Below are 51,619 nucleotides of genomic sequence, written 5' to 3' on the forward strand. Positions count from 1 at the left end.
TCCTTTCTCCTTCCTGCCCTGAGAAATCCAGGGAAAAGGACTCCAGGAGAACTGAACTGTGCAACACCAGGGTAGGATGCTGAACACTTTTGGCTCTGGGATAACAGAGCTGACAGCTTTGCGCTGAACATGTGCTGATGCAGAAAGGTGGGATGGAAAGGAAGGAGAAAATGGCTTTGACACCTGGAACACGAACTCAAAATGCCTGTTTGGGTGTTAAAGGCCATGCCAAAGTCCTCCAGCACAAAGCACAGGGTACTGTCAGTGCTGCCAGCTTCCCGCTGTTCTTGAAGAGCTCACAGTGACTGCAGCAAAGAGAACATTGTGAGTTTAAAGGAGCTGAGGACACAATGGCACAATGTTCTCTCCCTGGAGAACAACAGGATAACTCCTTGGAAGTGGTGAATCCAATTAGTCCTTTTCAAAGTGTCATAACTTGGTTGAAGCACTGAAAAATGACCTCACAAATTAGTTCTGTATTTGACACTTAAATGAAAATGCACAGGAAAACCTCAGGATAGCAGCCAGCCTTCTTTATAGCCCTACTTGTACAAATGTTGGATTTGATGGAGACAAAGCTTAGGAATAGAGCCTTATCCCAAACAATGGAAGGAGTGGTTAAGTTCACCAGAGCAGAAAAATCACATCCAGAAGTTATGAACAATCTGTCAGAGAAGTTGTGGTCCTGTTCCACATAAAGAGCCAAAGCCCCAGAGGATCAGGACAAATCTGAAGCACACTGTTCATAGCTCTCTGTCCTTTGCAGCTTTCCCAAATTATCCCAGAGCTTGATTAGATTGTCCATGTGCCTATTGGAAAAAAATAGAAGCTGACCAATCTTCTCACCACGAAGTTTCCACATTTACCTATATAAAGCACCATGAAATAGAAAAGTTGTTTTACAAAAAAAAGAGATTTTTGAAATATTTGCAGTAAGCATAGGTCTGCATATAAATTTATAAACAGTAAGTGCATGGTTTTATTTCAGATATATGTCTAACTTTTTACAATATATTGATGAATGTACAGGTTTTCTCATACATATGCCATCCTTCACATGCCATTTATAGCTTCACAGTTCTTACAGTTTTACAGATCATGTGCTTGCCAGTTCTGATGCACAGATTAATGGAAAATCAACCACTTAAAAAAGAGACAAATCAGGCACTAAGCATATAAACTCTGCCAAGGAAGAAGTCAGCCTCGGAGGAAAATTAGTTTGTTTGCTTTTTCCCAAGTACCACAACTCTTCCATCAAATCCTGACAGCTTAAGTACCTTGTTTCTGATTATATGCTTAGACAAGGAGTGCTTCTGCAATTAATGAAGTACTTCTGTCAGGCACTAAATAAATTTAAACTCTGTCAATGGCATGTGTTGCTGGAAAGCTGCCAGTTCAAATCTCTTCCCTGGGACACAGATGCCTGCATTTCTCCAAACTTTCTCCCTTAAATCTCCAAACTGATGCTCCCACTCTCACCCTGAAATCGCAGCACGCCCCTGCACTCTGCTAAATGCACAAAGCCCCCTTTGTTGAGCAAAAAAAAAAAAAAAAAAAAAAAAAAAAAAAAAAAAGAGATTTTAAGGGTCATGCCAGGTGTTAACTGAGCTGTTTAACACCATCCACAGAGACACCTGCACGGCGGTGATGATGACAAATAAAACCAAGTTTTATTTCAGTGTTACTAAAGCACAGCGTTTCCTTTAGCAGCAGTGCTGTGCAAGGAGCGATCCCATGGAGCAGCTGGGGAGGATAATTTATTTATCAGAGGAGCATTAGGGCACTGCCTCGTGGGCTCTCTGCTTCCAGGTACTGACACAGCTCAGAAGTGATGCTCAGCTGTGCCGGGGGTGATGGTCCAGGCACGGCTGAGCTGCTCCCACAGCTTGTTGCTGCAAAAAGAAGTGATTTGTTATCACTCTAATCCTGGCAACAGATCCCTCACTTGCCTTGAGCTCTGGAACATTTCCTCTCATGGGGTGAAAGGATTTGATTCACTAAACCAGGGGAAATGTATTCCTGTTTTTGCTGGTTGTTTCCCTGTTGTTTTAGAAATCTGAATCAGGTGCAGAATTGGAGGCAGGCGAGGCCCTGTGGTGAGAATTAAGGCAGGAGGAGGTGCAGGACCTGCCCATTTCAGCACAACTCTTGAAGGGTTTTTTAGTTGGATATCAACGTTTGCAGAAGTAAAAAAGATGTACATCTAAATAATGAACATTTTACTCTGCTTTTCATCCAGTGCTGCCAGTCCTATGCAGGATCAAAGACTTGTGCCATGCACTCTCACATAAATCCCAGCCTGTAGGGAGCTACCCTGGGCAACCACGAGGAAATCACTAAAGATGAGAACAGATTCCAGTCACAAACAATCTGGGTTTCAAACTGAGCCTCAGAGCCATCACACAAACTGCACAGAGGTGTTGCTCTGAAAATTTCAAATCTACAAACATCCCCTCGCATCCCTTACCAGCAGTACAGTCCTTTGAAGTAGTTACAGCCAGATTGCAATTTATTTTTTCTTCGACATTCCAAAGATTTCTTTTTTAATTTTTAAATTCTTTTCTAGTTTTATTAAGATTACTACTTCTCAGAAATTTTAGTATTTCCAGGGCTGAAAAGTTACCTAAAAATTATAAGGCATTAAAGTACATTTTATCACTACTTTACAATAACTCAGATAATATCAGATCTGGAAAAATTTAATTATTAACTTAAATCATGCAGACTTAATTTTGTTTTGTTTTGTGTCTGTAATTAATCAGATAGAGCAATACTGCTTTTCTCTTGGGAAAAGGGTAAGTTTTTTAAAATAAGCCAAGAGGAATTCAGACGCTGCTGACATCTCCAGTTTCTAGAAGTAGAAAGCTCTTCCAAAACTGTCAAATCTATTAATTCTCCATGTCACACTACAGAAACGCCTGTGAAATCCTGGATTTTACCCAGAAGGGAAAAAATTTATAGGTGAAATGAAGAAAACAGAGTTTTCATATTTTCATAAATTGTTTTTTTTAAACTTGGAGTGGAAATCTGATGAAAATCACAATCTTCAAGCTTATTTAATGTTATATATATGTGATTTCTGTACAACATTCTGGCAAAGGTTTATTGCCTGTTCATACTTCTGCTTCTTAAACATGAGATCTCTCCTAATCCAGAATACAAAAACTTGTGAAAATAAAAGGAAATCAACAAATAAAAAGCCCTACACATGAATTGCCATTAAACAGTATTCCAAATTTGTTTACCTTAAATTCTATTAGAATAGATAATAAAAGAATGAATATTACCATCCCAAAAAGCATTTCTCCTTTTTGGGAAGAGTTCCAAACCCATCATTAGGTGTCACAGTAGTGGATGGATGGATCAGTGTCATCACTTTGGTGACAATTACCTGCAAAACACAAACAGTTCTTCTATTTTTAGATGTGTGTATTGAGTAAATATTTTCTTTTTGTCTTACAGAGACAGTTTTTAGTGGATACAGATTTCTCATTTTCATAATTTTATTTTTTACTCCTTTTCTATGACTTTTTCTGAAAAAAAATGAGTGATGCCAACCTATCTCATGGAGCAATTTCCTGCTTGGTGCTTTTATGTAAAAACAGTGTGCTGGTGTGTAGACTGGAGAAAAAGTTATTGCATCTTGACAATCAATCACCCAAATTAAAATAAGCCAACTTCATTATTGTCTGAGAAATTAAGAAGTAATTAAAAATGAAGTATTTAGATAACAATTGTAATAAGTATCAAGAGCCTCTTATTTTCTCTCTACTAAGTTCTATCATAAAAGACAGAAACAGAGCAGATCAGTTGTTTTTTTTTTTTTTCCAAAACAATTTCAATCTAGTTTTATAATTAAATCAAAGATAGATTTCCCCATTAGCACAACTATTGCAGTATCTGAGTAATTATGAATAATCAGCCAAGGATATTCTTTACTGATTTTCCTTGTGCATCATTAATTATCTGAAGTGACAGGCCTAACATAATTTCTATCATGAATAAACAAGTAGAGGAAACACAGAGGAAGTCAAGTACAAATAACAAGGAGATGGCCTCTCTTTGAAAATCAGAGCAATCCTGCAAAATGTTAATGGCTGTTCTATTTAAATGAAGCTGCAAGACATTAAAGCTTGTGATATGTTGCATATCATTAATTCTCAGTAGAAGTGTAGATGGAATTCATACTTAATGCAATGCAATTTTCTGCCAGTTAATGGCCCTGAGAATCAAACATTCACAAATGTAAATGGGAGTTTTTCATACTTACACTTTATGAGCATTAAGAACTGGATTTTACTGTAAGTAGAAAAATATACCTGAGCAATTTTCCCTTTTCTTGAGAGTGACCTGATTTTTATATTTGTAATATGATGCTCTCTTCTGATGATTTACTATATTACATGTGAATTTTAAAATAAATTTCAATTTGATACATTTTATTTAATGGATAAATAAGTACAAAAATTGCTAACATGACTGGATTTCTTTTTTAAGTTCATGTTCCTTTTTGGTTGTTATTCCATTTCAGTGCCAGAAATACCAGTTAAGAATGCCCTCATGATAATTCCATGGTTGTGAAAAAAATAAGCAGTATTTCCTTTTCTATATTTTTTGAAGCTGTGACACCAAAAGAACAATTCCTCTCACCTTGTATAGTGAGATACTGATTGAGATTTTAAAAAATGCTTTCTTTACTCTCTGTTGGAGTAGAGATTGATGCATCTTCATAGCTTTCAGCAGCTTATACTCAGTCCTAGTGCTGATGGTGCTGGACATTTATCAGTGCTGCCAAATTCTGGTGGGAAAAAATTGGTCCTGGCTACTTTGAAGGGTCAGGGTTCTGTGTGTTTCAAAAACCTGCAGCAACGATGAAAACTGCAAGAAGATGAACAACAATTCCTGAAAGTTTTTCAGAGCAGTTTCATTTGTGTCTGTGTGAAGGGAAGGGCGCTTTGAAATCTCCTTTTCCTGGTCCAAACCAGAGCACTCAATTCAACAACTGCCTTGAAACTTCACTCCCAAAGCTCTGAGGTGACTTATCCCAAAATCCCAGTTATCCCAGGATGCTGATGGCTGCATCACTGACTGCTGCCAACCCAGCTGAGCAGCTCCTGCATCCAGCAGTGCTGCTTCAATGCTGGCAATGTTTGCACAGGAAATGTCTCTGCCTGCCAACCCAAGCAGCTCTGACAGTGCTGGAGCTCACCCTGGGCCAGGGGTGGCTCCGTGTGGTGGAAAAGTCTCTCCTCCAACCCGTGCTTTCAAAGAAGAGCTGAGTAGTCTTTTGTTATCCAGTCTCAAGGTAGTTTATTGCAAGTTATCTAAAAGATTTTCTTCTCTGGCTGCTGTGGTTTGCTCACAGCTCAGGCAGAGGCACACACACACCCTGACATCCTCTCTGACCCCGACTGCTTCTTCTCTCCCACCCAGGGTTGCTGCTGTCTTTTTTATGGTACATTACGTGTTACATGGTTACAGTTTTTCCCCAAAGCCTATTACCTATATTAAATGGTGATTTTCTATCTTTTATATGGTACATTACGTGTGACATGGTTACAGTTTTTCCCCAACGCCTATTACCTATATTAAATGGTGCTTTTCTATCTTTTATATGGTACATTACATGTTACATGGTTACAGTTTTTCCCCAATGCCTATTACCTATATTAAATGGTGCTTTTCTACTCTAAACCAATCTGTGAGTGCCAACATCACCAAGAACATGGAGGTAAGGAAGAAGAAAGAGGGAGGACAGGGCAGGCCCAAATCCCTCCATCTTAAAACTTCTGACCCCCATGTACAAAACCAAAACCCCCCCTGTACAGCACTCAAAAATTCTTCCCTTTACTTTGTGACTACTTCTACTCTAATATCTAAACTTTTGTGACTTCTTGTTCTCCCTGCAAGGTTGGTAAATCATTCCATGGCTCAACCCAAAATCCCAGCTGTTTCCATCTGCCTACCAGGGTCTCAAATGCTTCTGACCTGGACCTGGAACCTCTAAAACTGTCTGAGGGACATTTTGAGTCCCGACCTGATAGCACCAGAAGAGTGGTACAGTAAAGGAGACTAAAGAACAAGCTGGGGAATCTCTGCAAGGTTTTGTCATAAGAAAAATCAGACTGTTAAACTCATACAATGCTCTATAGAGCTGTACTGAGTGTAGCTGCACTCTAGAGATTTGGAAGCACCACAACTTCCTTTACCATCAACATCTTAATTATATGAAATGGAAATTCTGTTTTGTGAATACCAGAGGGAGCTTGAGACACATCAGAACAACAAAATTCATAAAACTGGACATGGCTGAACCTTTGCCTCTGCCTGGCAACACTTAAATGTAGAATTATCTTTCTTTGTGATTCTCCAAGGTTAAAAGATTCAATGTTTTACAAGTTCTGAAGAGGTGATATTGTTAACAAGGTGATGTTGTTAACAAGGTGATGATAATTTAAATTCTTTATGTATGATGCATATATGAAAATGTTGTCTAATCACTGTTAGAATTCCCATTCAAGAGCATCCTGTGCATGCCTTCCAAGAGGTATAAATAAATATGACTGAGGATCATGACAGATTTATTAATATTTACCAGTGAAGTGGATAATTCCATCAGATACATAATTGTTCAGGACTCAATTCACTTGTTCACATGATAAAGGTCCTGCAAATCCTCTGCACAAGTGGAAGATGAAATGAATCTCCTTAAGGAAATGCAGTTTAAACTGGTTTGAGCTATAAGGTGCTATTCCTTTTTATTTTGAATAATGACTTTCTGTAAACATTATTGTCCTCTGTAATGCTGAATTCCTACTCCCAATTATTTTGAGCACAATATTGTTTAGGGTCAACTTCTTTCATAATCTTAAAATTCATTATAGGTGTATTACTGTCTAAATATTTTGCATTGATAATGAGGGAAGGACTAAAATTCTATTGATATTTTTCATCATTCTTAACTAATGAAACTAATTCACAGAATTTCCTCTTTTTGCATAAGTATTTTAGACAGTCAATATTTGAAAACATTAATCTTTTGAGATTTTGCATATTATTCCTTTATAATTTCTGAGGAGTTCAACAGTGAAACAGTTCTGAAAGAAACCAAAATCTTTCTACTACACAATCCTTCTGCCATACTGAAAAATTACTTGTACAACGGGCTTGAGAAATCTTTAATAACAGCTCCAGTCAAGAATAGCCTGTTTTTTTCCACCGTCTGAAAAAAGAAACCTACAACCAGCTCAGCTGCAGCTTTTTATACTGCATCTAGAAATCCAAATGTAGAGCAGTCAGCACACATTTCACATTTACATAGGAACCTTTAGAAAAAACTGATATTGCAGGCAAGCTGTAAGTGCTAAGCACACAAAGAGCTTTGAAAAATAAGCATTTAAAGTGTACAGTTCTCTGCAGGATCTGCCAGCTCTCTGTGACATTGTTTTAGTGCCATTGCCATGGATGATAAATGACATTTCTTTCAAAATTCAGTATCTGAAAAAGCAAAGACCTGATGCAGATATCATTGTGTGGAAATGCCACAACACTGCAGTATTTGTAGTGGCTTAAAGCCCTGTAACAACCACAATATATTTCTGATTTCTTGACAGTTGTTATGGTTTTAACCTTGCATTACCTATTACCTGTTTTTTATCATGGACTGATTCTATTATAAAATGAAAATTTTCTGTAGATAAACTGTATTGGAGAATGACTAAAATACTAATCTTAGCTATTTCTTACCAATAATACAATCCTATTCTCACTGTCTAATACACAATTAACAGAATAAAATTTTAAAAACTTAAATTTGAGTAAGTGTTTACTAAGAAGAAATTTGGCAAAAATTTTCACCAACCACTTAAGGATTGACCAGTTTTTATGACAGGAATGTGCCACCTTTGTTCAGTGTCACATGGGAACAGAAAATCTCCTTTGCCTGTTTTCTGAAACTCTTTTAGATGCAAAAACAAAACAATAAAACCCAAAAAAAAAACCAAAACAAAATCAAAAAAACCCCAAAAACCCACAGGGAAAAGAGGCTGGATAATCTTAAAGTCCTTGTACCTTTTTGTCACTAGGTCAGGATTTGCCTCTTAGAGGAACACTCAGTAAGACCTGTTTAGAAAGCTCTTTAATTCCATCTTCCTTTTCTCTGGCACATAATTACATCAAAGTAATTCCAAAGTTACAACCAAATGTAAGTAGAGATGATGAAATGGTGTTACCCCCAACCATTATTTTATTTTCCCCTCTGTAGAAACAAATAAACTTTCTTCCCTGTCTGAAAAAGTTTTGGAATAAAATGGAAATATAAAAAAAAAAAAAAACCAAAACAAAACAACCAAAAAAACAAAACCTTTAATTAATTATCCCAGATTTTATAGTAAACAAGAAATGTAATCTAGATAATTATAAACTAAATAAACTAAGGTACAGTATACATTAGTGTTTGCATATTTATACTTACTCATATTTGGCTAAAATCTAATGATCTTATTTTACTTTTTAAATAGTGAAGCTTTCTGCCTTGCTATGAGTGAAACACCATTGATACAATCCCTCTCGAAATACAGGAGACATTTTCAGCCTCCTGTCAAGTCCTTCATCATTTTTATCCATTAACTATAAAAACATTATTGTATAATAGAATTAATTAGTCCCTACATTCTTCTTCTTTCTTTGATTTTTCCAGCTCTAAGCCAGCCTCAAAGTCTAAACACTGAAATATTCAAATTCTAAAGATTAAACCAAAAACATTCTAAGTGTGTAAAATTTTGAAAAGTGACTTTACAGCAACAACACTCAAACAAACAGAAAAAATCCTCCTAATGCTTGAAACACATGTGCAGGGCTTCTCAGATTGTGGTGCTGAAAGCCAAATTGTTAATCATTAGCCAGATTGGAAAGTAAAGCAGTACATTTTCTCCTTTAGAAAGTATATTTTAAAAAAAATTAAATATTTTTGGAAGAAAAGTCACACCGAATATACAACATTTATATTCATATACATATTATATATATATATAATTCTCCACTGACAGATCTTTGTTTTCCTAAAATTTATTACCTCTAATTGAATAAATAACTTTCTTCTTTAGTGTCTGAAACACTTTTGTGCTGATGTCCCAGAAACACCCTTGCAACCATTTAAAATAAATCCTTAGAGCAGCCCAGAATCATCCTCGAGGGAGCCACATGAAAATAAAATTTGATTTCTCTCTGTGAGAAGTCACAATGTGTCACTACAAATCCTGCTATGCAGTGCTGCTTTTTAATAATTTCTTGGAGTCTCTGGGCCCTGGCTTAGCTGACAAATTTAATATGGAAGTGCTGCTAAAATGTTGAATAAACATGAGCTAAAGTATTTTTCCAAACAAACAAAAGTGCTGCAAAAGAGAGGCATGGGGCAGATTAGGTTTTTTTCAATAATTTATTGACAGAAGCACTATTTTTGGTGCTAGTTTCTTTAGTAAATCAGATAAAATCCTACTTAAAATTGCCTACTTTTACAAATCACTCCTGAATTTCTTTTGTTCTACAGCTCCTCATTTAACCTGCACAGGTGGATGAAACACTGGGCTAATGCATCATCAAATTTCAGACTGCAGGAACTTGTGGCAGGCAAAATGTAAAAGCAGAAGCTAAAAAAAAAAAGAACACCTTATTCATATTTTTACTCCTTTTGTGTATCTTTCTAGGATTTTATATTAGGAGGAAAATCAGTGTTGGGGTTTTTTGATAATTCACTCTCATAATCTAGTTATCTTTTAGCCACTCGTTGATAGAAATATAACTCAAAGCATTGCTGCTTAGTTTCCTTAAAAAAAAACCCAAAAAACCCCCCAAAAAACTCTGATACAGCTTTGATGAGAGAGTTTTTGAAATCCAAGCTAGATTGCTCCTTTCTGTGTATTTATTTCCAGATGTGTGAGACAGGATATTCCTTTATTAGAGCCATGTTGGCTCTTCCCAAGGATGTAACACTCGGGTACCCACTAAAATATCACTTATTGGAGTTTCTCTTACTTTATTAAGGCTTGCACACCTCCCATTCAGATTTCTGCTAAAATTCCTTGTTAAAAATTTGGATGTTTAGCACTTCCCTGCATTCCCTGCTTCTTTTCTGTCTTCATGGGCTCTTTCACCTCCACCTTAACACAAAACAATGCAAAGAAAAATTTGGGGATGGGAATTTCCTCACTGCCTTCTGTGATAAACACAAATGGAAAGAATTCCTCTATTTTTTTTTTTTTGTGTTGTGGTCTTTTATTTCCCAAGTACTAATTTAATACTGGAATCAGACTCTCTCAACTGGCATCTGCTTTTGGTAAGTCTGAAGAAATGTTTCTGATTTCTGTTGCTTGTAAAAATACAATTACACAGCCAGCACTGCAGCTCCTCATTGGCTCACCCATTACAAAAGACTAAAAAAAAGCAGTTTAATACAAAATACAGCTATGAGATAAGGTTCCCAAATATACACAGCAAAAAAAAATAATAATCCCACAGATAAAAGTTAGGCTTTTTTTTACAATACTTTTATTTCCCATCTGCTCAATGAATGCGATGCACAGATCTGCAGTCACAGCTTAGAGACAACTCCACGGAAAAGTTACTTAAAAAGGCTCCTGAGAATATCCTGTGCTCTCTTTGGATAAATATGAACCAAAGTGTGTGGATTTCAAGCATAAATAGCTCCTGAAGTGGCAGGGAATGTAAGAATGCACAGGAACAGAATGGAAAAAGCAGCTTTTTTTTCTTTCTTTCTTCCTTTTTTTCCAGTTTTTATGCATCACACTTGAACCACAGAGATTATGTGGATGGATCCTTTGAAAAATAAAATCTTGGAGGTGACAGCAGTATTTAAAAAACCAAGGAGTTTTAATGAAATCAGTACTTTTATACTGAAATGAAAATGTTTATGCAAGAAATATAACTAACATTTTAATGAGATTAATATAATAACATTTCCAATTAATTCTGCTACTTTGAAAATTTCCAGAACTTTTCCTTTCATGAGTTAAAGGCAGAATCAGAAGGATCAGTCCCAAGTAGAACACAGTGGGGCAGACATGAAATTTCAGGGGGTTGTAAACACCACAACCTCTTAGAAATAGTAATACCTATCAATTTAGAATTAAACTTGTAAAACAAGAATATTGGACTATTGGTTTACCTGTTCAGCTGTTAGTGCTAAAAGTTGTCTCAGCTGGTAGAAATACTGTTCTTGAGCACAATTCTCTGCTGATGGAGAGGAGCAGAAACACAAAATTAGTAAAGAATTAGCAATAACCTTATTCTGGATTGTACTATCAATCATCCAGGGGGATGATTTTTAAAGGGTGTTAGAACGAGAATAGTAGTGGGTGAGTTTGGGGCTTTTTTCATAGTCTTAAGCCGTGCTAGGCGAGGTTTAGGTTGGAGGAATTTCTTCACAGGAGGAGTTGGAGGGATTTCAGGAGGGATTTCAGGAGGGATTTCAGGAGGGATTTCAGGAGGAATTTCAGGAGGGATTTCAGGAGAAATTTCAGGAGGAATTTCAGGAGGAATTTCTTCACTGAAAGGGCTGATCAAACATTAGAGGGGGCTGCCCAGGGAGGTGGTGGAGCCCGGTGCTTGGAGGCGCTTGAGGGGAGACTGAAATGCCATAGTCTGTCCCCACGGCGGTGTTCGTTGATGGGTCAAATGAAGTTTTATCCCAACCTAAAAAATTCCGCATTTTGCGATTCCGGGACTCCAGCTCTGACCACGCCCCCTCTGAGGGCCACGCCCCCACAGGCCACGCCCCCTCGCCATTAGCCCCGCCCCCCGCAGCAACGCCTCGCTTCTCCCGCCCCGCCCCTGTCGCTAGGGGGCGTTCCCCGCCGGCCACGCGCCAGGCGGCGGAATCGAGCCGATCTCCCGCATCGCTCCGCCGTGTCGCGCCGCTGCGCTCGGCGCTCGGCTGCCCGCGCCTGCTGGAGCGGCGTGAGGGCGCGGCTCGGCGCCGCGGCCGCCTGAGGGCGGCTCCGCTCGGGGCCCGGCGGGGCGGCCGCCATGGGGCTGGGCTCCAGCTCCGAGCGCCCCGGCGGCGGCGCCGAGGGCTTCCACGTGCACGGGGTGAGCGGCCGAGGGAGGCTGGGAGGGCCGCGAGGGGCGGCGGGGTCGCGCTGCTGCGCTGCCGCGTCCCGGCCCGGTGCTGGCCCCGGCTCCGGCTCCGTCCCCGTCCCGGAGCTGCCACGGCGGCAGGGGCGGGGCGGGGCGCCGCTGCCGGAGCCTGCGGGTGCCCGGCCCGGCGGGACTTGGGTGCGCAAGACCGCGGGGGAGCCTGGAGTAGTGCAAGGGTAGAACAGCGCTTCTTCCATCCCTGCTCCCCTCCTTTTCTCCCTCCATCTCTCTCTCTCTTCTCCTTCTCTCTCCCTGTTCCCCTCCTGTCCCTGCTGCCTCCTCTGTGCGTTCCACAGCATCGCCTTACGGCGTTAATTCCCGCTCCAGCGGTGCTTTTCCCCCTGGCTGCCTCTCCCAGATGGAGTTTGTTGTAGCTCCTCTCGTCAGCAGGTTGTCTGCGCCTACAGTGGTGTAAATAAATGCGTGTCTGGGGGTTTAAGGATGGGCAGATCACAGCTGTTCGCATGAGTTGTTTCTTTTATTGGGTGTTTTCCCTCCCTGGAATACGAATGGGAGCGTTGCTGCCGCGTGCTGTTTCCAGTTCATCTGCATTCTGTGTTTCTCAGCATCACTATAAATGCCTGCTTGATTTTGATGCAGTTTACGGTTCTGATGAAAGTCAATACATCTACTCCAGCTGCAGTTACAGTGCTCAGTCGTGACTATTTAAAAATAAAACATGATTTTTATTCTTATTTTTGCTTTAGAAGCTTTTGCTGAAGTAACTGTGCTATTAAATCTATTTTATAACGTCTATAAACAGTTCTGCCAGCAAAAGCCCCAATTCCTATACAAGTTTATCTATTAAAAAAAAAAGTATCTAGTATTTTGGTAACACCAGACCAAATATAAAATATTGTAGTTTTAACTTTCCTAGCAATGAACTTCCCAGTTTAGGTGAAGCCTGGGTTGTAATTCTGTGCTTAAATAGTGAGGTGGCCCTCAGGAGTCAAATATATCTCAAATATATGCTGAGTTAACAAAAAGTGAAGTAAGAGCAAGCTGTCAGTAGGTTTGTAGTGATTCCTTAACACCTTCTTGCTTTGTCAGTGCACCTTGAAGTGGGTGGACTTTAATGTAAGTGCAAATTTTTGGTGGGGTTTTTCCTGGTATGAATGTGTTTTATGCTCTCTCTGTTGATGTCACCTCTTCTATGACAGCTTTGCTTCTAATGACATTTAGATGTCCCAACTCTTACTTCTTAGGAATCTTTTGTAAGTGGTGGCAGTTTTCTTGACCAGAACTTGTAGGCAGGTGTGTTTGTGTAAATATTCCTGTTCCAATGGGCTGGAAATGTGGGAACCCAGCTGTCCCTCATGTTCAGGGAAAAATGGCTCTGATGCAGGTGGGGACTCTCACTGTGCTCAGGTTGTTAGAACCATGGAATAAAATCCTGCAGCAGCACAGTGAAAACCAAGCCTTTCTCCAAAGTATTCAGCATCTAATAATTCCAGGCTGTGAACTCTGAAATTCAACATTTTTGTCATATATGGGGTTCAAAACCTGCTTTTTGCAGCTTGATTTGGATATCTGTTGATAGTTATATAAAAGCACTGCTGCTTGAGGGTGATCATTTGGTGCCATATCTCTGGCTCAGCTGGAAAGTAAATATTGAATCAAGTGTAAAGATTAACACTCTCACTTATGTAACTGGAGGTCAGTGTGGAATAACAATAAAATCTATGTTCTGCAGGTTCAGGAGAACTCCCCAGCCCAACAAGGAGGACTGGAACCTTTCTTTGATTTCATCATTGCCATAGGACACACAAGGCTTGTAAGTCCCAGATGATTTCAGTGTTGTTGTTTTCCACCCTACATGAACTGTGGGTGCTGCAGTGAGGATGAAAGGTAAAAGCCATAACTGTGACAAGCAGAGAAATTTTCCACATTGTACATTAAAAGTAAAGTAAAACTTGCAGGGGTTCAAAGTCTCTTTGGCTGGACCCAAGTTTGAAGGAAAGGTTTTGTTTATACCTTTACTCACCTTAACTTCCTAACAGGTTAACACAATGTTTATGTTATGTTTGTACATATTTTCCACCACAAGGTGAATACTGAACTGGTGAGTCAGTAGTCAGAGCTCAACATTTGTTTAAACAAACTTGTTTCAACATTTGGTAAAACATGAAAAAGAATCAGGGTGTCTACTTACACTTCTGAAACCAAGAACACAGTTCCTGTGTGTTGAGTTATGAAAGAAGAGTTGAGTTTTGGTTTGATGGGGTTTTATTGGGTTTTGGTTGGGGTTTTGTTAGTTTACTTAAAAAGCTCAGAACTTTGCCTTGTGTGCTCCACCCTAACCATATTCAAGCTGAATTCATTAAGTTCTTAGTTTTATGAGAGGAGATCTCTTTTTTGGAAATGATCATTATAAGGGCAGATTTTGGGGGAAGATCATTTAATCTTCTAACATGACAGAAATGAAGGTATTCTTTCACAGTCAGTGTGCAGTGACTTTGAAAGGCTGTTGAAGAGGGATGGGGCTCAGAGACATGAAGTGAAATTTTGCTCCTCGTTGTTAGGAGTATACAGTTGGCATCTGCTACTGCTGGTATTATTTAATAGCAGTTGTGAAGGACAGGAATGCCAGTGATGAAATGGAGTAACAGGAAGAACTTATGTAAAGGGATGTGTGTTGACAGTACTGACTGCTTTCTAGGAAAAGAAAATTGAACTGGAAACTGATGGAATTGTTTTGAGCTACAAAGCCTAAACTTTGATAATTTTGGTTCTTCAAATTCTGCCACAGATGTTACAGGTGCAACCGGCAATAATGTTAATCCTGTATCTGCTTTACAGAACAAGGAGAACAATATGTTGAAAGACCTGCTGAAGGCAAATGCTGAGAAAGCAGTGAAGCTGGAGGTGTACAACATCAAAACAATGAAAATCCGAGAGGTGGAGGTGATCCCCAGCAACATGTGGGGAGGACAAGGCCTCCTGGGAGCCAGCGTGAGGTTCTGCAGCTTCCAGGGAGCCAACGAGCACGTCTGGCACGTTCTGGTGAGGAGCAGTTCCTGCCTGGCTCCTTGCTGGTGGTGTAACTGCCTTACAGTGTGATGGTTAGCAGTAATGTCAAGTGCTGGGGTGCAGGCACACAGAGGAAGGGAACAGAGTCTTGGTTTGTCTGAGCTGTTTGAGTAGGGACAAGGAGTGGGTGGCTGTCAGAGCTCCCAGTGACAAAAATAACTCCATCCCAACCAGACAAAACAGTATAGATGGGAAGGTTTTTTTTATGTCGAAGAATCAGTGGCAAAAGCAAAAAGATTCTGCCCTGATTGATGTCTCTGTGTTGGCTAAACTTCACTGAAGTAATATATTAGAGTTACAAAAAGCACCACAATTTTATTTTAAAATTAAAAGGAAGACCTAAAAGAATAGAACTGAATAGGAAAGAACATTTACGTTTCTGGTTGTTTAAGTAAATGCAATTTCTCAGCATCTTTAGAGGATATAATTTTAAATTGGTAAGATTTTCTTACTCATCATGTTCTACATCTTTCTTGCTCAGCATGTTTTACAGGATGTCACAGGTGTAGATTATTTGAGAACTTCTTTTTTACCCCGTTAACAAAATGTTCTTTCCTTCCTTGCTCTGGGAGTTAGTTCTTTTTGATCCTGGTAGTTTATCCTGCTGTGGGTGCAGATGACTCGTGTCATTCTCTCACAGGACGTTGAGCCTTCATCTCCTGCGGCCCTGGCTGGGCTCCAGCCATACACTGACTACGTTGTTGGATCTGATCAGATTCTCCAGGAGGTAGGGTGCACGTTCCTTACAGCAGCCAGAAATTGGCTTTGTGCCTGCCAAGTAGGATTTGGGTTTTGTATAAATCTCATCATACACATGGGGGTGGCATTGAGGGATTTTGGAGAGTTGATGTTTGTGACAGAAGCTTTATTGCTAAAGTAAATATTATCTTTATTTTGAATCTGACAACAAAAAGAACTTGCCACTAAAGATCAAACTACATTGATGATTTTTTTATCTCTGAGTGTTAAATATCTCACATTGAGTAAGTAACTATGTAAAATGTTGACTTGCACATACGGGTTTATTAAGTAGTACTTTTTTTTTTCACAGTCAGAGGATTTCTTTTCCCTGATTGAATCCCACGAGGGGAAGCCACTGAAGCTGATGGTTTATAACACTGAGGCAGATTCCATCCGAGAAGTAGTTGTGACTCCCAATGGAGCTTGGGGTGGAGAAGGAAGGTACTGATCTCTCTTGATAACAGGTTTTACACTTGCTGTAAATGAGCTCCTATTAGGAGTGTGACTACTATCAGTTATTGATGTTTCCAAGTTCAGCCTGGTTTCCCCACACTTACCACCCAAAACTGTTTTCTTTACATTACAAACAAATCAGTTTAGAACTAGGAATTGGGCACATTCAGGATCTAATCCTGCTCAAGTTTAATCAAATAGCAGAACTCCCATTAGCAGATTGATTATCTGCATTCTCATAGTCAAAACATTCAGCTAAAGCAAGAACAAAAGCCACATCAGGTCAGATTAAATGTTTTGTAAATATATAAAGTAATTCACTGACAGCTAAGCTGTCAGCATGTCTCAAAGTTGATTGCAGAGTGTTCCTTGAGTACTCTTAAGTGGATATTCTTGCAGGTAGGTATTTGCTGCTACAGATAAAAGACACAAACTATTCTTGCTTTAAAAAAAGTCAAAATTTAAAATATTAGCTTTGTTAAGAGCACCTTTTTCATGTCTTGATTTTTTTTCTCTTTTACAGTTTAGGATGTGGTATTGGATATGGCTATTTGCACAGAATTCCAACACAGTCCATGACATCAAAGAAAAAGCCAGAAAGCAAATCACCTTCACCCTCACCAGAAGCTGGAACTCCTGTGTTATCCACTAATGGTTACACAGAGGTAGGAAGAAAATAAATTCCAATCTCTGCCACATTCTCTGGAGTTTGAAAATTTTCTGTTGTTTGGTACAGTGGTAGTATAGAATGTTTGAGTACAGCATTCAATTTTGTTGAATGAAATGGAGTTGGGTGAAGGGAAGGGGAAAGCTGATGCTGCTGAGCAGCTGCCACTTCTCCAGTGTCAGCTGATATAAATTTTTGCCAGATACTTTCTCCCTGTTTTCAAGTCTTGCATCCTACAGCTGTGCCAGTCAATGAGGATCATGTTAGAACACCTACTTCACTAGGAGAAAGATACACCTCCAAGAACCAAGTTCTGAGAACAGATTAGCTTTAAAAAATTGAGCTGGAACATGTCCTCAGTGGTGTTTGTCTTTCAGTTTCAGCATCACAGCTTCTCTCTGAACTGGTGCACATGGAGATAGGCAGGATATTTTCATGGGAGGTTTGGCTACAGGTGAAGCTTTTGGTGTAAAACAATGTTTTTACTTCTTGCTGTCTTATTCCAGACTCCATTGTTGGCACCTACCTCTCAGAGTGACAGCTCTGAAGCAGTTATGAACTTGGATCATTCCACAGAGCAAGAAATGAGTGGTTACTCACCAGAAAGCTCCCTTTCTCCTCCTCCCCCTCTGCAGAGAGTTATGGATCCAGGTATGTTTTCTGGGGTGCTTTTTTTCACCAATTCTTTGGAGTACATCTAAATAAATTAATATGGTCTTAAACAAGCTAGAGGTTTAAATTTAGAACTCTGAACACTGGTGGTGGTTTTCCTTGAGGTTTTTGACTTCTCTGGATTTCAGAGCTGTAGAATTTGGTTACCAGGTAAGTTAAATTTATTTGCATTTAGTAGGAAGGGGACTTCACTGACTTGTGTCTGGACAGAACATTTTGAATATGGAATTTTGTGTTGCATCTAATACTTGCTTTCTCCTTCAGGATTTCTAGATATGTCTGGAATCTCAGTTTCTGAGTTCACAAACTTAACAGAAGTGTCCAGCCTGTCCCCATCTGCCTCCTTCAATGTGCCAGCAGCAGGGGCTTCTGTAGGCTCTGAAACATTAATGCCAGATAGTGAAGTCTCTGCTTATTTTGGTAAGTTCACTCAAGAGTTCATGAAATAATGAAATCTTATTTCATTCCAGAAATAAGAGGTCTTATTTCTGGAATGGCACCAACTCATGCTCACTTCCCATCATCACAGTTTTTGGAAATAGGCAAATTTTAATAAAAAAATCAGCAAGAATGGCAAAAATGGGATGGAAAAAGTAGCAGAAATCAGGTTTAGAAATGGAAAAATCTAATGTGCTTTTCATTAAGTTTATAGCATGTAGGTCTCTTTAAATGAAAATGCTGAGGTACTGTCTGCTATGTTTTGGTTTTTTACAAACTCTCTCAATTTCCCAGAAAATGTCTCAGCTTTGGAGTCTGAAAGTTTAACTTCGTATCCTGAAGGATCAGGCAAGCAGCCCACACTGGATGACCTCCTGCCTTCAATTCCATCTTTACCTTCTCTTGATCTTCCTCATGACATTTCTTCAAAAACAACACTAGGAGCTGATGCTGATAGCCAGGAGTCCAAGCTGCTTGTGAACAGCATTGAGAGCGTGTTAACCACTGCTCCAGAGACACCAGAGCATGAAGCAGCAAGGGAGCAGAAAGGAGAAGCAGCTGCACAAGACCTTGAGTGAAAGAAATGGACCCTGCTGCTGTTTACAGACTGCTGAATGCTGCAGTGCTACAGCTTGGAATATTTTTCTGATCTTGCAAAGAATTACAGTTACTCTATTTTGTTAGTGTAGACAATACTAGAAAAGAAATCACATGAAGTACATATCCTGTTGTCTTTTCCAATCACTGTTTAATGGATTGATCTATGCTCAGAATTTGAATGTTGTCCAAAATCACCCAATCAATAGAGAAATTGATGCAGAAAGAAGTTGGACGCTGGCAGAATGTCAAGTTCTGGAGTTCACATTTGCCTAGAAGTGCTCCTGAATGTATTTGCAAAGGCACTGTGCCTGTACAGTGACAGTGATGATTTTTATCAGTATGTTTGATGGCATTAAAAATAATATTTATAGTTTTGATTTATTAGACAGCTTTTCTAATGGTACATCTTGGTTAGACTGTTCTTGTGAGTTGCAAGGCATTTCTTACACTAAGATATTTTTACTTACTATTCTAGTACTCTTACTAGACTCTTATTTTTCTTGGTTTAATTCCCTTCTCTGCAACAGTCATTTGTGTACCTTCTTTATCCTTCCTTGGGCAGGAAAGAAATACAGTGGGGTTTGAAATTGCAGCCTCAGATGGGACAAAGCCGTGGTGGTGGGTCCTGTCAGGCACTTCTGCTCTGGAGTGGACCAGGTGGTGGCCTTGCAGTTAAATAAACAGAGACGGGGAGGGAATGATGGTGGTTACTTGAAACAGATTGATGATTTTAAAGTAGGGGTGAAGACTGAATGTCTTGGCTTCTGTAGTGACCAAGAAATAGCTTTCCTTTGTGCTTTTCTATTTACTCATTACTATTTTTATACAAATTGTTTTTAAGTCTATAATAGGGCTGTTGTGCAGCACCAGCACTTGATTTTTGTAGCTTATTTTTGGTTTGCATTTGTCCCCAAATCACTTTTGAATGTAACGGGAAGCATGACATAAACAATGGAAGACATGGATGGTTTTATAATCCTCAGGGCAGTGATTTATCATGGAAATTCAAAGCTGCTGGTAAGGCAATAATACAGCTACTGCAGTGAAAATCCTTTGTAAATGAGGAGAATGGGGTACAAGGCTGGTGTGTGTTTAGCCTATAAACTAAAGTACACTTATTTAGCACAATATTGCCTGATTTTCTTTGCCCTGGCTCCTGCTCTCATTCTGTTCTGTCAGTAAGTGACAACTGCCCGGGCTGAAATCTGGTATTGACGCAGGGGGGACTCAGGGTCCCCAGGTCTGCCTGTGACAGCTCAGCTTCAGCCAAGGGTGCAGGCAAAGTCACAGCACATGAGGGCTTCACATGAGTCCACCCTGACCAAAAAATCTGTCCCTGATCTGTTGTTAGCCTGAAATACTGCAAGTACAGTAGTTCTAAGCAGAACTGTTGAAGTACCTGTTGCTTTAAAGAATGTATTCAGCTCTAACTAAAGGCATAGAACTGACAGTGGATTCTAAAGGGTCTGTTAATTGTGGGCCAGTTTTATTTCCTATGTTGCTAAAATAAATTTCCTATTTTGTTCCCCCAGCTGACTGTTACAAGGGTGAATAGCCAAACACTAAAAATAAATGTAATTTAAACTATTCCTAGCTTTGTTTGATCGCAGAGCCTGATGCCTGAAGACACCTAGGTGGTGTTTTATTCATGTTTATTTAGGACTGTTTCTAGTCCTTTACTTTTCTCCAAAATGGCCATGAGAGGGTAACAGCTCATTTAAGTGACTGTACCATAAACACCTTTTAGAAATCTAAGAGCAGGGAATGTCAAAACTCATGCTAGATTTCAAATGTCACCATAATAAATGGCTTAAACCTACTTCGGTCTGTGTCCAGCCTCCGTGTGTTATGTTAACTGGCTGTGGGAAAGGGTTTGGAAAACCAAGTAGTTAACTGAGCCAGAGAATGTTGTGTTCTGCAAACCTGAAACCTGATCATTCAAATGCTAAATGAGGTGAAGAGCTGGACCTCCGCATCAAATTTCTCTTACCAACTTGGATACTCCCTCACAGCTGCAGCTGAGCACGTGGAGAGTACTCCTGTCTGTGGGTATAAAAAGTGGGAAAAATGATTGGAATATCAGTTTCAAAATAAAAAGAATGGGAGAAGCACCTGAGGGTGGCTGGATTCAGAGCCAATACCAAACAGCCGCTCAGGCTGCTGCTGTCCCAAAGATGTTTCCAGGTAAGCAGGAGCTGGATGTGACCTTTCTCCCACTCTAAACCTGACAGCAGCAGCTCTTCTGCAGACACAAGGATTATCGGCAGCATCATGAGAAGGGGAAAACAAAGGGCCGAGGAGAAGGAGGTCACCTCAGATGTTACAGCAGCAGGGCGAGTTGTATGGCCAGACACAACAGGATGAGCTGCAGACCTAAAATTACCAGCTGAGCCCGAGGACACAGGTCTGGCAGACGTTAAACCCACAGAGGCTCCCAGCAGCTCAAGCATTAGCGTGAGGATTAGCTAAAGCCCATCTCCACCGAGCCCTGCTCCTGCCAGTGCCACAGCACCCAGGGCTGATGGGGCTGAGCCAGGAGGAGCCCTCAGAGCCAGGGACCTCCTCCCACCTGGGTGCTCAAAGCTCTGCTCAAAGGCCACAGAGAGGTGGCCAAGCCCTGCCCCAGCTGAGGCTAACTTGATCCATGGGAACTTTCCATACAGCATAACCCTGTACTAGGAATGACTGTAAACCCCCAAGATCATTATAAGGAAATAGAGATAAACATGCAAACCTCATTATTAACAGAATATGGATGCTGAACTAATTCTGGCTGAACTTGAATGAGTGAATGTGGATGTATTTATTGTCTTTAAGTTGAACACCTACTAGCAGAACTATTTTAACACCAAATTCAGGCAGTGATGATTTAATTTTCCCTCTTAAACTTCCGCAGCAGGCCTGACAATCTACTGAACCTCCTGCTGTACTGCTCTAGGCTCTGTGCAGAGGCTGCTCAGCCACACTTGGCTGAACTTCTGAGTGTAATTCAGAAATGTGGCAGGAAAATGGATCTCTGCAATGCTGAGCAGAGATCACACCACTCACACATACTGGGCTCGTGTACTTCTACATGCATTCCTCCATCTTCCCCTAAAACTGGACATGTATTTCCACCTGCAAGCAGTTACACAAGAACAGGCTCTCAAGAGAAAGCAGCTACAGGTTCCTCATTGCATCAATTAGACTGTGTTCCATTTGTTCATTTCCTGGGCACTGCCCACACAACCTTCTTCTTGGCTTTTGCCTTAAGCAAACACTAACTGGCATTGCTTCTGCTGTAGCAGAATTCCAAATGTTTGCTCAAAGTTACATTTTGAAGCTACAATATGTAATTAATATGTAATTATTACATATTACATACGTAACATGTAATTAATATGCAATTAAGCATTCAGAGTCCCCTGAAAAAGACATTTAGAATAGTGTTACAATATCCTCAGAGAGAGATCAGCCATGTCCCACCCAGGCTCTAGTCAGCACCTCTGCTCTGCATGGTGTTTGCATAGCTCTGTACAGAAACACTTGCACTGGAGTACAGGGAGCTCTTTCCATCGACCACATTTCTGTTAAGTGTGTGTGTGCTCCCAACAGCTCAGTTATCCAGCTGGGAGGTGATTCTACCTGGCTCTGGTCAGGAGCCAGCACCACATCCACATGTGCTTAAAGATTGATTCTAAATGTCAAGTTCAATAAATTACTAGGGATAAGCTTGGAATCAAACAGGATTTCTGTGAAAGGAAAAATAATTCCTTGGTGTAATGTCTCTATACCAGTAACTGCCCTGCAAGTCCCTGGCTGCCCCTTCTCCTGGGGAATACATGGACAATCCAGATAATAAATCCCAAGACCAAGAGGTAGAACTACACTCAGGTCCCTTCCAACCCAAACCATTTGTGATTCTGTAATAAAGCTCATCCAATTCCAACTCCCTGCCATAGGCAGGGACACCTTCCACTAGAACAGGATGCTCAGAGCCCCATCCAGCCTGGCCCAGAACGCTGGAAGGGGAGTCCACAATCTTTCTGCCCAGGGCTCATTTTGAATATTTTTTCAGTGTTTCTTAAAGTTACTGGTAAATCCTTCAAGCAGTTCTCATCCTAAAATGATACTTACACTTCAGCTACAAGTTCTGAGCCAGGCTCTCCTGTTCTCAGCCCCAACCCATCTAAAGAGAATAAAAAGTTACCTGTCATATAAAATTTAAAGGCTTTTCTGGGAGACAGGCTGCACTACTAAATACTAGATTTACAACTCGTTCCCATCATGAACTTGGAAATTAGGTAACTTCTCCAAATCTGCAGCCTTCTCTACAATTCTGGCAATCTGAAATTCCCTGTTCACAATGTTCCCAGGAGCTGTGACTCTCAAATTAACTCAATGCTCTCCTCTTTCTGCCTTCAGGACTCTTATGGACAGCACAACTCCAGAAAAGGTGACAGAATTTAAAAGGTAGTAACAAAAAACCCTCTCACTTTATACACCATACAAGTCAGAGCTGGGAATCTGGGAACACATTTGTGCACTGAATTACTACTGTGTGCTCAGAGAGAGCAGCTCAGCTGACAATTCTCACAGCAAAAGCTCTGAGAATTCTTTCCTGGCATTTTCAACATCAGGAAACCCCAGGCTGATTTCCCATGTGCCTCTTACAACCTTTCCACACCCAGACAGCTCAGCAGCAACTGGCATGGGTCTCTTGTTAGCACAAAATACTTTCATGGTACAAAAGCAGCACTGCCCATGTGGCATTCTCCCCTCAACTGGACTCAGAGGTCACATCTGAAGGTCTGCTCACCTCAGAAATTCTTACATTCAACCACAAGATTATCTTCAGAGATATATATTATTTGTTAAGGCATTGTCATTTCTTCAGCCATTGCATTACTTGAGGCTTCAAAGCACTCTGAAGCCCTTTGTTAAATTCAAGCTCCAAAATTGCACAATTTATCTAGTACACAAAACAACTTGAAAATATTTTAACTAAAGCCTTTTATTCTATACAACTGTGAAACATCATTTACCCTTCTGGCATTGCAGACTCTTCCATTAATCTTTCCTGTTACTGTGTTTCGGGATGGTTAGAAAGAAAAAACAGAAGGAAAATTACAACCTTGGGCTGATTTCAAACAAAAAAAATTACTGTGAGCAATTCCAATGTATACAATAGGACAGGAAGACAACCAGGAAACAAAACATAACCCAAACAGTGCCTATTGGAACAGACAAAGACCCTTGCTATTAATAAATACAAGTCAGGACAGTTTACCAAAAAGAGTTACAGTTCTGTTTAACCATTTAATTCACAAATAGCACTAAAAATGTGCAGTTAAAGCACAATTGTGTCAAACTAAGCATACACAGAAATGGGGATAAAAAAATGAACCTGATTCTTGAAAATTGGGAAGACATGCTAACTTAATTCTGAACCATGGTTTTGTCTAAGCAATGAACTTGTTTTGCTGAGTTCAAAGTGCAGAAGGGAATGACTATTTTGACTATATTTTGACTATTTTTTCAAATAAAACATGATGAAAAATACTTTACTTTTTGTCTGACCAATACAATCCCAGTAATATAATTTATTGGGACTTTCCTTAGGCCTTAACCTAAATCTTGATCACAAGATACAGGAAAGGCTAGAGCATGTGTCTCCTGAAGAAACTCCAATAATATACTGCCCCTTGAAGGCACTTGTGCTTCTGCTTCAGACAAGAGTAATTTTGAAACCATTTCTCTATGAGGATTTCTAATTTGCTCTGGCTACAAATGGTTTTCTGGCATATCCCCACATTTTCTCACAAAAAGCTGGAAGGCCCTTACCTTCCCTCCCCCCAATAAGTTAAACTTCTATAAAAGATTACCATGAGCCTATGACAGTCACAGATTTTTAGAAATAGCAGTGAAAACAAGATCTGCATAAATCTCTAACAAAAGAACAATTGCATATAAAAGAAGAATCAGTATTTTTATCTCATGAATATGAAATCTGCTGAGAAGTTTTTAAAGTTTAACATTGAACATATGAAGTTATAATCAGAACGGTCTGAAGTTTTAACAAAATATCATATACTTTTGGAGCACAATTACCAAAACTTAGACTAGTGTGTCTTTAGAACACCTAGGACACAGTGCAGGAAGTAGTTATATATTTAGAAAAAAAAAATCTCTAAGTTGCTGCTAAGTATGTTCACTCTATTATGATGCACAGCATCACTGGACTCACATTGCTCTGATATTTTTCTAGTGTTCTTATCTTGCATGTCAATAGCTCTCTAAAGCAATTAAAACAATTCTCATGTTAACCCTTGGTTTGCAATTAAATGGGCCCATTCATTCAAGTATGCAATACCTATTTTCTGGTGTTTGCTTTTCCAAATTTCTTTTAGTGGTAGAAATGCTTAAGTAACCTGTGAGAAATCATTGCTGGAACTTTATGAATGGAATGTACTAAAAATACCTTGTGTGCAGTTCTTAATTACATTGTGAACAGCGACTAATATGGCCAAACCTGTTTGATACCGAGCATGAGCAGATGAGGGGATTATGTTCTGGAAAAAACCAAAAGCAAAAAGGAGGAAGCAAAAGTCTGCACTGGGTTATCATCCACTCTGTACACCTCACACAACACAAACCACTCGGGGACCTCCCATCTCATTGACTGAGACTAGGACAGACTTCAGTTTAAGTCATATAGATTTTTTTTTTTCCTCTATATTACAGGTCTATTAGTCACTTCAATTAAATGTTTACTTCCCGTCCATACTGAGGCATTAGGAGTCTCATCTACCTTAGGGGTTCAGGGCTGCTCTAGAACTACTCTTGGAACCAGCACAGCAAGGTCAAGTCAGTAATGACCGCTCTGGGTCCGCACTGCCCTCACGTCGATTTCTGGCGGTAGTGAAGCGTCAGGTCCCCGCCACTCTTCCAGATGAAGTGCTTTACAGTCCGAAGGTCCATGTTGGGGTCCAAAACCTACACAGCAAAAAGGCACCTTTTACTGAGCAAGTCTGCTAGGCTGGCAGAAGTTAAAAAAAATACAAAGCAAGCCAAACTGAAAATTGATATCAAGATGAGCCAAGCAAAAGCTCAGATTTTTTCTATTAGCAAATTAGCAACAGAGCCTGATGCATTACTGAATAATTTTAGCAGAGTAACATGTAACTTCAGATTACAACTACCTCCTCAGTACCTAATCTCCATTGCACTTATTGGGCAACTAGTGGTTTTGGACTAATTTTAAAAACTGCCAAAGAAGCAGAACACTAAACACTCCAGAAATGCTAAAAATACAACTCTAATGAATTGTATTAAACACATTTGTTGACTATGAGTAAGTAAGCCTGTAATGGCCCCATGCCAGACCAATTGAACAGGTTTATTATGAAAATTCTATCTGCAACTGTCAGAATCTTGTGTCAGTACTAACTTAACAATGTCAAAACATTTACTTAGTTTTAAAGGTAACAGAATCTATAGCATATTTCAAGCCCAGAACTCAAAAATTCACAACCAATTTACTGCTAGAGCTTGGTTTTGATTACAGGGAACTTACCTGGTCCTGGCACAGAAGTTCAATCTTCTCCTCTGCTAGCACAGCAATGTCCTCCTCCTTTTCTTGTTCTCCTGCTTTCTCATTGTTGGAGGAGCTTGTTGTCTGAGACTCGTTGTCCAAGTTGATGATTTTCTCATACACGTGTTCCATCACCTTTCTCACCTGAAGCATGTCACTGGCTGACAGCCGGTCTCTATAGGAGTTAGAGAACTTTGTCAGGAAAACACTTTGAGAAACAAACTGTGTTTCTTATCTTCACACATCTTCCTTAGCTGTAGCAAACTATGCAACTATACAAAGATCATTATGTTGTCTAGTAGAAAATTATCAGGATCATCCAGAATGCCATGATCATAACAGCAATTTATCCAAAGACTCATGCAGCAAAACACTCAGAAAAGAAGCTGAGATATTCAAAAGACCAGATAAAAATCTGAATTGATTTCTAACCAACCCAGCTCATGTGACTGGCAAACTAGTTTGCATTCCCTACTTGTCCCTTTTCCTTTCAAAAAGCAATTATTCTTCTCTGTTAGCAACAGGAAACAAAGCTGTGGTTCTGAACAGAGCAACAATCTATAAATTCATCTGTTTTCTGATTAAATACCACAAAAGACAAAGTCCCATTTCAGTAGTTAGTTCTTAGGCATTTTTTAGCATAAACTTGAACAACTGCCTGTTGAACCCAAATCCATAGTACTTTTAAATATTCTGACATAATTTAGTGCTTTATAGCAATGCTGCTAAATGACTAACTTCTACAAATTAATCAATCACAAAACAATTCCCTTGAAAATCAGTGTATTGGGTTTTTTTGTTTGTTTTTTCTTGACCTTGCAGGATTTTTCCTGCAATTTGGATATTCAATGTTGATAGTCATATTTGCATTACTTACTTTTTTAGAGTTTTTGCCCCTGATGATGAATGAGGTTGGAGGTAGAAGGGAATCTTATTGAACTTGGGCATATTTTTCTAGAAGAAAACAAGTTGCAGAAGTGTTAATTTAGGATGAACTATTATCAGCTCCTATTTGCAGCAGCTGCTATGTGAAGTATATTCAGCTCCTAATTATCAAAACTCATGAGAGATTCCTAATCAACACCCCCACCACAGCCAACTTCCAAATTACTCATACTCCCGAGACACTTCAATTTAGATGATGCACAGATCACCTAGTTTTTGAATATAGATTATTTATTTCAAAGGCAATTAGATAGTATCAAAAGACAGCAGCAATTTGAAATGTAGTTTCTGTTCCCGAGTTCCTCACTTGGAAAGGATACCAATTATGCAGAGGACTTTGAATTCTTTATCTAAGACAGTCTATCAAAAAATAATTGAGCAAAAAGTACTTTAACTGGACACATCAAAAAATGATGCATCTCAAAGGGTCTTGATCACAAACATCGAGACCACTTATTTTAAATACAAACACAGCAAAAATTTAAAATGTCATTTCAGATACTGCAAAGTTAATTGTAGTACATCATAAAAAACCTTAAAAAAGCCAAACTAATACAGCCAGTACTTACATCCACAGTGATGTCAATTACCCATTGCGGCACTGTTTCATTAAGAAGCATGGATTCAGTTTCACCACCTGAATCCCGACATAGCAACCTGTGACACACAGAAATGGCCTTTATTGTAACAATTATTGCCATTTGCATTAAAAAGCTCTCAGGAGAGGTTCTGCCCTTTTAATGGGCAGGGAGCCTGAACTCTGTTAGGATCATGAAGAGATTATTTATTTTCTGTAAAGAGCAGAAGGAGCTGTAAGATGACAGATCCCAGAAACAGGGAGTAGGATCTCAGGAGACTACAGCTATGACACAGAAAATGTATAAAAGTACTTTGCTCTGGATTGTGTTATGTTTGTGTGTTGAAATACAGAATTGTCAGGAGAAGGGGAAAGGCACCTGGTATAAAGCAATTCTCTCCTTGGGAAAAATGAGCTTTGCATGTAAATATCTGCTAAGCCCTCACTTAAAGGAAAGAATAAAACCAGTTTCAGGAAATGCGCACATGCAATGATGCAAAAAAGCCACATCTCATGTTATAAATTGCAATGAGGTACTTTGTCAGAGTCCTGCAAGCCACCTTTTATGTCCCATAAACAATTTGCTCCCTCCAATGGGGTCTTTCCAGTGTTCTCTTGTGGAGCAGGAGCAGCTGCATAGGAGGGAAGATCCACCAGAACAGAATGCAGGCAAATAGTAAGCCCCAGGTACAACAAATACATTGATACTATAGGGAAAAAAGTAAGTTTTCCAAGCTGAAAATGATTTCCCTGTTTCACTAACTAAAAATTACATAATTCTGGGGCCTGTTCAGCCTGGGAAACAAAGCCAACAGGATCAAACATGCCCCACCCCTTAAATTTAAAATCCACTATGTCAGTAAATATCGAACAATTCTGTGTTTGCAAGCTCAGTACTTGTTTTGCAGCATTATTAAACTGTCTCTGATGCATCACATATCTCAGTTGGGTTTTTCAATGTAGAACAAGAAGAAATAGAAGGGTAACCACTACACACACTGCAATACAGGGCCTGTGTTCCTCCCTGCCAAAGATTAGGACCTTCTACTGGATCATCAACTAACTTTGGGAGCAGCAGCCAATTCTCTAATGAGTAGCACCTCCCAAGTAATTAATGCTCAGAGATCAGCACAACACCCAAAATCTAAAGTAGCACAATTTCATTCTAAAACAGTTTAATTTATCAGTTTGCAGAAAGAGGGCAACCAAAAATATCACACACAACTGAGGACTATACATAACTCTTACTGCTTTAACACCCCATACCTTGCTGATGCTCAAACTCACATCCTCAGTTGGACAATGCCAAATCATCAACAACAGCTGCTTATTTTGCCTGTCAAGGGTATGTCTTAAATGTACAGAACAGATCCAAAGAACATTTTTGATAACATTCCTGTTTGCACCTAAGAAATGGATTGTTCAACTGCTGAACTTGTATTTTTAAGTTTTTATACCTGAACAAAGTACGTCCTCCAGCCTCACCAAAAATAACTGGTGTATGTGGTGGCACTTGGAAGTATCCATTTCCTTTCTGGACTCTGTTCTCCTGTTCCCCATTTACTGTTGGAAAAAACACATAAAACAGCAGTGAGACTGAACTAGGCCTTAAAGCTGGGCACACATTCCACCTACAGCAGATACATTTTGTAAATTAATAAGACCATAAGCCTCATGAAAACCAAGAAAATCCCCATTTCCAAGATACAGCGAGTAAAAAAAAAAAAAACCACTAGAGTAACGAGATCAATACAGGTTTGTGGAAGGCCTATTTCAAAAGCCTGTGAAAAAAGGAAATTAAAACCCAGAAGTCAAAACCTGATTATGAGTTGTTTTTTTTTCCCCATTTCTTTTGTTAAACTGAACAATACTAAAATTAGGAATCAAGAGACTGCTGAGACAAGACTGTTCTTCCATCTAGAGTGACAGTACAGAACTCTGAAGGGTCGTTTGCGCTGCTCTTCTACCTGGATTTGCCAGATGTCAAAACAATGTACTAGGAAAGCAATTCATTTTATTACAGGTAATTACAGCAGTATGGTTCTTCAAAGACTGAAGAACCTAATTCCATATCAGGGGGATAGGACAAGATTAAAGAAAAATCAGCATTATTTATACACCTCTTGAACAGTGCAGCTTCTAATCAGTAGGTATCTTGAAACAATATAGAAGAATTTGAATGCCTGACTTGCACTTGGGAAAAGTCATCTATTACACTGTAGCACCTCATTACTGTATTTTAAGAGATGTTGAATTCAAGCAACATTAAGAAATTTAAATAGCACAGACTGATAATATTAATGATTCTTCAGCTTTCCAATGAGAAACATAAGTAGGCAAAGAAAGGTCAGAAACTGTAACAAGCAAAAAAAATCTGTATTGGAAGAAGTAAACATTATACTAAAGTTACAGCACGTGAAAAATCCTATAGTTTAAAAGATTTTTTCATAACACTTGTCTGAACAATTGAGAAGAACAACACTGCATATAATTTGTGTTTATTTAAATTGGTATCTCTACAAAAATATGTGTCCAACAGGTACATGCCATCTTCTCAAGTCAGTGCTCACTGCCAATCTCCTAATTTTTTTCTTTTGAAAGGGCAATGAAAACATTCTGTTGCGAGTACTCCAAGCATCCCACTAATCCACAACTCTACACAGTAATAAGCAGTGTAGCATCAATAACCCAACACCACAGAAGCCTGTGAGTTACACTTCTCAAACCTTGTCGGGCTCTAAGATGTACACTGCCAATACACAACAGTCAGAGTCAGCAGCTGGATCCAGAAGAGTCTGCCAAGAGCTCCAAACCTCCAAGGAGGCCAGTTTTGAAAGAAGAAAGCAACTAATTCTTGGCACAGTCTTGTCACAAAGCAGTGAGATACGCTGAATATACAGTTTTCTTAACTGCATCATCTGTCTATAGAAAGTAATTTCTTAATCACCAAAAACGAGACTTCAGTCAACTCTGACCTGGGCTGAATTGATTTCAAACTCAGGAGTTAGAGACTCTCATTTTGCCAAATTCAGCCTCTACCTTACATTTCACATGGCTTTCATCTAAGGCCTGATTAGACTTGGCATTATTACCTAAAACACCACTTTAAGGAGTTTTCTATGGAGCTAATTCATGTACTATTACATTGAAGGTATCTTTTCCAATAAGGCTTTTATTTTGTTCACAATACCTAGAAGAAAACTGGAATTATGTCAAGAGAATACTTGCTAATGTTGGATAACTGAATTATTGCTATTTACTGTTTCTTTTCCAAGTCAAGCCTCAGTTTGCCAGTAATTGTTTTTCATGTTTCTCTAACTTCAGCATAATTTATTCACCTACTTTTTTTAAGACCAAAGATTTTTGCTGATACTTTCAGAAATACAACACACTTTTCAGTGTAAAGCAAATTTAGAAGTGCTAGAAACCATGAAGTCTATAATGCACAGAGAGACAGGTGTAAGACAACAAGTGTTGTATCTGTTTAAGAAACACATATAAACAAACAATGCATGGACAAGTAATAAAAAAGGAAAATATTAAAATGCTAACCATGGTTTATCTCATTTTCCTCTTCATCCATTGGATTGATATGTGTTCTAGGCCAATACTCCAGAAGTGCTTGCAGCAGAAGCCCTCCAAGGTTTACTGTCAACACACAGTGAGGCAGAACTTAAAAAACACAGGCAAAACAATATTGTCCATTTGATCCACAGCTGAAAATTCCCCATGAGTTTGAGCAGTTCTGTTCCAAAAGCAAACTATTTATGAGCACAGAAATCTGCTTGTCAATCTGAGATCTGCATGTTACAATCTTTCAGGAAAAGCTGATTTTAGAATCCCTGCTGTTGGATCACTCTTGTGCTTTAACATTCTCTACATTAGGTTATAATTTCGCATCTTGAAGGTTTAAAACAAAATTAAAGGCAAACCCTGAGCATAACTGTTTCAGAAAAAAAGGAAAGACTTTCTTTGGAGAATATGCAGAATTTAGTATTAAGAAAATAAGCCCCAAAATCCAACCAGATACTGACATAGGTGGCACTGGAATACTTCAAAACATATATATTGGAATTTATTCTGATTTCTTTGTTAAAATAAAACACTAATATTAGTCAAAACTTACATTTTGGATCAGAACCATCAGGACTGCTAAATCCAGCATCCTTTGCTGAAACCCAGGCTGCAAAGCAGTCACTTTCATCCAAAGTAATTGTCAACATCTGTTGGCAAAAGAACATGAGGAATGTAATAGTTTTTTGGGATTAACTAAGCCTATAAATTTCTAATTTTGCTCCTACAAACCAAAGAATTTCTGAAAGCATGACAGCACACTTTGTTTACCAAACTGTATTAATTCGTAATTGCTATTGGTGGACTATACCACAAGCAAAATTTAATTAAAAAATCTGTGATTCAGATTATTAAGAAACAGCAAGATTGCTGTTTTACTTGAAAATAAATTTAATCCATCAGATAAGCAATGAATGTTCTTGTAAAGTTAACAAACCTTTTTGAACAAACAATATATAAAAAAACATGAAACATGACATTAAAACAGATGTAGGAGCTGTATCTCACCCCAGTTTTCAAGTCCACTGAGAACCAGTTTGGCACATAAACCATTTTAAATCTCTTCTTAATTTCTTCTTCAAAATCTACTTTCCCAAGGTCTTCAACTTTACATGCCTGTCCACCAAAAGAAATGCACAAGTACTGAGTCATATCAACACCTCAAGTCTTTCCCTTCATTTTCACATACACTTGGAATGATTGTGATCATGATCCCCGCCCGAGCACTGCAGTCCAAAAACATACAAGTTAAAGGTTAAATCTTTTTTAAAAAGTCAAACAAGGATTTATATGGCAAGTAATTTTTATTCTTCATTTATCTCCAAGATAGTGGCATCAAGCCGAGAGAGAGGCCTGGAAATATTACTTCAGATTCCTTGAAAATATTTTCCCTACACAGAAGAGACTGCTGTCATTTTTCTCCCCATCAGTACCCATATTTCAGTACTACATCAAGCAACAAATTCAGCTCAACTACTGCAATGGGAACAGCAGCAAGTGAATTTCTGTACAGATGCTTTATTTCTGGTTTTTTTTCATACTTTTAAATGTCCTTTAAGTAATTCTGTTAAAATCCTAATTATTATAATCCACTTGCAAGCTTACCATAAAATACTTGTTTTAGACAAACACTAGGACTGCAACCTTGGAATTTATTCTCTCAAAATCCAGGAAAAGTTACAGGAAGCAAAGACTGAAGTGTGGAGCTTCAGATAGGAAAACCTCCCTCTCTTCTTCCAGCATCCTTAATAAAGTCTCAGCTTTTGAGTGCAGTGAGCAACACTCGGACCTGGCAAATCATCTCACCTCTACAGTGAATATGTATTTAAACATATCAAATAACACTTTTCACAGCCTTACTCAGAAAAAAAACCTGAATGAAAGTAAAAGTTAACATTGGAATTTGACTTTGGTCTGAGAACTAATAGTGCACATTTAAATGCACACTGAAATAAAGAAAACTTTTCCAGAAACAATCTAGATAATTTTTAGTATAAATCAATACCCTCCAACTTAATTTCTTTTGCACTTCAATCAACAAATCAGTAAGTTGGCTGAGCATGTTTTAACTAATTACTCATCTTGGCTGCTGCACTGCATAGTTCAAGAAGAAAATAATTTAAACAGGCTTTTGCCTGAGAAGAAATTGCTGACAATCTCTCTGATGTGGGATTTGAGTCTTTTCTCTCTGCACACTTTCCCCTCTCCTGTGAGCAATTATTGGGTAAAGCAGCATAAAGAAATGTCACACCAAATCTCCCCAGGCAACACCAGGCAGGAGCCAGGCTTCCTTCTGTTCATTCTCCTGCCATTCCTGACTTACCAGCAAACACAAGCCCTCTTTGAAACAAAACCCCATCAAAACACACATTGCTATTTCCTGGAAAAAATGCAAGGATCGGAACTTCAGGAGAATGCAGATGTCAGTACTGGACTGAATTCAGGTGAGTGCAGATATCTGCCTCACATCAGGGAAAGCTACAAAAAAAAGCTCAGAAATGCCTCCTTTTTCAAAAGGCAAACTCTGCATGATATCCTGAGACTGAAAGATTTACATTCTACCACAGAAATCTCAAAACACTAAAAATGTATATGTAAAGAAGTGACACCAAGTAATTAATCATCCAACAGTAGAAAATCTGAAATTGCTTCCTTACCTTCAAGACATCCCAGTATGCCACATTATTGTTTGTGTCTTTGGTTAATATGTGCCTCTTGTCATTAAGAATGTGGCACTGAATAATACTAGCACCCCCTAGCAAACAAACAAGAATTAAGGTTACTACTGTCATTATTTTTTCATAATATCACATTAAATTAAATTGCACAACATGACATATGCTGTTCTTTAGTTTCACTTTTTTGTGTAAGCCTTGGATGACACCAAGGTTTAAACATTATTGTAACTGTAACCAGCAGTGGATAGACAATAACCACATTGTTCCGTTGAAATCATAGTATCAAGTTTTTAAAAAACCTGAGTCCATCTTAAAGCTCTATCACTTGTGCTAAAGATAACAGATTCTACAAGGTGCTCTGCAAAAACCTGCTTACCTTTTATAACTTGGTCAGGCTGTGTACACAGAGGTGGTATGGGATTGGTACAATCATTATCATAATCTCCTGATGCTCTAAAATTATGGATTCCCTTCAAAGTCTAAAGAAATAAAGAAAAAATAATTACACATTCATAATCATCTATAAACTCTGCTTTTATCTGTGAGTAACAGCTGCCAATTCATGCTGCTTTTTGGATGTTAACTATCCAGTTCCAAGGAATAGAATTTATTTATAAATGCATCATAAATACAGAGCAAAGGAAGTAATCCAAAGCTTCCAAATTCAAATCCACCTTTTGAGCAATTTCAATATTAGTATTTTATGATTCATTCTAAAGAAAGCTTACAAATCACAGCACATCCCAGTCAAATTGAAAGCAACAGCCCAATAGTTCCCAAACCAAGACTGCAAATCCCATGACTACTCAAATGTACTAACAGACTGTAAAGTGTATCACATACCCATTTATTCACAGAAGATTTAGTTGTTGCTACCCAAAGTGCTGGAGGAGGATCAGCTGATCTGTCCAGTTCCATCTAAATAATGAAACAAAATTTCAGTCACGCTTAGTTTTCCTTTGATAATTAGTATTGTCTTGTGTAGACCTGCTCCCATAACTGAAAGCATCTCAACACAGCACTACTTTCAGTATACTGCAGAAACACAAAGTTTAAATGAAAAGTAGCTAAAATGAAACTCCTGAAAATCCAGAGGAATTCTTACAAATATTCAACAAATGAGCTGTAGACAAGAGCAATAATAGATGCAATGCGTATTAACACAGTAGTTTGAGTTACTTCCAGCATGATGCAATCTTGTCTAATGGACAGTCTCCTAAATACAGTATTTCCTCAATTACTTTGTGTTCAGACACTTCATATGGTTAAAAGAATGAAAGAAGTTCTATACTAAAGAAAAGGCAGAATTTTATATGTCTGGCTCTGACATTTCTCAGATCAATAAATCACTGAAGCCAATATTGGAGGCCCCTTCTGACTTTTGTACAGCTGACCAGCTCTTCCATTTTCCATTTTGAACTGAAATATCACATCCTGACTTTTCCAGAACTAAATTAACATATCCAGGATTTTATCTTAATACACTAAGCTAGAATTCACTCCCAAGGAAAGCCAGGCTGCTCATATCTATACGTTTCAATTCCACACTCCTTATACACCTGCAGGTTCCAAAGTCGTGCCACTAAAGTTAGACAACAAAAAAAAAAAAATCAAAAACCAGCCTCTATGAAAGATTGAGACTTGTGTGTTCAAGTATCATATTTAGGTGTTCAATAAAACCTACAAACAACTTTACTCCTGGTTCCCATGAGTATGTAACAGATTCTAAAACAGTCCTGTGCACATATGCTGCTGCTAAGAAAAATCCACTTTTTGTACAAAATCTTGGCAATGACAGCTCAGTTTCTTAAAACTGTACTAGAGCCTGATAAACCCAACTTCTCATGTGTGAAGCATATTCAATTTCAGTAATATTCAAATTTGCACATTTTCAGTAGCTGTCAGGCATCCATCATCTTCAGGCAATTTAACTTCAGATGCAATTTAGGAGACAGAGCCAATCTGCTGAAGATGTGGTACAGTAAACACTTGTTAGCCAATGTGAATTCTTTAATCAATTTATACCTCAAGTCACTGTTTCATGAGAAAGCATGCGATTATCCTTTTATACTGTGACAGTGACAGAATACTGGCACAAGTTGTGAATTCTCCATTCTTGGAGATACTCAAAACCCATCTTGATGGGGTTCCAGTGTTCTTGGGCAGGGGAGAGGACTGGACCAGATGATCTGCAGACATCACTCCTAACCTCAGACATTCTACAATTCTCTGAATTAAGCTCAATTACCTTAAGAACTGGTGCCTTTTCTTCACAGATCAGCACCCGGATATCAGGATTTCGTAAATCTGTACAATAAATCTTCCTGTCTCTTCCTCCTGAATAAACATGAGTGAAGGCTTCATTGACCTGCAGAGCCCAAACACCCTCATCATGGACTCTGTACGTGGCTATGCACCTCTGCTGCCCAAGGGACCACAGGCGGATCGTCCCGTCAGAGCTGCCTGAAAGACACTGAGCAACAACCAGCACACTTCAATCAAACTGATATTTAAGGATTTCAAAATATTTTTCCCATAAAAAGACTTGATAATTCATATAATTTTCCTCTAAAATGATGCTAAATAGGTAACAACTCAAGTTAAGATTTTCAGTGTTTAATGCAAACCCACTGCACACCTAGATGAACATGTAATAAAAACAACTTTCACAATCAGCCTCTCCCCCTTAACCACTAAGTATCTGTAATCTAGGACATTAAATAATTACATTTAAATGGCCTCCCCCACTTAACCACTTAATATCTGTAATCTATGACAATAATTACATTGAAATGGACTAATGACATTTCTGCTCTCTGTAAAATGCTTTTGTCTCAGGTTAAAGCACATACCTGGGTGCCATCTCTGTTCAACAACAAAGCTTTGACATTGTCTGTGTGCCCTTTGAGTTTCATTAGTTTTGCACAAGTCCTTGGATCCCACACCCTTAGAACCTATGGAAACAGACAGCAGGTAAATGACATTATCACCATTCTTCCCAATATGCTACCTCTGCAGAATTAAGCATTTCCAAATGAATTAACCCTTATTCCAAACATGTGGACATCTATCACTGAAAATACATGTTAGAACAAGACAGACCTAACCATATCTTTAATAATCAGATGCCATCTTCTCCTGATTTTAATTTAATTTGTTCTGGCTTCTGTGCTTCTGTCAAAGCAGTTAAAGAATGGAAGTGACTGGAAACAGGACAGCATGATATGGGCAAAAAATATGCTTCTGAGAATCCTCTCAGATGCTTCACTGGTGTACCCTATTTTCTCTTTTATATTGTCTTGGAAATAAAATTCTCTCAAGGTTTGATTAGGTAAAAAAAACAACCCAGAGACTTAAGCCTGTTTTACCTTCCTTAACAAAGAGCAAGGGATGTCTCTTGGGAACACTTGAGCTTCATTAGCTCACTTCATTTCCCACCTCCTGCAGGGATCTTGCAAATTGCTGGCACCTTCTCTCCTACCTGCAGCAACTGCTGCAGTCTTGATAATCATCTGAGTCATGTGCCCTCAAAATCAGAGCTCTTGTGGGCAAATGTAATGATCCCTGACAAAGAGTTACACAAGATGATCTGATTGTCTCCCCTATGTATTAAAGCTCTATGGATACATCACATCTTCAGACTGAGGCAGGATTTGTATCCTACACTTGCACTCCCACTTAAGAGAAGTGTCTGCCCTCACTACTGAAAACACAAAAGCTGCTACAGACGTGACATTGAAAATGAATAAAACTGTCTTTATACTGAAACTGAACTGAAGTGAAATGAACCCCACCAAATTTTGCTTACCTTTTCAGTGGACCCTGATACAATAACTGTTCCCATTTGATTCATTGCAAGGCTGTAGATTGAGTCTTTGTTCCCACTCAGGGAAGAAGCTATTTCAAAATAAAATTCACATTTTCAATTTTAATGCTGTTATTTGAAAAACATTCACTCAAAACAGGTATTTTAATACTCCTTGACTCGTGAAAATAGTGCCACTCTGCCCCATAGAGTTGCTTTAAGAAAGACTATAGTCAGCATAGTGCTGGGAAAACCCCATTCCAATTCTTAATCTACTACTGTATAAAAACAAAGTAGCCCTTCAGATTTACGGTAATTATAATTTCGGTGATCTTTTGGCACCACAGTTCTGTGCCAGGGCCATCAAGCTGCTCTTGCTCAACTATATCATTGGAATATGACACTTTGTGATCTTGTAACACACAGCATTTGGATTTAAGTGCAGATATTTTTTTTCCAAGCCAAGGAACAGTAAAATTATACATCTTGTATTAAAGGCTCTTCTCCTAGTTCAGCAGAAATGCAGAAAAGTTACATTGCAGCTGAATATGTTATTTAAGCATGGATGTTACCTCTGCACTTGTGAAAACCATATGGCAGCTCCTTAGCATCACACCTACCATCAGAACTGAGGAATTCTATACCAACCAACCTAACCCCTTTTTGAAGATTAAAGTACCAGTCCCTCAATTCAGAAAAGCACAGACACAGCAAATGAAAATCATCTATTTGGAGATCACAATCAGGCATTTCATCAAGCCTCAAATCCATATCATCAGTATGCCAAGAAGGCTGAGAATAGCAACAAACTGCATGGCCAGTAAAAAGATGTAGCTTTATACAATGATTTATTTATATGATGGAGCTAATTTCCAACACAGGATTTGTAACTTAATATCATAATTTAATATCACATTTTGTCACAGTGGAGAAACCTGTGTCAGGGGGGTTTAGGCTGGAAATCATAAAGAGGTTCTTCCCCCAGAGGGTGGTGAGACACTGAACAGGCTCCCCAGGGCACTGTCATGGTCCCAAAGCTACCAGAGCCCCAGGAGCATTTGGGTAACAGTCTCAGGCATAGGGAGAGATTTTTGGGATTGTCCCATGTAGGGCCAGGAACGGGACTCAATGATCCTTGAAGGTCCTTCACAATTCAGGATATTCTATAAACCTATTATAGAATTATGCAGCTTTACTTCAGAGTCCTCTTAGCCACTGGTTATAGCATCCAAATGCAAACTGTCAAATTAAATCTATTATTTGGAGGTAAAACAAAGTGAGGGTTTTCCACTGTCCCCAGAGAAAGTGAGACACAGAACTGAAAACTCTTGAAGGTTGGCACACTGTTCAACAATCATAATAACTTAGGGAAGGATAATATACAGTTATGAAAAGCTGGATAGCAGGAATAGGAGAGTCTTAAATGTACAGAAGCAGAATTTATGCCAGAACAAAAATAAAGCTCAACTCCACTCCCTTCTGGAAGGGACTACCTCTCAAAAGCTAAATCTCTCTATTTAATTTGAATTATAGCTCTGCTGACTGAGTGACTTTAAAAATAGGCTTCCTTTTAATGCTGGTTTGTGTACACTGCTTCCAGGTAATCAGATAGAAAACTAATGCACAAGCAAAAGCTTCATTTGTTCTCTGAAAAAACCCATGCTGCTTGAAAGGACTCAGGAAAACAGGTTCTATGAGGACATACATTGTATTCTTTCCAACAGAAACAGTTACTGGAGAACACTAAAATGAAAGAAAAATCTCCCCTGCTTCCCCTTCCTCCCCCTTATGAAATATTTGCATTCTACTCCAGAAATGCAAATTTCTCCCTGTCACCTTAGAGGTAATGTCACCACTTCCATTTGATCTTGGGTTCAAAACAAGCACCAGCTCCTCAGTATTCTCCATCTTCCATTTCTGATTCACTTCAATCATTTAGGTTCTGTATCACTGTTACAGTGTACAATAAATGTTTTTGTTTCTTTATTATTCCACAACTGAGTTTTCCTGTGAGCACACAGATTCTTCCTTCAAAAACTTTTTTGAAGTAGAAGACAGCAAAACTTACAGTTATCAGCAAAGTTTGGCTATAAGATAGTTCTACTTTTAGTGAAAAAAAAAAAAAGAAATAGAAGGATTTTATATTTCTGGGAAACGCAAAGCAAGTGTCTTTAGTGATGTGCCATCCCAACATCATTCTGCAGTGCAACACAGCTCTCTAAAGCCATGTCTCCTCCAAGGTTACTCAGACATGTCAGCACAAGGATATACTTGAATTAAAAAGTTCTTTAGACAACAAATGCAAAACTGACAGCTCTGCCCAACAGATGCACCTCTGCTTTTAGAGGCTACCAAATGTATAAAATTAAACACACCTTTTGAAATTAGCCCAATACAGCAACTAAAAACGCCCACACCAACTGCCTCTTACAGAATCACATATACCTGAAATGTCTTGGGAATGTGTGTGCCAATTCCAAATTTTAGTTTTGCAGATTTTCCTTGAGTCATTACCCATGACTGAGGAAGCAACTAGGCTTATTTTAAAAATTAACATATGGCAGTGTGCAAAACAGTTCTGCTCTTTCCCAAGGCTATTGTTTAAATATCCATCAAACTAAAAAATGAAAGATCACTCATTGGGAACACAATTTTTCCAACCTACCTAACAAGCAGCAATGTCCACTGTGATCACACTAGACTTTTTTCTCCAAAAAATCAATGGTAAAACAGATCTATGTTATTCACTTAAATCCAACTGAACCTGAAGACTGATATGACACTCCCCAGAAAAGCAACTTAACCAGTTCTACTCTGACCATTCTAAAAAAGGCAGTGTTGGAATTGCTGTATAAAGGAAAGCTCTCACAATTTATATCATGCCTTTCTGGGAGAGAAGCAGGACAGGTGACTTCCTAAAAGATAAGGGTGACATTGAGAATTAACCCTGATGAGTAGAATCTAGTTTCCCCTTGCCTTTCAACCTCTAGTGAGTTAGATCACACCAGTCTGTTATCCTTATATGTCATCAGTGCGTTGTGTTACTCTGTGTGATTTTTACTCTAGCTTATCTAGTAACTATTCTTCTGAGAGATTCTTCTTCTGACAAATGTAAAGTCCTGCTTTAGGAGCTGTACTGTTTTTTTCAGCATCTGTACAAACAAAAAACCAACCCCAAATTATAAAACACAGAAAATGTTGGAACAAATTAGCTAACATAACATTTCTATAAAAGGCTGGTTGAGAGGTTAAAATCTCAAGTTAAAGCTCTAACAACTTTCAGAGAAACCAGCATGTCAGAGCTCAGGAGAAACAGTTCAAAGAGACTTGTCCTCTATTCTAAATGCCATGACTGTTGGCTGCTCTAGATTTCCAGCTATTACATAACACAACAAATGGACTGAATGCATACAAACCCCCCCTTCAAATTTCTTGCCCATTTTTTATGCACAGACAGAAAAGGCCTTCCATAGTTTTAAACTGACCTCACAGATTATGCTACTCAATAAAATACATTGCTTTTGCCTCCCCTCCCCAGGTACCTACTTGTGACAGTATTATTTGAGGCAGTCAGTGCTGTGAGAGTATTTACATCCCAGAGGAATATCTGTCTGTCCAGCCCAGCAGATGCTACCAGCTCCTTGTCTTTCGCATATGCTAAGGCTTTCACATAGTCCTACAATAAAATAAATGTAACAATATGAATCAATGTTATCCTTTTGAAGTTTACATCTTAATAATTGTAAGAATGGCACTGATCACACACAGTATTTACAGATAATGTTCTTCACCTTATGCGTCCTTAGTGTTGACATGCAAAATCCCTTATGTGCATTCCACACTTTAACAGTAGTATCTGAAGAAGCAGATATCACTAAATTGGAAAGAATAAAGACTAAATTTTAATGGCTTATATATTACTTTAGAGCATATTCATACTACTTTAATTTGTTTTTCAAAAGAGATTAAAATAATTTATATAATATTCCAATTTTCATTAAAACAGCTGCTTAAACTATTTATCAAAATTACAATATACATCACAAATTAATTTTACATGCTAAGATGGACAAAAAGCAGGTAATTTACTTGTATACAGTTTCTGAATACTGCAGTTCTGAAACTTTAAAGTACTTACATGTTTTGCCATTGCAGCAGAGCACAATGTCATTTACCCAATCTGTGTGATGTTCCATAGATGCTATATAAGGGTCTTGCTGCAAATTAAAAAAATAAGCTCATCACCAATGGAAATGATTGCAACTATCACATCCTGTTGTGGTGTCTTCTTCATCCTGCATATGGATCCAAAGCTTCCTAGTGCAGAGTTGTTTGAAATCACTCTCTCTTTCGTGAGAGTTACACAATGATGCAAGATACCACAGGTACAAGCAATATCAAAAGAATTCAGTGATCACAATAATTGGCAGCTGTCAAAAAACAGCATCAGGTACAGCCCTGTAGGCAGCTTACCAGAAGGATAACATGGAAAAGAGTAAGTTTAGATCCCAGGAAAGCTCTCCTGACTGACCTTGTGCTGATTGACACTCCATATCCTTATGATGGAGTCCCGCCCTGCCGTGAAGAGTCTGTTTAATGCTGGGTCCAGCTGAAGTGCATTTACCCCGTTCCGGTTGTACTTCTCCACTTCATCTCTAATCACATAGGAAACCTAAAACACATTTCCACAAATCCAAACATGGTATTAAGATATTGACATGGCCATAAAATCTGAACATCTAATTTCATCTTTGTAAGGTTCTTGAGTAGAAAATATGAAGAGTTTCACAAGCATTGTCTGTTAGTTTGAGAGTTACCAGCACCACCAAAGTCACTTGCTCTTAAAAAATGGAGAGCAGTGATAGAGAAGATTCAGCAGTGGCAGAACTGGAGCCCAGAAGATTTTTTTTTTAATCACTGCAACTTAAGCTGAGAATCCTCAGTTCAATTCCCTGCTGTGTGTGCATATTCTAGGTAATCTCAGACAACCCATTGAGTCTGTGTGTCACTTCCCAAGTGGGTTCCATAGCTTCCATAGCTGCAATGCCACTATTTCCCAGCCTCACAAAGGAGAGGATAATGTTCACCATGGCTTACAAAGCACTGAAAGACTGCAGATACAAATTCAATAGGTGTCACAATTGCTTTTAAACCAATTTTTTAAAAACTACCTACCTGCCAATATAATAAGAAACTCAAACTCTTAGTGCTCTTTCAGATAAATTATCCCATTAGTTTCTTTCCTTCCATGTTTGACAGTACTGTGGGTAAAGGTTATTTCACAGATTTGCTAAAAAAAAACTAAAAGAAAATTTCAGGAGACCCTGAAAGGCCACAGCAGTCTCCATTATTGGTGTTCAGTAAATACAATTTTAAGACACAGCAGAGCTCCTGCACTCACTTTCCTGATCCCTGGGTTTACACACTGCTCTGAGGAAAGCCCTCATGCTGAGGGAGAAGGAGGGGAAGATGCCACTTATGTCTCTTCCCAGAGTCTATAAAACATAAACAGAACAAGGTAAAATTCCATGTTTAGCGTAATCAAATCTGCTCAAAACAGGAAACCTCTGGATATACAAGCATCAGTGTTTTGAAAATGCTTATAAAGAGTAGTCTTGGGCTAAAGATCTGAAAGCAATTTTTCACTCCAGTAACTGTGTTACAGTATAAAGAAAATGTTTTCCAGATCAGATCTCAGTGACACAAAAAGACCCTAACAAATTAAGATGTTCAGTGGTCCTTATCACAGAAGAAGTATTTTACAGCAGCTCAGACTCTGCACCATGAGAGCTCACAGGCCCACTGGTGAACAAGGGAAACACCTCCATCAAATTATGCCACCCTCAGGCAGCACAGCCAGAGCACTGATGCTTCCAGAAAACACATGTCCAGTGCTATTCTGCTTGAGAAACAGCTGCAGCAGCTCTACAGGCCAACACTGAAGGATCAAATTTAAGAGCCTCCTGAATCCTTCTGTCTCAGCACTCTCCATTACCGTTGCACAAATCCTTCACTACACTTATTAATGTGATGTACATAATACATAATTGTATATGTACAATACACATAAGTGTATTACTATATCCCCAATGCTCTTAAAGACCTTCTGTCAGCCACTCTCAGCCCTTTTAGTACCACAGCTCTTCCTCCCAGTTTCAGATTATGTTCTCATTTCCAATACTTTCAGCTTCTCTCATCCATTCCAGACTCATCCATAACATTCTTGCTATCTGTGCTCAAGTTTCCACCTACACACAGCTCCAGAGAGCTGCTGAAAGGAGACACCATCAACCACACAGAAGTGTTATGGTAAAGCACTCCAAGCACTTGAGGTATTATTTCTTTGTGAGATGCAGGGAGCAAGATCTATGTGCCCCTCCTTACCTGGGCTTAATCATATCATGGCTGTATTGCTGAAAGACCCACATAGATTATGTGTACAAAAGTCAAGGTTTAGCAGGATTCAAACACAAGGCAAAGGGTTGCCCATCAAATTCACATTGTTGTCAAATTCTTTGAATAAAACCAATGAAAACACTCAGTTATAAAAACTAAATGTGAGCAGCTACGACCCAAACCTAGAAGTCAGTAGATCAAATGAAATGTTATTCTTTTGAGAGAACAATATTTTTCTGACACAGTATCAGGCTCAAGATCAGCAGGGCTCTCCACCTCTTGTTTTCCCAAATGCTACCAGGATATTCTTTGTGAAAGCCTTATTTTTTGGATTTGTTCCTCTTCTGTCAGTCACATCCCATTTGTTACATTTTCAGGTATAATTTAAGAGGTCTTCATTCCACTCATAAGTTAGATTGTCAAACTATGTTAGTCACCTAAGCATGATAATGCTGATGCTTTTTGCACATAATGATGTTGCTTTTTAGTTTAAAGGAAGTCAGGAAAAAACACAGCCATGAATATTTAAAAATGAAAAATAATCCCCAAATGATGGCTTACTTTAGTAAACAAGGTACTTTTCATATATAATTAAAACTTTCACAGGACTTTGGAAATTGAGTCATATTTCCACATTAATCTTGATGAAATTAAAGTCAGCTCAACCGAATGCTGTTTTCTCTCACACAAAGACATGATCAGAGGAGACTTTATTATCACCAGTACTGAAACAGTCAAAGATAATTTGCCCTCTATTGCATTTAATGACTTCCACATATTAATTTAGTCAAAGATCTCTTGGCAAGTACTGTTTTTATTTTAAAAGAACTGGGATAAAGAGAGTTATATTGTTTCAGTTTTATTGTTCCCTGGTAGATCTGAACTGGATCGCAGCAGAAGCTGAGCAGGAAACCAAACTTCATCCTTCTTTCTTCCTGTGACAAACTTGAGAAAATAACTCTGCTGTAACAACTGAATTAAACAAGATTAAAATCTTATGTTCCCTTTTTTTTGATGTAAAGACCTTTTTTAATGTAAAAAAATATAGCAAAACAACAAAAAGAGCTTGATACAAAATTCCTCATCAGTGACTGCTACTGTGCACAGAATCCAACTGGTTATTTTTGTCTCTTCTTAGAATTTTAGAAAGCATTATTTATTGTCCACAGAAAAAATAGTATACTTGTCCTGACAAGCTGTTTTGAAAATTGAAGGAGTAACAGCAAGAAGAAAAAGAAATCCCGTTTTTATTAGATAATGGTAAATTCCTCCACATCATGGGGACAAACTATGACAGATATTTATCCAACATAATTCTAATCCAGATTAAATATGGACTTTTAAAAAAATTTCTGATACTAAAAACAAAGAAAATTATTCTGTTGTCAGCAAGTTGATGTGACACCACACCAACACTTCACACAAACACTGCAATTTGAGCAGCTAGCTAAGGACAAGGCAAACCATTTGTCCTGAAAACAGTATGAGCTGAAAAAGACTACAGCAAAAAAGACACTCTCCAACTCATTTTGGAAGCCTAAAGATAGACAAGTAACTGTCAGCTGTTTACACTGAAAATAATAAATTTATTTGCTCATCCAAAATATTGACTGGTAGACTCCTGCTAACCAGGCATTGAGGCTGAAGTAAACATCTTGTTTATTAACAAAACTAGAACAAGACACACAGCACATGTGGCTGAACTAAAAATCACCCCATGAGATATTTGTTGCACACCACATGGAGCCCTTTGGAAAGGGAGGTATCACACCACAGGCATCCAGGTACTTGCTATTAAATGCATTAATTCCATATTAACGTAGAGGGAAAAAATTAAGGGCTCCACAAAATCTGTAGAAAGGCTGTTGAAATGCATGAGGAACTTAAAATGTATCAATAAAAGCAACAGCAAGTTGACTAAACGAGATGAAACTTGGGTAAGAGTGGTGGACACTCAGCCAAGTCCACAAAACCAAAACATTCACTAATAGGAAAAGAGGAATATTGCTGATAACCCACATGTGGCTTTCCATGATGTTCTTATTTGGAGAGAAAAAAGGTGAGGAATTGCTTTTTGTTTTGTTAGGATTTTGAGTGACACTTAGCATAGAATTAAATATTTGAAGATTTAATAAGTACACAAAAGAAATACAAAAACAAAGTATATTTTCAAGCCTGTTTGTACACAAACATATCTAAACAAAAATGCATTAAAGTGCTGGTTGAGGAGAAACTGCTGTGATAACATTCACCTCTGCTCCTGAAGCACACAGACCTCATTACTGAAGATAAAGCACTGAGTTCTGCCTGCAAAGGGGTGTGGAAACCCCCAGGAAGGGAGGGCTCCAGGACCTCAGGGGCATCTGCTCCATGCAGGACAGGCAGGAGCACATCCCTGCTGTGCCCTTTCCAGCAGAGCACAGAGCCAGGGGCAAAGCACACACACAAAAATTGGGATATAGATCACCATGGCTTTATTGCCACTGCTGGATGGGAGGAGCAGGGCTTGGGGGATTGTGAAATATTTTATTAACAACCAAAGCTTTGCCATCAACACTGCTGCAGCTTTTATAAGCTCCCAGAATGAGGAAGAATCTTCCACAGCAGCAGTGCACAAACATCCACTCATTATAAAGAGTTTATGGGATTCAGTAGCCTAAATGGATCAGGACTAATCATTTTAATGACTACCTAAGAGCTGCAGAGATAAAGCAACTGCCAACAGATACATTTTGGCACACAAAGCCAAATTAATTTCTTGCAGGACTTACAAGTGTTTACTGCATGGATAAGTGTATCAGCTGATGTGGTATCATGTTACCCTTGTTACATTACATGCATTATAACAGACTTTACCTTCAAAGATGGATAAATTCTGCTTTTGAAACATCCCACCAAACCACATGGAGGAAACAGTAACCAGCTGAGCTCTGAGGATACTCATTCCTTGTTTATAAGTGAGCAACAAAAAAAAAGAAAGGTATTTCTCAAAATCATGGGAGGTTCCATGAGATCTGAATTGCATCAAGAATGAGACAAGCAGCAGTGAAGTACCAAGGAAAAAAAATCAATATTGCTTTACTATCTTGGTGGAGGATATGAATCCCTAAAAACATGGCTTCTAATTAAGGAGAGTATTTGAATTTGTATCTAGGCTCCAGAATAAAAGTAATGGAAGGCATTAAGAAGCTCATTTTATCCTTTTATGATGGAATCAACATACTGGCTATTTGTTTGCTTAAGCATTATATCTAAAAAATATATTTGTAATTATAAGTTACATTTATTATATATAAAACATAACAGTATTAGTGCACAAATGTGACAAAATCAGTTCAAAAAGATCACAATAGTTTGGGTTGGAAGGGACCTTAAAGACTATCTCATTCCAACCACTGCCACAGGCAGGGAATCCTTCCACTAGACCAAGTTGCTCAAACCCCCATCCAGCCTGGCCTTGAACAATTCCAGGCATGGAGAATGAGTTTTTTCTTATTCTGTACAAGACCTAAAGCTAAAAAGCACTTAAAATTCATGCAATCATATTATAAGGAAGTTGATCTTTACATGGCAAAATCCTCACATGTTGTTTTGAGTTTGGGGGTAAATTTATTCTGAACAGGGAGCAAATTTGGGAGAACAGTTACAGTGCAATTCCTCCAGGACAGCTCCTTCAAGGCACCTGCTGGGGAATAGCTTCACCTTGACTTGACTGCCAGGACAACATCTGAAAGCTGCAGCACACAGCCAACAGCAGTGTCTGATACACCTCTGCATCCTCCCTCCCTTCCCAAATCAGTGTCTCATACACCTCTGCATCCTCCCTCCCTCCCCAAATCACTCAACCTCACTCCTGCAGCCTTCAAAAAGGCATGGCTAAGCTTCATGAACACCTGCCGCTGGAAACTTGAAATGCTTTACTCCCATTTAAAGAGTTTAACTTGTTTTCTTTTTCTATGCATGGAATTTATTTTGAGGCCTAAAACTCTGATTAAACCATTAGAAACTAAAATTATATGCAGAAGCACCCTAAACTGACTATTTTGGATGGCTTTGCTTACCAGTAGAACAGGTGCATCCAAGCTAATAATAGTTCTGATTTCCATAAACTTCAACCAGCTCTCCTGCCATGTAAGGAATCAAGTTCCTCCTTGCCTAAGAGATGTCTTTTGTAAAAGCTTTTTCTTCCAGCCTCATAGGTTTGGAATAAATTTCTCCAATTCTGTCTCTCTCTCAAAAACTCTGTGCAGAAGCACCCTAAATGCTCAAGCACTGGGAATTAAAATTAATAATGAGTAGTTTTATTTTTCTATTAGCAGCTGATGGATAAAACAACCACTTAAAACTCCTTTACTTGTACAAATTCCTATTACAAACCAAGCAGGTGAAATAGTAAGAGTCAAGAAAAAAACCCTAGCTGCTAGACAAACTTTATAAATGTTTATCATGGAATGGTTTGGGTTAGAATATGCTCTCATTCCACCCCCTGCAATGGGCAGGGACACCTTCCACTCTGCCAGGTTGCTCCCAGCCCTGTCCAAGCTGGTCTTGAACACTTCCAGGGCTGGAAAGCTTCTCTGGAAGCACAGCCAAGCTGGATGCAAACTCACAGTGCACTGCCAAGACACAGACCAGTGTTATGTATATCATGTGTCATTAGTACATGAGGTGAAAAAATACCACGCAGCACAATGAGAACAGACAAAACATCATAAACCAGCACAAAACCACCTGTAAAAACAAGTTTTTGAGCTAAGCCATGCTTGGAAAACAGAAGTAGTAGTAAAAATTGAGCTCTTTGAGGCATGCTGCTGTCAGGCAAATACTACTTCATAAATAGGAGTGCAAACAAATATCAAGGTACAATCAAATCCCCCTCCTTAGGGGTATAACCTGAGAAAACTTGTTCATAGCAGAGGCATTGTTTATATTTTAAAGCATGTCCTTTTTTTTTTTTTTTCTAATAAGGCAAGGGGATTCCTTACATAGAATTGAAAGAGTGCTTCCCTTAACCACAGAAAACACTAAAAGCTCTATAAGATGCCCCTTTCTTCTGTGTGATAAATGATATGTCCAAAACCCAAACCCACCTCTGTTTTGAAAGCTCCTAATGCTACTTTTCAAGCCTAATCAATATTTCATTTGATCACACTGGATAGGTACAGCTGAAACTGGCACTTGCCACTAGGCTGCTTTAATTGATAAAGCATTAAATCTTTTCCATAATTAAAGCTGTAAAGACATCTAAAGGGCAGGCAGTATCCCAAGCAAGAAGAAAAGCATTGAGAACCATAAAACAAAACTACTGTAATGACTTTTTACACACACTTTGGTAACTCCAGTCTCCACCAAGGCTACAACAATCCACTTGTAGCTACACGTGAGCCCAAACAACCGCAGGGTTTAATTCTTCCTCAAATGTGCTGAGAAAGTCTACACCCATCTGATTGCCTGTGCCACGGGTTTCCTTCAACAAATGCTGCCTGGAGCCGGCAAGGAATAACTCTGAAATTTGAGGAAAAAAAAAACCAAAAAAACTGCTCCTCACTCACGTGCTGTGAAGGGACAGAGTGTTTCGCAGAAATATGATGCAAAACAGATTATCGAATTATGGAATGGTCTGGGTTGGGAGGGACCTTGGAGATCTCCCAGTTCCAACGCCCTGCCCTGGGCAGGGACAGCTTCTTCTGGACCAGGCTGCTCAGAGCCCCGTCCAACCCGGCCCTGAAAATTTCCAAGGATGAAGCATCCACAGCTTCACTAGGAAAACTATTTCAGTGTCTCACCATGCTCGCAGTAAAGAATTTCTTCCTAATATCGAATCTAAATCTACTCTGGCACCGGACACAGCCGAGACAGGAATCTCAGCCCTGCCGCTGCTGGGAATACACCAAAGCAGATCTGAGGGCACCGCTCTCAGCTCACCTCTCCCCGTGTGCTTCTCCGCTTTTGATCTGAGCTGCTTCAGCTCTGCAGCAGAACCCGACCCCGTTCGGCAGCGAGCAGCAGCTCATCCCCCGCGGTGCCTCAGCCACGGCGGCCAGGAGAGGCGGGGGAGACACCCCGGGGGCGTGCGGCGCTGCCTCCCCACACCGCTGCCGCGGGAGAGCGGGGCGACTGCGCTACCATAGAAACTCCCAAGGCTTGACACCCTGCAGCCGCGAGGCTCCGGGCTCCCTTGGAGCCGTGCCGGCCCCGCCGCGCCCTCACCTGCACTTTCCGCCGCCCCGCCGTGTTCTGCCGGTGATGCGCCGCCATCTTGCATGTTGACACTGTGGCGTCATGTCCGACCGGAAGCGCCGGCCCCTCAGCCGGCCCGCGCGAGGCTTTTATACGCCAGCGGCGGCGGCGGGCGTGGCCAAGGGGCGCGGCCAATGGGGGCGCGGCCCTCGCGCCGCCCTCACGCGCCGCCCGCCATGTTGCCGCTCATGAGGCGCCGCCTCAGCCCGGCCCCAGGGCGGGGCGGGTTTGTTCTCTTCCCCGTCCTGCTGCTCTTGTGTCCAGCCCGGCCGCCTCCTGGTGCTCCTGCGGTGTCTTCGTCTTGCTTTGCTTCGTCTCGGCTGGTGGTGAAAGGCCTGTGTTGAAATAAGAAAGGATCCACTTGAATAAACCAAATCAGGGGTTTTAGCTGCCAATAATAATCAGATGGTCTTTTATCAGTAGTTCTGTATTTCATTAATAATAGCCAGAGATTCCTCTGCATCGATATTCTTGTTCATTAAGAAGTAGAGATGTTGGTTAGAGCACGGTGCTGATAACTCATATCCCCATATGGGCATTCTCTTAAAAGTTGGACTCGATCATCTTTGTGGGTGTCTTCCAACTCGTAATATTTTGTATCTGCTACTGTATCTTCTGGGTGAGGAGCTGTATGAAGCTGTATGTGAGACTCTATTTTCAGCACACCATTTCTTGGTTACTTCTTTGTGGTACATCAGTAAAGGTGCTAATAGTTAAGTCAGTGAAAAAGGAATTTTAAAACATCCCACCAAACCACATGGAACCCTTTGGAAAGGGAGGTATCACACCACAGGCATCCAGGTACTTGCACTTAAATGCATTAATTCCATATTAACATAGAGGGAAAAATTAAGGGAGAGATAAAAATGTAAGGGGTTAAGCATTAAATGATGTATTCAGGCATCCCTATTCTTCAGTGCTGGCTGCAAGGCTAAGTAGAAGATAAGGATATTTTTTACTTCTGATTTAAACTTTTTTGTTTTGATACAGGTCACTTTTTCTAGCAGTGTAGAGCTGTATATCCTCATCGCAGTTGCAGGTGGAGTGTGTGGTTTGTGAAATGAGATCTGCCTTGGCC

The 51,619-nt window shown here is 39.2% G+C and overlaps 2 protein-coding genes across 3 annotated transcripts; one reads left to right on the forward strand and one right to left on the reverse strand.

Annotated features, from left to right (window-relative positions):
* The first annotated feature begins 12,000 nt into the window (after nucleotides 1–12,000).
* GORASP1 (golgi reassembly stacking protein 1) lies at nucleotides 12,001–20,577 on the forward strand. Its single transcript, XM_021555289.3, has 9 exons — nucleotides 12,001–12,105; nucleotides 13,847–13,927; nucleotides 14,953–15,156; nucleotides 15,824–15,910; nucleotides 16,235–16,365; nucleotides 16,901–17,042; nucleotides 17,551–17,695; nucleotides 17,981–18,136; nucleotides 18,449–20,577. The coding sequence occupies exons 1-9, from the start codon at nucleotides 12,043–12,045 to the stop codon at nucleotides 18,730–18,732; spliced, it is 1,293 nt and encodes a 430-aa protein (XP_021410964.2). The 5' UTR covers nucleotides 12,001–12,042; the 3' UTR covers nucleotides 18,733–20,577.
* A 3,152-nt stretch (nucleotides 20,578–23,729) lies between these two features.
* Nucleotides 23,730–50,577, reverse strand: WDR48 (WD repeat domain 48). Of its 2 annotated transcripts, XM_021555270.2 has the most exons (19): nucleotides 50,512–50,577; nucleotides 42,437–42,577; nucleotides 42,044–42,122; nucleotides 41,697–41,779; nucleotides 41,452–41,581; nucleotides 37,909–37,997; nucleotides 36,953–37,054; nucleotides 36,349–36,573; nucleotides 34,944–35,018; nucleotides 34,477–34,579; nucleotides 34,080–34,177; nucleotides 32,431–32,538; nucleotides 31,976–32,072; nucleotides 31,402–31,497; nucleotides 29,307–29,412; nucleotides 27,842–27,929; nucleotides 27,205–27,281; nucleotides 26,310–26,502; nucleotides 23,730–25,729 (listed from the first exon to the last, which is right to left on the reverse strand). In XM_021555270.2, exons 1-19 carry the CDS (start codon nucleotides 50,557–50,559, stop codon nucleotides 25,634–25,636), a joined length of 2,034 nt encoding a protein of 677 aa, XP_021410945.1. In that variant the 5' UTR covers nucleotides 50,560–50,577; the 3' UTR covers nucleotides 23,730–25,633. The 2 variants fall into 2 exon arrangements, with proteins under 2 accessions (XP_021410945.1, XP_085419433.1); XM_085563307.1 differs by lacking the exons at nucleotides 41,697–41,779; nucleotides 50,512–50,577.
* Between the last annotated feature and the right edge of the window lie 1,042 nt (nucleotides 50,578–51,619).

The sequence above is a fragment of the Lonchura striata genome, chromosome 2 (genome assembly GCF_050655825.1).
Source record: "Lonchura striata isolate lonStrDom1 chromosome 2, ASM5065582v1, whole genome shotgun sequence".
Taxonomy (NCBI): domain Eukaryota; kingdom Metazoa; phylum Chordata; class Aves; order Passeriformes; family Estrildidae; genus Lonchura; species Lonchura striata.

Coding starts and splice junctions, on each gene's coding strand:
- GORASP1 (XM_021555289.3), top strand. CDS start 12,043: ATGGGGCTGGGCTCCAGCTCCGAGCGCCCCGGCGGCGGCGCCGAGGGC. Junction 15,911..16,234: donor CTGATCAGATTCTCCAGGAG/GTAGGGTGCACG, acceptor TTTTTTTCACAG/TCAGAGGATTTCTTTTCCCT. Junction 17,043..17,550: donor CCACTAATGGTTACACAGAG/GTAGGAAGAAAA, acceptor GTCTTATTCCAG/ACTCCATTGTTGGCACCTAC.
- WDR48 (XM_021555270.2), bottom strand. CDS start 50,559: ATGGCGGCGCATCACCGGCAGAACACGGCGGGGCGGCGGAAAGTGCAG. Junction 37,055..37,908: donor TATCAGGGTCCACTGAAAAG/GTAAGCAAAATT, acceptor CTGTTTCCATAG/GTTCTAAGGGTGTGGGATCC. Junction 27,282..27,841: donor TAATTGACATCACTGTGGAT/GTAAGTACTGGC, acceptor GTTTTCTTCTAG/AAAAATATGCCCAAGTTCAA.